Genomic DNA, 72,089 nt, shown 5'->3' with positions numbered 1-72,089 from the left:
CAATCCACAAAGAAGCATAGAACTCTCTGACCCATCATGGAACATACCGACCAGTCCGCCCTAAGAGGTCTACAAGACCTGGCGGGTAGGTGAGGTGGGGATGGATCTGCTCGCCTCCAATAGCTACTATGGCCTCCAAGGGGCACACTCACTAAGCTCTAAATGCCACATCATTGTTGAGGTAAGCATTATAGAAGTCCTCCTGCAACACTGTGTAGAAACCCTCTAAAGCTCTCATCCCGCTGAGGTGGAAACCACTACACAAAGTCCACATGGCGAAGCTGCTGAACCTACCGAGTTGTGGCATCCCTCAAGTCCAAGTGTACCACCGGAGGCAGACCTCGTGGTCTAGGAGGTGCATGAAAGCCATGCCTCTGTGTCTTTGGCCACAGTGACACCTGAGTACGAGCACGACTGAAACATCGAAGTTGTGGCTGTTGCTGCTCCAAAGACTGCTCTGACTACTGCTCTATCTATGGTGTAGGCTCCTCTGCCACTACCTACTCTATCTCCTCAGTGCCAAGCTCTCTGCCCTCAAGGTGAAACTGGGCCTCACCAATGTGGACACCACTACCTCATCACCTCTCTCAGCATGCTCAGCTGCTGTCGCTGCTACTGCTATGGCCCTTTCTGCCTCTATGTCACCATGCTTGCACTTCTTCTTTGCAAGCACTTTCTTGGGCCCCTTCACCTTTTCTTGCTCTATCAGACGAGGCGGACGCCTATCTTCATCGTGGGGACCACCCTTGACATTCTTGCAATGAGCCATACAGCCACTATAGGAGATCAACTACCACTGATCAAGCAATCAAACAAATACTCCCCTTGACTCAGAGAACCAATGACAAGATCAACTGTCCATTATCTGAGAGATCAACTAATAAACAACTGCCATGGGAGAATGGGCATGGTGGTAGGTTGAGGTGGTGCGGTTAGACGTGACGGCGATGTTTAGGGTTAGGGAGTATGAGTGCGGAAACGTCGATGTACGGAGAATGGGAGCGCGGGCGGTTCGGATTGGGAAAGAAAGGGGGTTGTGGTCCCACTTGACAGTAAGAGAGTGTGCAGAGAGGCAGTTGCCAATTTTGGAAAGGAAGAACGCGGGCCCCATGTGTTAGTCGGAATTTGAAATCCATTGTGCTTTGACTACCATGATCGGACGCAACGCTACAAATATATGGACGCAGACGCAGCAGAGTCCGATCAAACATAGAGAGCTCCAGAAACACCTTAGTTGTGACTGGACGCGTCCGAGGCCCTATGACTGAATGCAGCTTTGAATCCGGTCCTTTCCTGTGTTCCTCCTCGTGATGACCGGACGTGGCTTCACCTTCACATTGGACGCTGATGAAGCATTGTTCAGCGTCAGTTGCCTTCACCAAATGACTAGACGCTCTGTGGATGGGTCCAGTCTTAGCGTTCGGTCCTCCAAAGATAGTTGATTTCCCATATTTTCAACCGCGCTTTCTCCCAACCAAGTTCCAATTCAAATAAGAACCAAATAACTACCAATTAGAACTGATATGGGAGATCTCTCTCAAACCCTCAAAATTTTTAAAATATTTTGCCTTCAGCTATAATCTTTCTAGGAAAATAAGCAACAAAATGGGGTGAGGAGCATCATAACAATAGGGATTTCAACCATTAGGTGCTTCAAATGCTCTCCCTATTTATGGACGAACACAGCAGATGCTCAAAACTTAACCAAAAAGAAACGACAAAGCAACACGCATGCATATGCAATGCAATTATAAGAAAGTAAATCTAGTTGCTTGTCAAGTTTGATACAAGGTTAAGCTTTTTCACACACTTTTCGGTGGTTATCTTAACCATGTTAGATAAGCCCTAAGTGCATTACTAAAAATTAAATATGTTTTGTATTACAATGCAATGCAGGGGTCAACATAGGCTCATCTTTTAGAGAAGTTACTTAGGTCAAGCACATTGAGCTCATTCCTCAACCTACAAAGCGTAGCCTCATCCAACGATTTTGTGAAGATATCCGCCAATTGATCTTCGGTCCTTACACCTTCTAGTTATATATCATTTTTAGCAACATGATCTCTAAGAAAGTGATGACGGATATCTATGTGCTTGGTGCGAGAGTGTTAAACCGGGTTATAAGCAAGTTTTACCATGCTCTCATTGTCACATACAAGGGGTACCTTTTCTAGAACTACACCATAGTCTAGAAGAGTTTGCTTCATGTAAAGGATTTGTGCACAACAAGCACCCACGGCAATGTACTCCATCTTGGCGGTGGACAAGGCCACACTATGTACTCCAGATGTGCTTTTCCTATCAATCTTGCAACCCGCATAATCCAAATCGGAATACCCAATGAGTTCAAATCTAGCTCCTTTAGGATACCAAAGGAGAATGCTTGGTGTGTGCTTAAGGTACCTAAGGATTCTCTTAACGGAAGCTAAGTAAGCTTCCTTAGGACTAGCTTGAAATCTAGCACACATACACACTAAACATGATGTTAGGCCTAGATGTGGTCAAATATAACAAGCTATCAATCATAGAATGGTAGAGAGTTTGATCAACCGATTTACCTCCCTCATTAAGGTCAAGATGTCTATTATATGGTATTGGTGTATTGATTGGCTTACATTCATCCATTTTGAACCTCTTAAGAAGATCCTTGGTATACTTTTCTTAAGAGATGATAATCCCTTCTCTCATTTGCTTGACTTAAAAAACAAGAAAGAATGTAAGGTCTCCAATTATGGACATCTCGAACTCCTTTGATATTAATTCACCAAACTCTTTGCAATAGTCTTCATTTGTTGAGCCAAATATGATAGCATCAACATATGCTTGACAAATTAAGATCTCTCCATTAAGATTCTTGGTGAATAGTGTGGTGTCGACATTCCCAATGGTGAAGCCCTTCTCAATGAGGAAATCCCAAAGGCGCTCATACCAAGCTCTTGGGGCTTGCTTTAGACCATATACCACCTTGGACAACCTATAAACATGATTAGGATATATAGGGTCTTCAAACCTAAGAGGTTGATCAACATAGACTAGTTCATTTATGAAGCCATTTGAAAATGCACTTTTAACATACATTTGGTATAATTTTATTTCATGATATGATGCATATGCAAGAAGGATACGGATGGCTTCAAGTCTTGCAACCGGTGCAAAGGTCTTTCCAAAATACAAACCTTCAACTTGAGAGAACCCCTTTGCAACTAGCCTTGCCTTGTTCCTGACAACAATGCCTTGATCATCTTGCTTGTTGCGGAACACCTACTTTGTTCTAATGACTCTTGCATCTTGTGGTCATTCTTCAAGTTTCCAAACTTCATTGAGGGTGAAGTTGTCCAATTCTTCATGTATGGCATTTATCTAATCCGGATCTTGAAGAGCTTTATCTACACTTTTGGGTTCAATGCAAGAAACAAAAGAGTGATGTTCAATAAAAGAAACAAATTTTTTAGAATGAGTCATTACACCCTTTGAAGGACTCCCTATGATGAGATCTTGTGGATGTGCTTGAAGTAGAGAAGAACTTCTTTTATCAACCACTTGAGGAGGAGGTTGTGGAGCATCAACATATTGAGCTTGTGCCACCATTTGATCATGGGAGACATGAGTATCTTCATTTTCTACTCTCCCATCTTTATCATCATCTTGTGGCACATTTGATGAAGAGGGTGGATCAATCACTTGCACTTCATCTTCATCATCTTTAGACTTGATGTCTCCAACCGAAATTTTCTTCATGGCCACCCTCAATGGTTCATCATCTACATCATCAAGATTCTCATATGCTCCTTGGGAGCCGTTAGATTCATCAAACTACACATCATATGTTTCTTCAACCAAGGCGGTGGCATAATTAAATACTCGATATGATTTGGATTTTGATGTGTAGCCAACAAGAAACCCAATATCACAATGTCTTTGGCACTTCCCTAGGTGTTGTCGCTTCTTGTAGATGTAGTATTTGCAACCAAACACCTGGAAGAATGAGACATCCGGCTTCTTCCCATTGAGCAACTCATAGGGGGTCTTGCCAAGAAACTTTTGAAGAAATAGGCGGTTGAACGCATAGCATACAGTGTTGATAGCTTCTGCCCATAAATCTTGCGGTGTATTATACTCATCAAGCATAGTTCTTGCAAGGGTGATAGGTGTCTGGTTCTTTCTCTCTACTACACCATTTTGTTGAGGATTATAGGTTGCAGAGACCTCATGCTTGATCCCAACTTCATCACAATACTCTCCAATGTTTGTGTTCACAAATTCTTTCCCAATGTCGCTTCTTATCTTCTTGAGTTTCACTTCAAATTCATTTTGTGTTCTCTTGTCAAACTTCTTGAAACATGCAGTCACTTCGATATTATCATGAAGGAAGAACACCCAAGTGTATCTTGAATAATAATCAACTATCACAAGACAATAGAGGTTGCCTCCCAAACTCTTATAAGTTGTTGGTCCAAATAAATCCATGTGGAGAAGCTCTGGCACTCATGATGTTGACATGTAAGCTTTAGTTAGATGAGTGTTTGCAACTTGCTTGCCGGCTTGACATGCACTACAAAATTTGTCCTTATCAAACTTGACATCCTTCAAGCCTCTCACCAACTTCTTTATTATCTTCTTGAGTGAGCTCATCCCAACATGTGCAAGCCTCCTATGCCAAAGCCACTCAAGTGATGTTTTGATGAATAAGCATGTCTTCAAGTTAGCATCTTCGGAGGTGAAATCAACTAGATATAGATTGTTGTATCTAAAGCCTTCGAATATCACTTGTTCATCATCCTTCTTTGATACAACCACTTCCTTCTCGGTGAATAAGTATTGAAAGCCTAGATCACACAATTGTCCCACGAATAGCAAGTTGAAGCTCAATGAAGCAACATAGAGTACATTTGAAATTGAGTGATCATTTGATATTGCAACTTTGCCCAACCCTTGTACTTTCCCTTTGAATTATCACCAAATGTTATCCTTTCTTAACCATTCACTTCTTCATCTAGTGAAGTGAATATACGAGGATCACCAGTCATATGTTGAGTGCAATCACTATCAATAACCCAATGACTCCCACCGGTCTTGTATAGTTCACCTACACACACAAGAGATCAAGCTTGATTTTTAGGCACCCACATTTGACGGGGGCCAACAACTTTATTAATCAAACACTTAGCAACCCAAATTTGCTTTAGCCTATTCTTGTTGGGTGGACCTAAGAACATAGCTTCGGCTTTGCCTTTAGCATTCTTTCTAATGATGAAGTGAGCATTGTAACCAAAGGGTCTAGCATGCATGAGCAAGGGTTGTGGTGGTGGAGTTTGACACTCATGAGCAAAGTGACCTTCTTGTCCACACTCAAAGCATCTCTTTGGCTTAGGCTTTGATTTGTATTGTTGATGTTGATGTTGAGCTTTAGCTTTCTTCTCTTGATTTGAATGGTATCCAATGCCACTTCTATCCATCTTCATCATGGTGTTCATTAGTAGCTCACTTTAAAGATAGTGGCCTCTTGTGAACTTGCTCAAACCGATCTTGAGATGCTCCTTCTCCAACTTGAGTTTCTTGTTCTCTTCTTGAAGTGACTCATTTGTTGGTCGCTTATCAAGGGCCTTGTCCATCTTGAGTCTCTTGTTCTCTTCTCTAAGCATCACATTCTCAAGAGTCAAATCATGATCATTGTCAAGGTTCTCTATCGCAATTGTGTTGGTGGTTGATTGTAACAACCCAAAAATCCACACACCAAAAATCACAACTACAAAATTTTTCTTAAAAACTCCCATGTGATGATGAGTGTCATGTATAGAAACCCAACCTAAGAGATGCATTAGGTCTAACCCAACCAAGACAACACATAAGCATGACATGCCATTTGTTGATTATGTTATTTAATTTCTAACAAATAAAGTGTTACATACATTGTTAATTCAAGTTGTGATTTGGACTTCCATTAGCTTTATGTTATGCTTAACAAATCCATTAAAGTAATAAACCATAAAGTTATTATTAAACAAAATTCCCTAAACTCCAATGAATAAGTTACCTCAGTTTTGAATTCAAATACTAAACCAAGTTTGAAATCAAACAACGGAGAAGAAATGAAAAAAAAGAAAGAAGAAAAGAAGAAGAAGGCCTCGCAGGCTCAGCCTGCGCCAACCAGCCCAACTGGCCCAGCCCTTCACATCTCCTCTCTATTGGCCCACGCGTGCGTAGTAGCAGGCCGGCCCCAACTCATGCGCAATAGCCCAGCTCGTGGCCCAGCGCATCGCCCGCGCGCCCTGCTGCCTTCGCCAGCTGCCGCTTTCACTTGACCTCATGTGTCAGCCGCACGTCGCCCACGCCCGCACGTCTCCCTACCTCCGCTTGCAGCCGCTGCCTACTGGACCCCGCATGTCAGCCCTACTGTTCTTCTTCCCCATGCCATGCTCAACCACCGCATGACCAAACGCCGACAGCACTGGTAGGGGGTGGGCCAGGGGGTCACGCCCGGGGCATGCCCCTGTCTCCTTTGCGCCGCACCCATGCAACCACGCACGCGCCGTTGGATGCAAGCGTGCGCCTCCAATCACCTCTCGGCCTCCATCCGCCGATCACCGAGCTCCATGGCCGAGCTCGGCTATAAAAGCCCCAGCCCCGGAGCCCTAGCGCTCGTCCCATCGCCCGCCACCACCTAGTGGCCATCCACAACGCATCCGAACCAAGAGAGAAGGGGGAGAAGGGGAAGAAAGGGGAAGGGGAGAAAACATCAAAGCCACCGCGGAGGAGGAGGTCATCGGAGACGAAGACGATGCCGGCGTTGTCGTCACTGATGTGGGCAACGCTGCACTACACGACTTCTGGAGCTACACAGCTGCAACGCTTCACTGTACCGCTATCCCCTCTTCCACAACACCCATGGTGAGCCCCCTTCCGGTCTCTATTTACCCGCCGCCGCCGAACCTCATCTCGTCGGCCATTGTGCTCCACCCCGGGAGCACGAAGGCCAAGGCCATCTCCGGTCTGTGGGAACACTTGCACCCACGCACACATCCATGACCACACCGTGATCACCCCATTGGATCCCCGTGGTTCACCCATGTGCCTCGTCGTCATCTTCATGATCGCCATGGCCGCCGGGAAGCCCCTACCGGCCACATGAGAATCCGAGCCCCGCCTTTGAGCCTGAACGTCCTCGCTGTGGCCCCACGAACTCGTAGAAACTTACACGCCCCCTCCACGACACTTCTCTAGGGTCATAGCCGCCTCATCGACGCCACCGTCGTGCTCGGGAGGCTACCGCTGTGGCCAAAGCCACCGGAGGCCCTAGAGGACCCCTCGACATGCCCAACATGCCTGTTGGAGCGTTGTGTCGCCCACGCGCACCACAGAATCGGCCTATGCCGTAGCACCACGCCATTCCCACATGCCGGTGGAGCTTGAGCCACCGTTTGCCATGGCCAGCGCCTCGGTGAGCCCCGGCCACCACCTAGACCCCACCATCATAGTCACTGTAGCCTAGGGAAGCCTTTCCCCTCCCTAATTGGACACCAACACCACCACGGAGGCTCACCAGCGAGCTCGCCGCCGGCAGGAGCACCACCGCGGGAGAAACAGGGGGGACACCCCCCTCACTGGCCACCCATGCATGAACCCAGTGCACGTAAACCACAGACAGAGAAGAGAGGGGTGGACGTGGCTCACCGAAAGAAGACGCGGTCCACCGTAGATCGGCACATCTATCCACCGTGGACCGTGAGCCATGGACCATGGCCTAGTGGAGGCCCATGGCCGTGACATGGCTATGTCACAGCATGCCACGTGTCCGGCCCGGCCCAGCCTAGACCGGCCCAACCCGAAGCCCGTTTGAGACCTGGCTGTATTGACCGTTGACTAGTCAACGTTGACCGTTGACCTAGCCCCACATGTCAGTGACACGGACACTCTGGACCCACACGTCAGATGCTGACATCATGATGATGTCATGTGGGACCCACATGTCAGAAGCCAGCACAGTCGAGGTGACGTCATGCTGACGTCACGCTGACATCAGCTGCTGACGTCAGCAGCCCAGGCCCCCACATGTTAGTGACCCTAACTATTGACCGTTGACTCACCATTGACCGACGTTGACTTAGACCGGACCCACCTGTCAGTGACCTAATAGCCTTTGGCCCCACCTGTCGGTGTGGATGACGTTGATGACGTCATGCTGACGTCAGCTGGACCCCATCTGTAAGCTCAGAACCGTGATGCTGACATCATGCTGATGTCAGCAAGCCACGTGGACCAACCACAGCATGACACGTGTCAGCCCAGGATTAATTCAGCCTTTTTTCACTTTTAGAAATGATTTAAACTTCGGAAATTCATAACTAAATCATATGACCTCAAAAAAATATGAAACCAGGACCAAAATTCATCTAAAATCAAGCTCTACACAATGAACCCATGTTTGAGTGCATTTGGCTCTTTTGAATTTTCATTGCTTCTTTGTGCTACTCTATAGACGTCGCTAACGCGACTATAATGCGATCGTTTGCAGACTCGGAGGAGAACCGGACGAACGAGGATCATGAGTACCGTGAGGAGTACGGAGATGACTACACCGAAGGTGCCACATCCCACCCAACCTCATAGTACCTATTACGCATGGCTAATATAGAACTGTTATTGCTTTACTTTACTACTACAGTCATATTTTGATAGGAATTGCATGGTAGTATGCTTACTTGAAGGCCTTTACCTTGACACAACCTTACCCCTGCATACCCTACTATTAGGCTAGACACACACTTACAGCTATATATTTCATTACTTATACTTCTACAACGCTTATACTACATGCGTGGTGGAAACTAGTGTTATCTGGACTATGGGGAGAGTGCTGCGTGTGTGACTTGGGTGTGTGGAGGGTGAGGGTTGTGTCGACCAAGTTAGAGTATACAATGAGCCTAGGGCATGTCTTGCCATGGGGTGCTACCTGGGCACCCCTAGAAATGGATACCTGTGGTGGGTAAATGGTATACGAGGTGGTCCTAGGTGTGAACCTATGACGGGAGGAGCCCGGGATGGAGGTGCTGTGGTGGCACGATAAATGGAAACCCTGTTGGAGACATTCTGGCTTGGTCACCCCTAAGGACTTACTAGTACTCAGATTCACCGGGAAGCCTTATGTACCACTCGCCCTATATGGTGCGGGATGGTCAGACTACTTGGTAGGATATTGCCACTACTGCTAGGTTGATTGCGGACAGTGTAAGGAGGTACGGGGCGCGGAGGATTTCCCCCACACCCTTCCAAGACTTCATGGAGACCTTGTGGACCCGGCTCATGACTCACAGTTTTAGCCACCCCAGACTAGACTTGGGGTGTAGGCTGAATGGTAGAGTGGCATTATCCTAGGCTAGCAAGCGGCCGGAATCAGCCCAGTTGACGACGGTCAGCGAGGAAGGTGGATCTTGTGGTTATGTAAAACCTCTATAGAGTGTATGGTTGATCGATCGATACATGTGCCGACTTGTCGGCTATGGACCTTTCCTGGGTTTCGCTTAAACTAGATAGCGAGATGCGTCCTTCTCTTCTTCCCCCATGAGAGAGTGTTCGGTCGTAGCCAGGGGCTATGGGCCTTGAGACAGTGTCGAGAGGGAGTTGGCCTATCGACTGAGCGATGGTATGGTATGGTATGGTTTGGTATGGTATGGTATGGTGATGGTGTGGAGATGGTGGTATGTCGATTCCCGGGATCGAAACCTGGCTCTAGAATGGGAATGGGTGGAATATGTGTGGGAATGGTGTTAAAACTTGACTATACTATTATATACTTGATATGCTAAAATAACATAGGAAACCCCAGCCTTATAGGTTCCTTTTGACTATATCCAACTTGCATCTAATTTCTACAAAGCAATGCTCATAGGGTTGGGAGTGGCTAGTACAAATCGTACTGATAAATTTTGGCATACAGGTTCTGCTGAGGAGTATAGCTCCGAGGAGTTTGACGGTTGAGGGGTTCATGCCTATGCTCGAGTTTGGCGATCTTATCTTCAAGCTGTTCTAAATGAATACTACTTTTGATTCCGCCAATGCGGCGATGTAATAAATTATATAATTCCGTACTATTTGTACTCTAATAATATCATTGTATGGATGTGATATTCGACTGGAATTTGGGTAATATGATCTACCACGGTCTTATTACACTTCAACTCTGTGGTTTTCCCTTCGCGGAAATTGGGGTTGTTTCAGTTGGTATCAGAGCCATACTTGACCTTAGGATGAAACCCTTAGAAATGGACGAAAGAATAGGATGTGAACAGCCCTTCTTTCGGTTATATACCGACCCTGCATTTACTTTTCTGCAAGGCTTATCTATTATGGACCTGCTAACACCTGTTCCTTAAAACATGCAGATGGCAATGAACGTCGACTAGCCACCTCTAGGACCGCTACCTCTGGACCACGCCAAGCTTACCTTCGACCTACGTGAGCTCGAGGGTTTTGCATAGACCCTCTACCAAGTTCTCGTCACGTTAGGTGTCCCCGACGAGCTTGTCAAGGTCACCTGCACTGGGAAGCCAGCTCTGGAAGGAGGAATCAAAGGACCGATTGTCACCTCAGTCGAGTTCCCAGCTAGCACTACCTTACCTTCTGTCCCAGCTTCCACCGAGTTGACTATAGAGGACACCGTCGAGGAGGGACTGCGAGCTATCTCGCACAAGGCACTTCGCAGAGTGATGAGGGACCACTACGAACACCTAAAAACGATAGAGTTCCGTCTTCTTCCCTAGGCCCTCGACCTCAGCCTTACCCCTAGTGAGCAGAGTTTCGCAGCCGGTAGAGTTATCCTTGCCAAGGAGGATAGATGCCTATGCATCTCAGCTATCCACCTGCTGGAGCAGGATAGGTACGTGACCCAGCTGGAGGAGAGGAGACATCAGGACTAGGCCCTCCAGTGGGAGTACCAGGAGTGAGACTCACAGAGAGCATAGGAGCGAGCTAGTCTACTTGAGACAGTTGCCAAGCTATAGGACGAGCTCAACCACCGTGAAGAAATCCATAGAGCCAAGGTCGACGACTTACAGGACAAAGCCGCCGACCTAGGCAATAGGAACTGCTACCTCGATAGTAAGGTCTTGGAGTTGCAGAGAGAGTTGGACGACAAGAAGGCTGAGTTCAACGGTAGAGGAGACAGAGAGAGATCCAAGGGGATTGACATGTTGAAGATCCAGTCTCGAAACAAGACCATGACTCAAGATCTAGAAGAGTTCAAAAACAAGGCCGTTCGTAACTAGGGTCACCTGATCGAGGCACTCAGGCAGAACGAGTACCTACAGGACAAATGTGAGAGGACTCGACAGGCCTAGCAGAAGTCAGATAGGAAGCGCCTCAGGGAGATGAAGGGTATGTGGGATCAGCTACCCAAGGAGATTCGTAGCAAGACGAAGCCTAGGATAGAGGAGTTTGAGTTAACCCCGACTTGCCTCAACCTAGACGCCTACCCTACCCTACCTAGAGCCAAGCCTACTAAGGAGCTCACCGAGGCCTTGAAGTACGTATCCTGACTTCACAAGTCTGATGAGGAGATCAAGATCGAGAACAATCGTATCCTAGCTGCGGTGTACGAGTTAGAGTAGATGACCTCGTGTGGTCATGAGTCATGTCAGTAGCCTTCGTAAGTTGTACCCCATGATGTACCCCTTATGAGATGTATTATGAGACTTTATGCATAGTACAATTCTCGCACGTCTTCAAGTGTAGCTACTAGAGATGATGCTATGTAATAAAACCCATGTAATGAATGTTTTGGATCTTATTGCATCTTATGGATCTTATTGCTTCTTTGTAATGAGTGTTGGATAGTATAAATGTTTTTCTTTAAATCGTTGAAATCATATCAAACTATAAGCACTCATGGCACAAGCACTAAAGATTCTCTATGATCCGTGTTGCAGATGCCGAACCGCCGATCCGATCGCCTAATGAACCATGGACGTGCGCCCACCCCTGACCCAGTTGAACCAAATGGGGGACGTGGTGGCAACAACCATGGCTGTGGCCGTGGACGTGGATGTGGAGGGATACCCTTCCACCTAAAGAATACTCCACCGCCTGAGGAGAACATTCCTCCACTACCACCACCAAACCTGGCAGAAGTGATGGCACAGCAGACCCAGCTTCTTGTAGCTCTTGTTGAAGGAGCAAACCATCGCCAAGGAGGTTAGCAGAATGACTTCCAAAGGAAGCTGGAGGGATTCCTGAAGCTAAGGCCACCTACCTATGATGGCACCAACCCTGACCCACTTGTAGCCGATGACTGGCTCAAGGAGATGGAGAAGAAGCTTGATCTCACTACTTTCACCGACGATGAGTGTGTTGGAGCTGCCACACACCAGCTCACAGGTGCAGCACACGCCTAGTGGGACAGTTTCAGTGATTCCCATGAGGACCCTGCCAACATCTCGTGGGATGAGTTCACCAAAGCATTCACTGAGTATCACATTCCCAAGGGTGTCATGGAGGCCAAAGCTGAGGAGTTCTGCAACATCAAGATGGGAAAGGATAGGGTGACTGAGTACACTACTCGTTTCACCAATCTTCTTCGCTATGCACCTCCCTATGTTGTGAACTCTGAGAAGGAGAAGCTGTACTATTATCGCAAGGGACTTAACCCGCACATCAAGCTGAAGTTTGGTGGTATTGAGAGTAACACGTTGTGTGCTCTGGTGGATCGCTGCATCCAGATTGAGAAGGACCATGCTGAAGCTGGAGAAGAGTACAGGGAGAGGAAGCGTAAGCCTGAGGAGTCTCTCCACGGTCGTGATCGCAAGAGGTTTCATAGAGATGCACCATCTAGGGAACGCTCTCACCACAATAGGGATGACAACCCTGGATCGAGTAGGGGTAGTGGAGGCTACACCACCAAATACTCCTACCCTGCTCAGGATCATTACACCCGGGACCGTTATGCTCAGGACCGTTTCAACCGTCCCTGCTCAGCGAATGAACGCCCAGCACACAACCGCTCTGCACTAGGCACTGGAAACTGGAAGGCACCCGCGCTAACCCCTATGGGCGGTATGCCTTTCACCTGCTTTGCTTGTGGCCAACCAGGTCACAAGGCCGCTGAATGCCCTCAGAACTCCGCTGCTCAGAAGTCTTAGCTCAAGGGATCTACGACTCATGGACGTCTCAACCATCTAGACACCGAGGAAGCACAAGCTGCCCTTGACGTGGTGTACGGTATGTTTTTAGTTAATGGCAACACTGCATCAGTTCTATTCGACTCTAGAGCAACTTGTTCATACATATCATCCAAGTTTGCACGAGAGCATGACCTGCCTGTAACCCCACGTGAAAAGCCTATCATCACCAGTTCACCGTTAGGAGACCTAAAATGCACCCACATCTGTAAGGGAGTGAGTCTTACCATTGAGGGTCTTGTCTTTAAAGCCGACCTAACCCTTTTACCTTCCACTAGCCTAGATGTCATCCTAGGTATGGATTGGTTAACCATTCACCAAGGTATCATATCATGTTCACCTAGATACGTCCAAGTGACCCACCCATCAGGCCAAGTCATTAGATGTGAGCCCCTGTCTGGAAAGTCCACCTCTATCCTATGTGCCCTTAAAGCAAGTTCAAAATCACAAAAAGAGGAGAAGATAGTTCATGATGTGCCAGTAGTCAGAGACTATCCCAATGTATTCCCTAAAGAATTATCGGGTATACCACCAGACCGTGATGTAGAGTTCATCATTGATCTATTGCCGAGAACGGGACCCATTGCCAAGAGACCCTATTGCATGTTAGTTGATGAACTGGCTGAGCTCAAGAAATAGCTTGATGAGCTCATCTTGAAGGGATATATCAGACCCAGTGCTTCACCCTGGGGATCCCATGTTCTGTTTGTCAAGAAGAAGGATGGTTCAATGAGAATGTGCATTGATTACCGGAACTTGAACGCAGTCACCATCAAGAACAAGTACCCCCTACCAAGAATTGATGATCTGCTTGATCAGCTTCGAGGTGCCAAGTATTTCTCCAAGATTGATCTTAGATCTGGCTATCATCAGATGAAGATTCGAGAAAGTGATATTCCAAAGACAGCTTTTGTGACTAGGTATGGGCAATTTGAGTTCTCTATGGTGTCCTTTGGACTCATGAATGCTCCCGCATACTTCATGAACATGATGAATAAGGTTTTTATGGATGAGCTGGATAAGTTCGTGGTGGTATTCATTGATGACATCCTTGTTTATTCATCCACCGCTGAAGAACATGAACATCATCTGAGAATGGTGCTCGAGAAACTAGCCCAATATCAGCTCTACGCAAAGTTCAGCAAATGTGAGTTTTGGTTATAGGAAGTTGCCTTTCTAGGCCATGTACTATCAGCTGAAGGTGTTGCAGTTGACCCAGCTAAGGTTGAGGCCGTGAAAGAATGGGATCAACCCCATAATGTGACAGAAGTCAGAAGTTTCTTGGGATTGGCTGGATATTATCGCCGATTCATTGAGAACTTTTCCAAGATAGCCCGTCCAATGACTAACCTTCTAAAGAAGACCAAGGAGTTTGAATGGATGCCCGAGTGCGAACAAAGCTAAAAGGAATTGAAAAAGAAGCTTACCACAACTCCTGTGTTAGCATTGCCTGATATCAGCAAAGATTTCATGGTCTACTATGATGCATCCCATCAAGGACTTGGTTGTGTATTAATGCAAGATGGAAGAGTGATAGCTTATGCTTCTCGATAGTTGAAAGAACATGAGAACCATTACCCTACTCATGATCTAGAGTTAGCAGCAGTTGTGCATGCCTTGAAAATCTAGAGGCACTACTTGATAGGCAACAAGTGTGATATCTACATCGATCACAAGAGCTTGAAGTACTTTTTCACTCAAGAAGATCTAAATATGAGGCAACGCCGATGGCTAGAGGTGATCAAGGACTATGACCTAGAAATTCACTATCATCTGGGAAAAGCTAATGTAGTCATAGATGCTCTTAGTCGCAAGAGCTACTGTCACACTTTGATCACTGAATTCGTACCACCTAAGCTCAAGGAAGAGATTGATGATTTCCAACTTGAGATACTATCGCACGGCTTGTTGAATGAGCTCTGCATATAGTATGATCTCACAGAACGCATCCATCAAATATCTCCGTGGTCTGATGAAACTAGGCTATAAGACCAACCACCATGAAGATGAACAAGGAACCATCTGGTTCAAGAACAGAATCTGTGTTCCATCTAACCCAGTGCTACGAGAGGAAATTCTGTCAGAAGCTCATGATTCTAAGTACTGTATCCACCCTGGAGGTTCAAAAATGTATCAAGATTTGAAGAAACGCTTTTGGTGGAAAGGCATGAAGATAGACATTGTAGGACATGTGGCATGATGTGACACCTATAATAGAGTCAAGGCTGAACATCAATGGCCTACAGGTTTGCTAAAGCCTCTTGACGTTCCCGAGTGGAAGTGGGAGAGCATATCCATGGATTTCATAGTTGGATTGCCCCATTCACAGAAAGGCAATGATTCCATCTGGGTGATTGTTGATCGCTTGACCAAGATTTCTTACTTTGTACCAGTAAAGACCAAGACCAATGCCAAAAAATTAGCAGATCTATATATTGAGCATATTCTCAGACTGCATGGAGCTCCCTCTAGTATTGTATCTGATCGTGGTCCTCAATTTGTGTCCCGATTCTGGGAAGCTCTGCACAAGTCCATTGGAACCAAACTTGATTGCAGTACCGCTTACCACCCACAGACAGATGGACAGACAGAACGATTAAATCAGATCTTAGAGGACATGCTTCGTGCTAGTATACTGAACTATGGCTCTGATTGGGAGAAATGCCTACCTTATGCAGAGTTCTCTTACAACAACAGCTACCAAGCTAGTATCAAGATGTCGCCATTTGAAGCTCTGTATGGTAGACCTTGTAAGACATCTTTGATGTGGTCCCAACCAGGAGAAAGATCGTTCTTTGACTCCGCTAAGATTCAAGATGCAGAAGAAGGAGTTGCGCAAGTGAAGAAGAATTTGAGAATTGCTCAAAGTCGATACAAGAGCTATGTTGACAAAAGGAGAAGAGAACTTGAGTTCAATGTGGGAGATTTTGTCTATCTCAAGGTATCCCCGCTACGTGGAACTATCAGATTCCATGTGAAAGGGAAGCTTGCCCCTAGATTTGTTGGCCCATACAAGATTTGCAAGAGGATTGGAAAGCTCGCCTATGAACTTGAGCTACCCGAGGAATTGATGGGTGTACATCCCGTATTCCATGTCTCACAGCTATGCAAGTGTTTGAGAGTACCCGATGAAGTAGTTCCAACTGATACACTTGACATTCAAGATACACTTGAGTATAAAGAACATCCTATCAGAATTCTAGGTAGAGATACCAAAGAGACCCGTAGCAAGACTATTCCTATGTGCAAGATCCAATGGATCAATCACACTGAGAGAGAAGCAACATGGGAGAAAGAGTCTGACCTCCGGCTATGATATCCTTACCTCTTCAAAGAGTATGTTACACTTTAATCTCAGGGATGAGATTCTGTTAAGGGGGTAGGACTGTAACAACCCAAAAATCCACACACCAAAAATCACAACTACAAAATTTTTCTTAAAAACTCCCATGTGATGATGAGTGTCATGTATAGAAACCCAACCTAAGAGATGCATTAGGTCTGACCCAACCAAGACAACACATAAGCATGGCATGCCATTTGTTGATTATGTTATTTAATTTCTAACAAATAAAGTGTTACATACATTGTTAATTCAAGTTGTGATTTGGACTTCCATTTGCTTTATGTTATGCTTAACAAATCCATTAAAGTAATAAACCATAAAGTTATTATTAAACAAAATTCCCTAAACTCCAATGAATAAGTTACCTCAGTTTTGAATTCAAATACTAAACCAAATTTGAAATCAAACAAAGGAGAAGAAATGAAAAAAAAGAAAGAAGAAAAGAAGAAGAAGGCCTCGCAGGCTCGGCCTGCGCCAACCAGCCCAACCGGCCCAGCCCTTCACATCTCCTCTCTGCTGGCCCACACGCGCATAGTAGCAGGCCGCCCCAACTCACGTGCAACAGCCTAGCTCGTGGCCCAGCATGTCGCCTGCGCGCCCTGCTGCCTTCGCCAGCTGCCGCTGCCACTTGACCCCATGTGTCAGCCGCACGTCGCCCATGCCCATGTGTCTCCCCGCCTCTGCTTGCAGCCGCTGCCCGCTGGACCCCGCATGTCAGCCCTACTGTTCTTCTTCCCCACGCCGTGCTCAACCACCGTGCGACCAAACGCTGATAGCACTGGCAGGGGGCGGGCCAGGGGGTCACGCCCGGGGCATGCCCCTATATCCTTTGCGCCGCACCCACGCAACCACGCGCGCGCCGTTGGATGCAAGCGTGCACCTCCGATCACCTCTTGGCCTCCATCCACCGATCACCGAGCTCCATGGCTGAGCTCGGCTATAAAAGCCCCAGCCTTGGAGCCCTAGCGCTCGTCCAGTCGCTCGCCGCCACCTGGTGGCCATCCACAGCGCATCCGAACCAAGAGAGAAGGGGGAGAAGGGGAAGAAAGGGGAAGGGGAGAAAACGCCGAAGCCGCCGCAGCGGAGGAGGTCGTCGGAGCCAAAGACGATGTCGACGTTGTCGTCACTGACGCGGGCAATGCTGCACTGCATGGCTTCTAGAGCTACACGGCTGCAATGCTTCACTCCACCGCTATCCCCTCTTCCACAACACCCATGGTGAGCCCCCTTCCAGTCTCTCTTTGCCCGCCACCGCCGAACCTCATCTCATCGGCCATGGCGCTCCACCCTGGGAGCGCGAAGGCCAGGACCATCTCCAGTCTGTGGGAACACTTGCACCCACGCACACATCCGTGACCGCACCGTGATCACCCCATTGGAGCCCCGTGGTTCACCCGTGCACCTCGCCGTCGTCTTCATGACCGCCGTGGCCGCCGAGAAGCCCCTACCGGCCACATGAGAATCTGAGCCCCGCCTTTGAGCCTAAACGTCCTTGCCGTGGCCCCATGAACTCGCAGAAACTTACACGCCCCCACCGTGACACTTCTCTGAGGTCATAGTCGCCTCATCGACGCCGCCATCATGCTCGGGAGGCTGCCACCGTGGCCAAAGCCACCGAAGGCCCTGGAGGACCCCTCGACATGCCCAACATGCCCGTTGGAGCGTTGTGTCGCCCACACGCACCACAAAATTGGCCTATGCCGCAGCACCGTGCCATTCCCGCATGCCGGTGGAGCTTGAGCCACCGTTCACCGTGGCCAGCGCCTCGGTGAGCCCCGGCCACCACCTAGACCCCACCATCACAGTCTCCGTAGCCTGGGGAAGCCTTTCCCCTCCCCAATTGGACACCAACACCACCACAGAGGCTCACCAGCGAGCTCGCCGCCGGCAGGAGCACCGCCGTGGGAGAAACAGGGGGACACCCCCCCTCACTGGCCACCCATGCATGAACCCGATGCACATAAACCACAGATAGAGAAGAGAGGGGTGGACGCGGCTCACCGAAAGAAGACGCGGTCCACCGTAGACTGGCGCATCTGTCCACCGTGGACCGTGAGCCGTGGACCATGGCCCAGTGGAGGCCCATGGCCGTGACGTGGCTGCGTCACAGCATGCCATGTGTCCGGCCCGGCCCAACACGAAGCCCGTTTGAGACCCGGCCGTATTGACCATTGACCTGGCCCCACATGTCAGTGACACGGACACTCTGGACCCACACGTTAGATGCTGATGTCATGATGACGTCACGTGGGACCCACATGTTAGAAGCCAGCACAGCTGAGCTGACGTCATGCTGACGTCACGCTGACATCAGCTGCTCACGTCAGCAGCCCAGGCCCCCACATGTTAGTGACCCTGACTGTTGACCGTTGACTTGCCGTTGACCGACATTGACTTGGACCGGACCCACCTGTCAGTGACCCAATAGCCTTTGGCCCTACCTGTCGGTGTGGATGATGTTGATGATGTCATGCTGACGTCAGCTGCACCCCACCCGGCAGCTCGGAACCGTGATGCTGATGTCATGCTGATGTCAGCAAGCCACGTGGACCAACCACAGCATGACACGTGTCAGCCCAGGATTAATTCAGCCTTTTTCCATTTTCAAAAATGATTTAAACTTTGGAAATTCATAACTAAATCATACGACCTCAGAAAAATATGAAACCAGGACCAAAATTCATCTAAAATCAAGCTCTACACAATGAACCCATGTTTGAGTGTATTTGACTCTTTTGAATTTTCATTACTTCTTTATGCTACTCTATAGACGTCGCTAACATGACTATAATGCGATCGTTTGCAGACTCGGAGGAGAACCAGACGGACGAGGATTGTGAGTACCATGAGGAGTACAGAGATGACTACACCAAAGGTGCCACATCCCACCCAACCTCATAGTACCTATTATGCATGGCTAATATAGAACTGCTATTGCTTTACTTTACTGCTACAGTCATATTATGATAGGAATTGCATGGTAGTATGCTTACTTGAAGGCCTTTGCCTTAACGCAACCTTACCCCTGCATACCCTACTATTAGGCTAGACACACGCTTACGGCTATATATTTCATTACTTATACTTCTACAACGCTTATACTACATGCGTGGTGGAAACTGGTGTTATCTGGACTATGGGGAGAGTGTTGCGTGTGTGACTTGGGTGTGTAGAGGGTGAGGGTTGTGTCGACCAAGTTGGAGTATATGATGAGCCTGGGGCAAGTCTTGCCATGGGGTGCTACCTGGGCACCCCTAGAAATGGATACCTGTGGTGGATAAATGGTATACAAGGTGGTCCTGGGTGTGAACCTGTGATGGGAGGAGCCTAGGATGGAGGTGCTATGGTGGCACAGTAAATGGAAACCCTGATGGAGACATTCTGGCTTGGTCACCCCTAAGGACTTACTAGTACTCAGATTCATCGGGAAGCCTTACGTACCACTTGCCCTATATGGTGCGGGACGGCCGGACTACTTGGTAGGATATTGCCACTACTGCTAGGTTGATAGCGGACAGTGTAAGGAGGTACGAGGCACGGAGGATTTCCCCCACACCCTTCCAAGACTTCATGGAGACCTTGTGGACCCAGCTCATGACTCACAGTTTCAGCCACCCCAGACTAGACTTGGGGTGTACCAGGGCTGAATGGTAGAGTGGCATTATCCTAGGCTAGCAAGCGACCGGAATCAACCTAGTTGACGACTGTCAGCGAGGAAGGCGGATCTTGTGTTTATGTAAAACCTCTGCAGAGTGTATGGTTGATCGATCGATACAAGTGCCGACTTATCGGCTATGGACCTTTCCTGGGTTTCGCTTAAACTAGATAGCGAGATGAGTCCTTCTCTTCTTCCCCTGTGAGAGAGTGTTCGGTCGTAGCCAGGGGCTACGGGCCTTAAGATAGTGCTGAGAGGGAGTTGGCCTATCGACTGAGCGATGGTATGGTATGGTATGGTATGGTATGGTATGGTATGGTATGGTATGGTATGGTATGGTATGGTATGGTATGGTATGGTATGGTATGGTATGGTATGGTATGGTATGGTATGGTATGGTATGGTATGGTATGGTGATGGTGTGGAGATGGTGGTATGTCGATTCCCGGGATCAAAACCTGGCTCTGGAATGGGAATGGGTGGAATATGTGTGGGAATGGTGTTAAAACTTGACTATACTGTTATATACTTGATATGCTAAAATAACATAGGAAACCCCAGCCTTATAGGTTCCTTGTGACTATATCCAACTTGCATCCAATTTCCACAAAGCAATGCTCCTAGGGTTGGGAGTGGCCAGTACAAATCATACTGATAAATTTTGGCATACAGGTTCTGCTGAGGAGTATAGCTCCGAGGAGTTTGACAGTTGAGGGGTTCGTGCCTACGCTCAAGTTTGGCGATCTTATCTTCAAGCTGTTCTGAATGAATGCTACTTTTGATTCCGTCAATGCGATGATGTAATAAATTATGTAATTCCGCACTATTTGTACTCTGATAATATCGTTGTATGGATGTGATATTCGACTGGAATTTGGGTAATATGATCTACCACGGTCTTATTACACTTCAACTCTGTGGTTTTCCCTTTGCGGAAATTGGGGTTGTTTCATTGATAGCTTTTCAAGATCCTTCTTGAGCTTCTCATTCTTGCTATTGACTTTGATGTAGTCATCATAGTTATCGGACTCAACCACTTTCTTGCCTTTGCTACTAGAACCTTGCTCAATTCTCTCAACAATTAAGTCATCGCATGATGTGGCTATATCAATCTTAACAACATTGTTAGTAGCATCATGCGGCTCATTGGATAAAAGCTCATGACAAAGAACAATATTTTCATGATTAATCTTGAGATTGGTGTACTCTTCTTTTAGCATGTTGTATCTAGTGGTGAGCTCATTGTGTATCCCCTCAAGTTTATCATATTTTTCTCTAAGCTCCTTTTTAGTGGTTTTGAGCTCCTTGAGCTTGGATGACACAATTTTGTTTTCTTATCTAACCTCATCACTAGATTTTTTGGCTATGTTATATTTTGCTAAGAGTGAATTATTCTCAAGTTGTAGCTTCTCATTTTTAGCTCTTGTCATTCTAATGATTTTAGTGTATGAATTTAGCAATTTGACAAGATCATCATAAGAAGGTGATTCAAATTCATCATCACTATCACTATCATTATCATCACCACTACCATTATCATCACCACTACTTTCATCATCACTTTGTACATTTCGATCACCCTAGGCCATGAGGCATAGGTGTACGTGTAGAGGATGATGGCAGTGGTGGCGGTGGAGATACTAAAGACCTAATCACAAGAGCGGCCATCTTCTCCTTCTCATTATCACTTTCATCATTGGTGAGCCACTTGATGATTCAATGTTTGTGAGACAATCACCAACAATATAAGCCTTGCCATTCTTCTTCTTGTGATATTCTTTCTTCTTGCCATCCTTCTTTCTTATGTGGCTTGTTTTTCTTCTCATCATCATCACTTGAGTCATCTTTATTGCCCTTGTACTTCTTCTTGTATTTGTCTTTCTTGGGCTTAGGGCATCGATGAGCTAGATGTCCAAGGTCTCCACAATTGTAGCAATCCATTTTGGAGATGGGCTTCCCCTTGCTACTAGTGAAGAATTTCTTCTTCTTACCATCAAACTTGATACCACTCTTGTTTAGCTTTTTGAGCATCTTGGTGGTTCTTCTCACCATGAGAGCAAGACTTGCATTATCAACTTCATCATCACTTGAACTATCATGAGCAACTCTTTCTTTGCTTCTCTTCTCTTGGCTAGCCTTGAGTGCTAAATCTTTCTTCTTCGAGGAAGAAGAGCCTTCTTGAGGAGTGATGTGCATGTACATCTCATGTGCATTGATTATTCCCAATATTTGAGTTGGCGTTGTGGTGGAAAGATCACCTTGATGAAGCACCGTCACAATATGCCCAAACTTATCAATGGGGAGGACACTAAAGATCTTTCTCACAATATCGGATGGCTTCATTTGAGTGAGTCCAAGCCCATTGACCTCCTCTATGAGAATATTCAAGCGAGAATACATTTCATTAGCACTTTCATTAGGAAGCATTTCGAATGAATTGAGCTTCTTCATCACAAGATGATAGTGTTCCTCATGCTCACTCTTGGTTCCCTCATGGAGCTCACAAATGTCCGACCATAGAGCATGTGATTCTTTGTGGTTCCACACACGATTAAAGACATCCTTGCAAAGACCTGTAAAAAGGGTGTTTCTAGCCTTTGCATTTCACTTCTCGTAATTTACCTCATCACCAACAAGGTTGGTGGGGTCCTTAGGTACGGGGAAGCCTTGTGTGATGGCTCTAAACACTCCAACATCTATAGCCTCTAAGTACGCCTCCATGCGAATTTTCGAATAAAGAAAATCATCTCCCTCAAACACAGGAGGGGTACATCCCCATAGGACATCTTGCTCTAGGTAGTTAAGCCTAATTTTGGGAGTACAAGGCTCTGATATCAATTGAAAGGATCAAGATACCCAAGAGGGGGTAAATTGGGCTAATCTATAATTTCTTGCAATAATTAAGCCCTACACTTAGCCCATTTCACCCCTTGTGCCTAAAAGTGTTCTCTATTTTTCTACCATACAAAAGTTCTGCACCCTAGGTTCCAATCCTACGCTAGCATGGCAATTCTAATAATGTAAAGACATGAATTGAATTGATCAAATGTAAATGTTCAAAGTAAAGAGAGGGAGAGGAACGCGATGATGTTTTTTTGAGGTATCAGAGAGTCGTCACTCCCCACTAGTCCTCGTAAGAGCACTCACGCAAGGGTGTAGCTCCCCCTTGATCCGCACAAGGATCAAATGCTGTCTACGGGCTAATTCTTCGACACTCCATCATGGTGAATCTCCCACAACTGCTCACACCATGACTTGGGTCATCCACAAGCTCCGCCGAATGATCACCAACCTTCCAATCACCACCGAGCCATCTAGGTGATGGCAATCACCAAGAGTAACAAGCACAAAACTCTCACTTGACTAAGACAAGCCTAATGAGAAAGGTGGATGCACACTTACTACTCCCTATGCACTAATGAGGTCGTTAATATTGAATTCTCAAATCTCAATCACCCCACTAGGCTCTTGCTCTCCCTTGCACTCCAAAGTGTTTCCTCTACTGAACAAATGGGCAAGAGAGCTGAATTGGACTAGTAGGAGATGTATTTATACACCCCCATTCAAAACATAGTCGTTAGGGTCCAACTCAGCACATTATGCAGTGACTGTACTCGCCTATCAATGTGACCGGACATGCTAGTCAGTAGCCAACGGCTATAGATACGTTAGCTATCAGAGAAGATCGTTGCTCTGACCGGACCCTAACCTGCGTCTGGTCAGCACCCACCGGATGCGTCCAGTCGTTAATTTCCTTCTCTGAAACATTTCTATTGTTGACCAAACTTAGCCTCACCAGAGTCCGGTCACAACCTCTTAAAATGTCTGATCCTACATAGTAGTGAAACCCCGCTGCTACAGTTGTAGGCAGCAGCGCGTTCGATCGTGGCCATGTGCCAGAGTCTGGTCGATGCCCGAGGCTCTGCTGCGTGTGCCACCACTAACCAGACCTGACGCCACAGCGTCCAATCACACTTTCTTCAGTGTTCGGTCAGTAGAAACAACACTCCATTCACCTCAAATTCAGAAACTCTGTGAATGAGTTTAACTTCAAATGATCTTTGGACAAACTCTGAGCTATCTAGTGTTAAGTTTGACAAGTGTGCACGACACCTAAGCTATTAGACTCACCTAGGTCAAGCTACTAGAACATACCCCCCTTAATAGTACGGCCAAAGGAAAATAAAGTCCTAAACTACTCTAAGTGTCTCTCCAACACCAATCGACACTTAGAACTAGTTTGTCCTTAACATTATCGTCCATCCTTTGAAAACCGAAATGATTTCCATTGATAGGGGCATGAAAACTACAATTGCCAAATCAATCACCATTACCATGACCTAACTCAAATTGCCTCTGCAAAACACACGTTAGTCACAGTAATCATGTGTCGTCATTAATTACTGAAACCCAACTAGGGGCCTAGATGCTTTTTAGGCATGTTGGTGATGACTTTGGTGAATAGGCTTGACACAGAGTAGAGGATGGTGAAGAGATTGTTTGAACCATCACTTGAAGTTGAGCTTATATCTTCACCACTCACCCATTCTTGAATGGTAGGGAAAGCCTCTTGCTCATCCTTCCTCTTTTTGTCCTTTTTTCTTGGCCTTCTCCTTCTTGATTTTCTCCTTCAGTCCTTCCTCCCTTCTTGACATACAGTGGATCGGGAGATGGTCAAGGCTTATCTATACCGAATCCTCCAAAGAATGCCAACATGCTTAACGATCTTGTTGTCATGTGCATGCACGACGCTTTGGTACTCATCTTCACTTGAGGAGCTTGCATCATCATCATCATTGCTCTCTTCCTGTTCACTTAAGCTTGGTTCTTGCCACCATATCTTTTTCCATGCTCTTGTGCTTGCATGCGGTGGCCAAAGTCTTGATGCTTGGTGTTGCTAAAGAAGTTTTGTTAGCTATGAACATGCATAGCATATGAGCGATGATCTTGCTGAGTACATGGTTGGGGTCATCTCATCAAGTCTTTTCTCATGGAGGATGGAGATGACCAAGTTGTAGTCCACTCTTTGAAGAGAGTAAATGTTCTTCTAGGCATCCTCTCCATCATCAATTGTCTTAACACCTATGTCATTAATTTCATTAACAAGCACATTGGGCATGAGAAAATAATCATGTGCATTACAGGTTATTTTCCTGGAAATTGATGAGCTTATCAATGATAACATGATACTTTTCATTTTCCAATCCTTTTTTCCTCCATCGTTCTCATTGGCAAACTTCCAAAGTTGTTGGGATTTTTGCAAGAAAAAACATGACTAAAGACACTATGATAAAGAGAAGACAATAAGGTAGATTTAGTAATAGAATCCCATTGTCTCTCTATCTTAGTATCATTCTTCATACCCTAATTGGTGACACACCAAACATCAACCTCCTTAGCTTGAAGGTGTGCTTCCAACATCACCATCCATTAAGGGAAAACCATGAAAATGTGGAGTCCTATCGGTATTCATCCCCACTCCCAATAATAAAATTCACTAGGCAGTGAAGCCTACGGGACCAATGACCCCTGGTTTCACAAATTTGACAATGAAATTGGTTTAGCCTTGTGAAAGGTGTGAACCCTGGCTCTAATACCACTTGTAGGGGCATGTGAGCCAAAGGGGGTGAATTAGGTCAATTAGAACATAAACATAGGCACAAACTTCATCTACACTAGAAAAACCATAAACTACTATAGTATGATGTTCACCTTAATTTTTTCTATTGTGCTATACCTTAACAAACCTGCAAAGAGTTTTGCAATGAAAAGTTAAACATATAAGCTAGCCTTTGCTAATCTAGGTAAAGGTCACATAAGACAAGCACAATGTAGAAGCTTAAATGGGTAAGGTAAAAATCAAGTCATGAGTGGGCAAAATCTAAAGAAGAAGATTTATTCCATAGTATAAGCTCCCAAAACACAACCCCTAGTCCATGTTAGAGCTCCACAAAGGATATACTCCTAATCATGAAGCCTTACCCTGTCCACGGTGTTGACAAGCGACGACAAATGCCATCGCCAACCAAGACAAGTGTCGTAAGCCACTAATAAGGCTCAAGACTTTTTGCCTGACTTTCTCAATCACTAAGGTGCCATCCACTACATAGCTTATCCACCAAGGAAGGGGTATCCTCGTCTCTCGCACACCAAGTTGTCATGTTGCCCGAACACACCAAGCTTGGAGGGTTGATGTCTAGAAGGCCATCAAGGCTCTCAATGGAAGGTCACTAAGCCCTGTAGTACTTTGGCTTACCAAGTTACAAGGGCACAATGTATAATCTCTCAAAGCTCTAAAACACTAAGGCCTAACCCTCACAGAGATGAAAAGTGAGGTCTATCCTGGCCTTGGATGTGATCTTTATACACTTGAGAGGTTGGATGGAGTGTGGATACCATTGCTCTAGCTTCAAGTAGGCTCAAAGCACTCTAATACCATTAGGAAAGTGAGTAGAAACCCTTTGAATTTTTTTTTAAAAAAAAACTTGTTTGCCCTTTGGTGTACCATATCATCCAGTGAGGTATATTACCTTGTCGATGTTGAACCTTTACTCACCAACATTAGTCCCTCATTACTGGACTTGTCCGACATTGTTCACGATATCATTTGGTGGAGTATACATTGTTTTTTTACCACCGACGAGTAATTTGATGTATCACGCACAGTATAATCAGCTGGAATGACATATATCTAGGATGAATTCCTAAAACAGTGGTGGATGAGGAACTTGCATACCTGATATAATAGAATGAAGTAATCTTTAAACTGTCTCCAACCGTCGGAACCTAAATGCGAGATGCATTCGACGGTTTGGGTTGTGCACAGAAGAAAGAGTCCGGCACCTAAAACTTCTCTCTCCAATAGAGGATGCAAAAAAGAAACCCACTCATCAAACCCCACCGAGCGCCGCCCGCGCCTCCCTACATGCGACCTCCCCTGCCGACGGATCTCCAACCGGCGTTCCCTTCCCCTACCGCTTGCTTCTCCATGGCCAGCCACGGACGTGACCTCCCCTGCCCTGACGCGGGCTCCGGCAGCGCGAGCTCCTCTCTCCTCGCTCCGATTCTCCATGGCCGGCCATGGATGCGACCTCCCCTGCCCCAACGCGGGCTCCGACGGCGGTCCCGGCGCGGGATCCGGCAGCGGCTCCGCCGCGGGCACGTGGCCTTGCTTCGGCGGCGTGAGCTCCTCTCTCCTCGCCCCGATTCTCCATGGCTGGCCGTGGATGCGACCTCCCCTACCCCGACACGGGATCTAGCGGCGGCCGCAGGCCCAACCCCGATGCGGACGTGGCCCTGCCGGCGGAAGTGGGCGAGAGCTCTGACCCGATGCGGGCTGCGATTGGGTCGAGGAGAGAGACGACCGAAAGAGGACACATATCTGGGTTCCCTCTCTCCTTCTACCCAAAATAGGGACTCCCTTTGCCTACTCTGTTGGAGGACGTTTTTTCACTGTGCAGGACGCAAAATGGGTTTGGGTAGCGGTTTGCATAGCTTGTTGGAGACACTCTTATATGTTTAGAACTAAGTGGTGTTTTGTTCGGTGTTTTTGGACCCGGAACCATTCAAGGTGATATCAGATCACGTTACTCTTGTTTGGTTTGGCTAGCCCGGGGTCGATGACGGAGGGACCTGATATGGGTTAGTTCAACACCGATACTGCTCCTCGATCTTCCTGCTGTTATCAGATCACGCTAAGTGGAGCCACGGATGCGGCTGTCAACGAACAAAGTCACATTTCTCTTAAGCTGTAACAGATAGTGCCGCTTCCTGATTACATTGCCATTACAGCTCCCAGGCTCAAACCAAACAGTACCTTAAATCCTATCAAACTATTAACAATTTTTCAGATTATTAATATTAATATTAATGCTAGCAGCCATAATAACATCAAAACTAACAAGGCAATGCCAACCTTAATACAACAACACTAAACAGATATATTATGTGAACTAATCCCTTTAATGCTACTAGTAGACATGCACGCGACACACATGTGCTATGAAAACTTTTTGATACATAGTGAATATGATTCGACTCTATTCATAAACATATATCCATATATATTGTTTGAAATATATATCAATATAAAACAATTATTCAAAATAGAGCATAAGAATTAAAACTTTAATAAATGATGCTCATCTTAATACAATTAAATAACTTGGAGCCTCAACGATATCCTTCATCTTGGCAGATAATTTGCTTTCCCTCGCCCTTGTAGTTGATCACGTTCATCGGCTTTTCCCAGGGCACTCATAGTGAAGACCTTACGATGGCGGTGGGACGGGAGGAGACGACGTCCGGGCTCTACGCACATGGCGACACTGGTGTCTGGCACTGATTATTTTCAGCTTACAAGATCGATAATGTTCTTCTTAAAACATTAACAGACTGCAGTAAATGAATAATCAAAACAGGAAGGACAGAGAGAAGGTGGACAAGGTAATATGAAGCAAGAGCAGCGGGCTCACCGAGGCTTACGCCGTTGCGCTTGAGAAACTCGGCTGCGCTCACCACCACCTTCAAAACACACAAACAGAAACCTATCAATCTACTATGAAAAGTCTAGTGAGCAAAAATACGCTTGAATATCTTTTTACTGATTTTTCATCACTTAAGAAACAAACATCCTCGGGCCACAAGGCTCACTTATCTAGAATTCTGCAAATGGATTGAATGAAGGCTCAGTGTCAACAATGCAATATGCTGCAATTTGGTTGCAGATGCTTCCGGAGTTAATATTATTTGTTGAAATAGGTAGTTAGGTAGCTGTCAAAATAAGATTGTTGACATAATTTAGTTACTATATACAATTACATGTACAGGTAAGAAAGATGCAAAACTACACAAGTCCAGCTGAATACAGTAGCAACAAAAAAAATTAAGATTAGGCACAGGCTAAAAAGACGGTCTCTAAAACTGGAAGTACATTTTTTAGATCCAGAGAAGTCCGGCTGAAGAAGTCCCATTTTACCAATTTTTTTCTACAAAAATCTACTGCAGATAAAAAAACAAAAAATAATGCATAACAGAGTACGCTACAGCAATATTTCAAGCACGCACATGAAAACAAGAAAAAGAAGATATGTGTTTCCATAGTGAAGAATAAAATGGGATTTAAGTTTCACACAAAAAAGAAATGATACAGAGTTGCTATTACAGCAGAAACATCAGATTCCAAGGGGGTTTCACATATGTGTGACATGCCATTTTCATGAACTGCTACTGCCTGACATGCCTCTCATTGCTGTGATGGCTTCCAACTCAGGAGTGTCAAAGCCCAGCAGGTCCCTGAGGCTCACCAGGCTCTTGAGTGGCAGCGCCGGCATGCCAAGAGGCACACTTGCTCGGTGGCTGTCAAGGAGCTAGTAAAAGCTGATCGTTGAACTAACTATATGGTAATCACAGCAAAGTAGATATGCAAGTTACTGCACAATATTTTATGAAAACATGAGCTTCCCAAAAGTCGGCTGCAGAAACTTGTAACCTCTCATTGGATGAATGCAACACTGACATGTAGTGGCATAAGGATATAGCATAATGAGAGAACAAATCACCGGTCTAAACAGAGTACAGAAACCAATACTTACAGTTGGTCAGTGTCCACGATGCTATAGTCTTCAACAAAACCACATATGCGAACCAAATTCAGAAGCCATCTATCCAACAGCATGCCTTTGAGGAACCCCTCTCCTACACAAAAAAATAAGAGGAAGAAACTGAAATTTACTGCAAATGACAAAGCAAAAACCTGGAATAGGAGATGAATAGAGACAGAAGACACCCGTTAAGATATAACCATACATTGCAGTAAAAGAAAACAAAAGGTTGAACCAATTCAAACACTGATGAGTTTTATTTTAGTTAATAATCAGAACATTTCACAGTGGGAAGTGGGAACAGAGCGAACCTTGATGCATCTCTAGATCAAAACATAGATCTTCAATCGCAGAGAATGATTGCAAGAGCTGACAATTTTCAACTACTATATTGATATAAGATTTGAGGGGGGGAGTTCTGTAAGGATGAATAATCTAGTGGTTGGTAATCAAAAGGGAAAGTATCTGGAGGACTGAAAATAACAAACAGAAGGTAAAGTTAGGGTCATTGGACCTGGCATCCCAAACATTCGTTGACCCCATGGGGGATTGGGGGTACATCATCTCTAGCATGCATCACTTTGCCCTGCAAACTCATGAAGATGGAGAAGAAACATCAATCAAATACGAAAAAGGCAGGACGGAACCGGTAGTAGTAGTAGAGGTTGAGGATGACGATGAATCACCTTTTGCTGAACTTCCTCAAATATTTTGCACCATCTCGACGGCCGCCGTGGCCAGCATCGCCCAGGACTCCGGCTCGCTCACCATGGCACACGTTCCCGCTCGCCCACAGCACGCACCCGGCGACGGCCCCGAGGCTGATGAGTTTGGCCGTGCGGATCTGGTCGGAATCCGCGTCGATGAGCACTGCGTGGTCCGACGCGGAGATGGCGAGCGTAAGGCGCACTTTGAAGTCTTCCTCGCGTCATGGCCGCCTCCGCCCCGAGCCCCTGGGCTCCTCCGCCGCGGGGGCGACCGACACAGCCACGGTGGGAGTAACCGCCTGATGCGAAGGCTCGGAGGCCCCCACCGCAACGGATTGGCCGGAGGCAGGCCCTAGCGTTCCTGATGGCCAATGGCCTGGCCATGGTGGCCGGCAGCCGTGCCTGGTGGGCAACGACCGGGCTTGGTGGCCTGCGGCCGGCCCTGGTGGCATGTGATCGTGCCTGGTGGCCGACGACCGGCCGTGGTGGCCAGCATCCTGTCCTGGCGTACGTCGTGGCCTCGCGTGGGAGGAGGAGTCGCGCGTGGGGGAGGGAGGGAAGCGGTTGGAGTCGCGTCGCAGATCTGGAGGGGATGGGAAACGGCAGAAGCCGAACCGCTGAGCGGGTACGGCGGGTGGGTAGGGTGCGAGGGCGCGGGTACGCGGGTGAAGAAAGTTTTGCGGTGAAAAAACTTGGATAGGAGGTGCTTGTTTCGTGAGGGAAAACGTGTGTCGCCCACAGTTAACTAATAATCATATGCGTTAAATGTGGAGATCTTAGATGGGTAGGACGAAAGTGGAGATCTTAGATGGGTAGGACGTTTTTAGGTATGTTTTCCAATTCCTTAGCTCCTTTATAGTATAGATAGATAGATAAGTCATAAAATGTCCATTCAAATAAAACGGTTCCGGTTCTCCAGCTTTTTTGACTAAGCTACAAGAAAATATTTTATAAAATTGGCCGGCACTCAAACTTCATAACAATAAATTACTTAACATAACCACTTGCAGTAGTTTTAATAAGGGTTCATGAATACAGATGGCTGAAAGCATTCAAATATTATGCGCTCATCCACACACACTCGACACGCGCATGTTTCCTTGTAAACAACAAACAATAGGCTGATGCCAGTCCTTTTTATTATGCGATAACATATGACTTTAGATTACGCCCCAGCCGCACGTTCATAGGTAGATAGACATTCTAAGTACTTCTCCACAATATCTAAACCACACAGTTCTTTCACCAGTGTCATTGGTGCAGGGACATCCATCTGAAATTCCAGCGGTGAGCGTCCAGATACAGTACTGATTGCAAACTCCACTCTTGCTGCCCGGATAGCTTCTCTCAGTGCACAATGAACGGATGAGGCGAGAACCAAGGCAGGTTCACCAGAAGCTGGAAGAAACAGTACAAATTGATTGGTATCTACCAAGCCTATTTCAATCTACACTGCAATGACGAAGTAACAAATGTGACTACCTTTTGAAGAAAGCACACGGTTCTTATGGTATCCAGTGTTCAGCACCTCAGCATTGAACTGCTTTGGGATTATGTCGACAGTTGGGATCTTGTAGTCCCATGTGCTGTTGCTAATCATCAGGCCATCACTGTTCGTAATATACTCTTCATATACGAAAAAACCAATTCCCTGTATAAAGGAACCTTCAATCTGCAAAAAAATTCCATGGATAAGATATGGTGCCACCAAATTTATGCACAAGAGCCCAATAAGGCAGTTGCTATATTGCAAAACCTGTACCAGTATTTAGCTGTACTTATATGTTCAAGAGATCGGTATGGAGCACAACAGAGCAGAGTAAACTCTTGAGTCTTGACAAGCGAAATGGCCAAATAGCTCAACGTTAGTTCTATCAGTTAGTTGCATCTCATTGTTAGCATATCCATCACATTACTAGTCAGGAAGATACAGTGTTTGCAAATGTCGCCAAGACTGAATGATGCAAAATATAAAAACATACAACATTCAGTCATTTTGTATCAGGTGATCAGTTTTTGTTCTCTTTTCGCATCGCCCTCTTAACTGAGATTATGGGGATTGTGTTGTAAGGGTCTATAATTTCTCTCTTTAAAGATACGTAGTTCGAGGACAAAAAGAAACATGCAACATCTCAAAACTATACCTGCAATAAATTGAATGTTTCCAGATATAAAATTAAATTCCCAGCAGTTAACCCATTTTCATTTGAAAATGCCACCCAGCAAGTTAACCCTCTAATATATATCAAACAATTAACAGAAAATGTGCTTCATATTTCTGATGTACTTAAATTATATTAACCTCATCCATTCCAAAACTATGGTCTATACTCTATAAATCAAATGAACTACATTCAAAATTAAAATTGGTTAAGACAGGAAGCATAAAAGGATCGACAGCAAACCTGTCCTAAGTCTACTGCAGGGTTCAAGCTCCTCCCACAGTCATACACAAGATCGCCCCTTATTAAAGTAATGGCTCCTGTAAGAAGATCAATCTCCACCTGCACTTTTTAGAAGATTTTGAATAGAAAGAGTATCACCTATAAGACATCTAAACATGATTTAACTGCACTGTTGTATATTAGTCTTGAGAATTTTGGCGCACCTCACTTATACCAGCTCCATAGTTAAGGTACTTATTAGAAACTTGGCCAGGTACCCAGTACGCACTTGCAGATAAATGAACATTATCTTTAGAGGCCTGCTTGGAAACATTACAGGACGTTTTCTGATTGCTGTTAGTATTGTACAAAGCATGAGCACAAACTAGAGGAGGATAAACTTGCCTGAGAAATCAAAGTATCCCATGAGACATTTTCTGATTGCTGCTGCAGCCTATCCAAGACTGGCTTTAATCTGTCAAACAGCATATTGCATGCCTGAAGGGTGGCTGCACAACTAGATTCAGAAGAAGTGCTGCTAGAAGTAAGTCCACCTTGTATTAAGTTCAAGGTGTCAGCCTGTAGAACATGCACTCTCTCAAGAAGACTTTCACCTCCATCAGGCCATAATTTTCCCAGAGCAAAGGCAGTCATCTGCTGTACTTTTGTCCACAGACCTTGCCCGATTTCAATTCCACCAACCTCCACCACTATGGAGCCATCATTGAGCACAGAAACCCTTCCTGGGGCCGCCCTTGGCTCTACATTAAAAATGAGGGGCACACAAGAGATGCCCCGTTTCCGCCACTTGTTGTTACTGTTAAATTCCTTTATGGATTCAGCTCGATCCAGGTAGCTTGAAGTTGAGACCAACCTATCAAAAATAGAATGCAATGTGTACGTAGAAGCTTCGCCCGCACTGTCTGGGTAGAACAACTGAAGAGTACAATAGGTGTGAAAATTCTTTTCCCTCACGCTGTTAGCATCCACGGACAGGACAGACGCAACATGCTCAATTACAGCATCTGCAATTAGAGAGCCTTGTGCATCTCCAGGAGCACGCATTACAGATTTAGATGAATTATTTGTTTTGCAGAGCTTGATGTCAAATGACAGAGCACCCCAATTGTACTTCTTGATACTAGATATAATATAGCCTGGTATATAGGGGCTTGCATCTGGAGATATCCCAGCGTTAATTAATAAATCTAGATGCAAGGCCGTAATTTTCCCATCAGAATTGAATCCGACAGAATAATGAGCTTTCACTGGGTGCCTACCACCAATCATAACCATATCAGTGTTGCGATTAAGGTACATTCGTACAGGACGTCGTAACTTGTACGCACAAAGTGCAGCTGCCGTTGCAACCTGCACAAGCATGTATCATATGTAAGAAACAGATGGTAATGTATACTAGGTCTTTATGTTTTCATGATATTGTTAGCAGATTGTCATATGCAATCACCACAGATGGAAATATCAAATATGTCAACTTAAGTCTAAAATAGTTGCTAGAGATCTTCTAAAGGACACTGAGACTTAATTTGATTTTGGGCTAGGGTTTTTCTATTGTGAAGCCCAAATAAAAGCGTCTGAGTTAGATGCATTTGCATGGTGTAAAAGTGCATGTTTAAATGAATATATTGTCCATTAGGCCTAAATGGCTTTCCTCGGAAAACATGATTCCTACATAACCAAACCTCATACTACAAACTATCAATACAACATTTATTTTCCACAAACAACGCAGTTAACAAAGTAGAAAAAATATTGCATGTAACAATTTTTAAAGTTTAAAACTGTCTATATAGAAAACAGAATAATAACTTTTTCATCTGTACTATAAATGTAAACTTTGGATGTCCTTTCCAGTTTGCAAGTCAGGAAAAAGCTCTTAACTGAAGCACTGGTCCTGGTCTAAACATGCAATGACCTCATCACAAGTTAAAAAAGATATAAAAGTACAATAAATTATACTCCAGGGTAAAGATTTTTTAAAAAATAATTAATTTTCATAAAATGGAAGATTTTAGTTATTAGGATCTAGTTTTGTTTATTCTCACTTGGAATGATCTGAATGCCTTTCCACCGAAGCCTCCTCCAACCCTTCTTGTAATGACACGCACATTGCTGAATGGAATACCTAGGCACCTTGCTATGACACTTTGTGCAAGTTCAGGGTACTGTGACGAACTGTAGACTACCAAAGTTTTATCCTCATCTGGAACTGCTAGTGCTGTCTGTGTTTCCATGTAGAAGTGGTACTCAGAGGCAAGTTTTACCTGCAGTCATCAAAACTACATGAGATATCCTCACTTAGCTTCCATGAAAAGGGAAGTAGGATAGGTACTAGTGAAAAGTACATTGATGGGTCTTACTATGCAATTTCAAACTTCTATATTTTAAACTTACACTGTAATTGACGCTTTATTATCTATGTGAAACATCCCAAATTTTTTAACATGTATATATTTCTAGTCAAAGTTGGATATACCAAAAAAAATGAGTCACTAAATGTGTCATTAGTCATGTGATTTCTGGACCCAGTTTCACTAACAGAACTGGGCTCGCACTTATTTTTATTTTTCTCTTCCTAATAAAACTAGCGGCAAAACTTTTGCCACCCTTTCGAAAAAAATGTGACAGTAAAAATAGTCACCAACATTACACTATTGATAAATTCTAGTGATTTAACTTTACATAAAGTTAAAGTAATGGCTAAAGTCACATATCAAGACTCAAAAGATCAAAATCATCAAGCAGGAAATAACTTTGGTAGTTTGGTTGGTGGGGTGTACTGCTGCACAAGCATTGCAACTCCAGTGTGCAGATCAATTTCATGGGATTGCAAGCAGTACATATACCACGACAGTTGGTTATTAATCTAACACAAGTACTGTTCTACACCTCGATCACCTCAAAACAAAACAGAGAATTACTATTAGTAATTGTTACTTCAATCTTAACTTCGAAGTAGCTACTGTTAGCAATTACTTTGAAGTAACCATTACAAAAGTGACTCAGTAATCCGAACTTTCAGAAGTAGTGGTTTCGATAGTATTCAACTCAGGCGGATTATCTCAACGTTTGGCTTCTCAAATGATAAGGTTTCTTTGACTATTGATGTATTAATGCAACAGTATGTACAGTGTAGTTCAAAGCTGACTCTACACAGGATGAAAAATTAAATTTTGGAGCACATAGAACTGCATGCTTTAATTTCCCTACATTATTTTATGATGCAAGTGAAATGAAATTATTAACGATTCTGGAAAGTTGTTGAACTATAATACTTCTGTTGATGGGATCTTGTGATCAGCTTCTGCCATGCCCTTGGAAACATCACCAACTTCTTTAGGATACAATTCTGGGGGGACATCAAAGTAGCTACTCTTTTCCACTGCTTGCTCCGCAGTTATGATCGGTGGGCTCAAAACTTCTGTGTCATATTCAATAATAACCTGCTTGGCTGCCATGTCAGCATACCTTTGTGTTTCTGCAATCTGAGGTAGAGGTAATGATTTAGCAATACTGGTTATGGTCATTAATATTCATAATTGTCTTTTATCAAAGAGATTTTCAAGAGAGCAACAATTCCTGTGAGTGGTTATAATACAAACATGAAAGGGTAAGTACCACAATGCCAAGAGCTTGACCAGCATACTCAGCAATCGGATCACCAAATAGTGGTTCGTCACCAAACAAGAAGGATGATCCAATATTTTGTCCTCCACTTGGAATATCCTTTGCAGAAACAAAAGAGATGATCTTCTCTGATGCTAAAGAAGACTTGAATTTTATACTTTTGACATAAGCAAGGGGTTGTGTGCTGTAAATAAATTCTCCATAGAGGCAATTCTTTGGAGCAGGAATATCATCCACATATACTGCCTCCCCTGTATTACACAATAGAAACATCAAATCTTGCTCTGCAAAAAGATTCTGGACAATATGTTGACAACACTACAAAAAATTCTAATGTAACCACATACCAGAAGCTTGAAGTTCAACACCATACTTCTTAATCGGTTCACCAACTGGTTTATAATCGTCACTGGAAAATGTTTCTCGATGCGTTGATAATGGCAGATTGCGGACATCATCTGTATCTGCTGAATCAGCAGAACTACTGGCCAGAGACTTTCCAGGCTCTGGGATGCCTTTAGAAAGCGGAGATAGGAAACTGAAGAGATATCCAACAGCTGCACTGACTCTATATTCAGGATGTGATGTTCCCTCCATTGGTACAACCGTTTCTCTAAGTAATTGAATTGCACCAAGTACAACCGATGCAGTGAGTGATTTACCAGTAAGGAATTCCTCCACCTTCTTTGCTCTAATAGCATGTTCTGTTCCATATGCACCAAAAGCCAACTGCAGATTACTCAAAACAAGACTATCTGATTGTTCATCCACAGAAGCATGCCCCAAGAAAGCACAATTTACATATGAAACAGCATTGCCAAGAGGACGAGGCGCTGCTCTGTAAGTTTCAAATAACAAACTTGTGTTTGTCCCAGAATCTGGAATCCAATGTGGAATAAATATGCTCAGGAGTAAAGTAGTAGAATCTATAGGAGGCTGCTCTAGGAACTCTTCCAAAGTAATTTGTCTCCGTTCTGCAACTACCTGAAGACAAACAGTTACACCAGCACCGAGGAGTATGGTTGCAATATCTGATGGAAATGGGAATCTTTGTGCCAAAACTATGTTTCCTCCAATACTAGCTGTGTTACGAACGAAAGGTGTAGCAACTTTGCTCATATGGTTCGCAAGTTTTCTGAAAACCACACTCCCATTTGGAGAGGACATAGATTCACATTCTTCCTCAAGTATCTCAATGGTTCTAGAGATTGATGTAGCTGCTCCAATTTCAAAGCCAGACTCCCTCCTTACAATATTTGAAAGTTCTGGAATGCCTCCTATGTCAATATACTTACTATAGAGGTCTTGATCCTTGTATCCTGGTACACCACTGCTAGTATTCCCAACAACCACTTTGACTGAGTCACTAAATAGACAAGAATTTATTAACTCATAATATTCTTTGATACTTCTCGGATGATACCAACCCTCCCTGGAGGCTGCAATACAAGGATTATTCAGACGATCAAGCGAAGATTTTAGCTCAGTTTTTAGAAAGTCTGGGAAGGTGCAGACTCCGCCACCAAGGGTGTAACTTGGCAATTCACTAACATCTGGGTTCCTATCACCTTTCTTCCAGAATATATTAAGGCCCAAATCCTCCAAGTCAACATCTGATGCAAAACTTTTGCAGGCATCAACAATTGGACGGTAACCAGTGCATCTGCACAAGTTGCCAGAGAAAGCCTTTTTTGCTTCTGACACTTTAAGTTTTGAGAACCCCTTTGGTGGTTCAGGCCTCTTGGATTTGTCAGCATTGATAAGGGAAGTGAAAATAGACATGCACATTCCAGGAGTGCAGAAGCCACACTGAGAGGCATGAAACCCAGACATCCTTTCCTGAACAGCATGAAAGCCATCTTGGCTATTCCCCAGACCCTCAGTAGTGATAACCGAACAGAAATTTATAGTGTAAAGAAGTGTCAGGCATGAACTTGCAGTAAATTCAGTCACTTCATCCGTCTTTGGGTTATACTTTGCTATAAGGACAACACAAGCCCCGCAACCGCCTGCAATATGAACTAGTGAGAACAAGTCATACTAAATATACCACACAGATGTGTAAGAATAGATTGAACTGAAGGATCTGAATCTAACTAAAATAACCAAATATGTTGCGTTTTGATTTGTCTGGTAAAGATTTTTAATTCCATACCAGAATTTAAACCTCCAAAAAAACAAATATAGTCAACAAGGTGATTGAGATGTAATGAATTAATTCAGTTTACAATCTTACAATTTTAAGGATTACTGTCATGCGGATACAAATATCTGCATGCTTCTTTTTGAGAAGAGATACTTTTGACATTGTATTTTAGTGGCCTTTCCATGAACTTTTAAGAGCCTTGCCAAACAACTACCTAATACCTGCAATGTCTCACAATCAGGCAGATAGCCCGAAAAAAAAAATCCTATCTATATCAAGAAATGTAAACCTAACCTGAATCTGAAGTCGCACTACATAGGACAAATAGAACATTGTTTCGTTACCCTGGTGTCACTGATGGATATAAAGGGCGCCACCAAGACCGAATGCACGGAAGGAGCTCGATCCTGGCGGCATCTCTGCCGAACCGAGCTCATCTCGTGGCAGCAGCCCGCGCATTCCGCGGCCACCCCAACTCGCGCGCCTTGGACAGGGAAGTCCCTTGCCGCCGCGCATCGGCGAAGCACGGCACGGGAATGGCGGCTTCTTCATGCGTCGACGGCTAGAGGATGTGGAGACTGGCGGACGGCTGTCGCACGACGGCGGCGCGCGAAGTAAGGCCCGTTTAGTTGCCAAAAAATTTTGCATACACATCGAATCTTGCGGCACATGCATGGAGTACTAAATGTAGACGAAAAAAAAACTAATTACACAGTTGGTCGAGAAATCGCGAGACGAAACTTTTGAACCTAATTAATCCATAATTAGACACTAATTACCAAATACAAACGAAATGCTACAGTGAGCCAAAATCCAAAATTTTTTTTGATCTAAACGCACGAAAAAGTGCTTGGAAGCTGTTCGACGAAAAGGGTCAAAGCCGTCGTGTTGGCTTGACTGCCGTCAAGCGAAATCTTCAATCTTTACAAGTCTTATTATACTATTTCCAGTTATAAATAAGTGAAGGTAAAGTCGGAGGTCAAGTAACTGTATATATATAACTGTAACATGCTAAACTTAAATCAACTAAGACCTTATTTAGATGCACACGTGTTTACCTCCATCCATATGTATATGGAGTGAATTAGAGTGAAAGATTAACTAATTTTCATATCAATCTACTCGAACACACATACGTCGATTTAAATATAGTGTATTCAAACAAGTGCTAAGAATATGTGCTACATAGGTATGCATGTCTTTAGCTTATGGAGCTATGTGGACTATGTTGCTAGGCTGATAGCAGCTCCCACACTCTACACAGAGATGAAAACTGAGGGAAATCTCATCCCATGCTATTTTTATATTTTAGAGAGAATATTGAAAGAATGAAGAAGTGACCTTGGTATTTGGATGGATATTAAAATGTGACAAAAATAGTTTAGTGTTTTTAGACTTTTTTTTTTTTTGCATTTCCCACTTTTTTGTTGGGATATGCAATTTTTCACCGTATATTGTTAGATTTCTTGAATTTGTTTTTAGAGGGAGTTGCATCCTTAAATACTCTCTCCATTCCAAATTATAAGAACTTTTGACCTTTTTATTATGTATCTAGTATAATATATTTAAATGCATAACAAAAGCTATATATCTAGAAAATCCAAAATATCTTAGACCATTCCCAATCATAACACTAGATGGTTTCTCTGTTCATTAGTTAAAGTGTCAACTAAATAATGTGGCACTACAATTAAAGACAGGAGATGAGAAAATGGTTTCTTCGATAAAAAACCATGTCTACACGAGAACCAAGTTATGAAGAGATATAATAGAGAGATAGATAAATAAGACATGTGATTGGACATAAAATTATTCTATAGAACTATATATTGGTAACATAGTTTTGTATATAGAAATATTACATGTGGTTTTTAGCATTGGCTGCCCTTATAATAGAACGGGGAGAGTAGTAAATTGTGTCCGCATGAGTGTGCGTTTGCATTTGCTTTTATACTTGTTTCTGAGTTATATGTGAGGGTGAACAATGAACTATGGTTGATTGAGTCGAGAATTGAAGTTATCATTCTTGGTTCTATGGGTTAGTGTTATGTAATGTTTTTATTCCGGATCATTGTCAAGGTGTTCATGTTCATATTAGTTCGTTTCCTATATATCAATGAATCATATGTCGCTCATGTTTACGAACTTCCTTTTAGATTTTTCAGATATAAATATAAAAGTGAAAATCCGATAGGTTTTTTTTATTGTTTTCACCTCTGCCTCACACACGCCTTTTAGAATTTTGCTTCAGAGGTGCACAAGTGACTAACTGAAACTCAGACTCTCTCTCTCTCTCTCAACCCCCTCCCCACCCCCCCACCCCCCACCCCCACCCCCACACCCCATCCCCCACCACTGTCTCCCGTACTATACAAAACTTTCGGTGAGACCTACAAGGCAACTAAAGTAAACTTTCCGTACGTGGAACAACTGACTAATTGAAAACGATTGCCTTTGTCTTGAGCACGTCACTACTATAGATAGTAATATAAATAGACAACTAAAGCTTATTGTAATCCATCAGTACAACCTACGCCATCTATTCTAAATTATAAGACGTTTTGACTTCTTTAGATTCATAGCTCTTACTATGCATTTAGATATATAGTAAAAGCAATATAGAACTACTGTTTTGCGACTGGTCATAGAATAACTTATTCTGTGGCCATTTTGAATTACGATAATTATCATACTAATTTACGATATTACAGTAACTCCTTACTAAGTGATTTACTATAATATTATCGTAAATATCACCGTGAGTTGTAGTAACACGAGTATCGTAAATGCATATTCATGTTATCGTAAATTGGTACAAATATTATCGTAAATCAAGGTGGCTATAGGATAAGTTATTCTATAGCCAGCTACAGAATAGCCTTACCTTATATATATATATATATATATATATATATATATATATATATATATATATAAACCAAAATCTCTTATAATTTGGAACGGAGGAAACAGTAGACAATACGAGTAGAATACATAATTTTCTTTATTTTTAGAAACAAGAGAAATACATATATGGATTGAATCATTGAAGTGACTATGACACTGACTGAGATGTGGTCACAATACTTACAGTCCTTTTTTGAACTAACATATGAATTTGACATAATAGTTTATTAAACTAATGAAGACAAGGTAAGGTGCGTGTTAGTGCGTGTGCTCATAAGTCAATGTGAGTGGTACTTCCTCCCTTCAAATTATAAGTCGTTCTAGTTTTTTTTTATACACATAGTTTTTGCTATGACTTAGATATATATATTATATTTAGATACGTAATATTAACAATATATCTAGAAAAACCACATGACTACTTATAATTTACAATAGAGAGAGTACATAGATATTAGGCTCTATTTGGATCTATTAGTTCAGAGAAAAATACTACTATATAAACTATTTTTAGCGGTGGATAGAATGGGTTCATAGAGACAACTATTCCACCCATCTCTAGGCAACTATCAACTGTCTCTAGAAATCCCGGCCAAAACCTAACCGCCCCTAGAGATCAATTTCTAGAGGCAGGATGAAATCCAACCGCCTCTATAAATTGTTTGTGGAATTTGCAAATCGGATAAACAATAGCAAGATTTATTTACCGTAGGAGAAGCCAACAAGGCAACTGCCGACAGCCATGTGTCATGCAAAATACACACATTTGCGGCCGTGGGGATCAAACTCACAACCTCGGCTCTTGTGTTTTTCTTCCTTACCACTCCACTTTTACTTCAGACTAAGTGATTGATATAATTCGTTTGTATTTACTATAGCATATATTATAGTAAATATTGGACACACTAAAAAATTTAAATGAAAAAAGTTTGAACTTAAAAGTTTTATCTCTTCTGAGTACTATAACTCTAGTTTATGTTGTTTCTCCGCCCAAGATCATTTGAAAAATTAAACAAAATAAATTTGAAAATCTAAAAACTTAAAACATAAATTTGGGGCCCTACCAATTTAAGATGAAAAGTAGTCAACTAAAAAATTCTAGGTTCTCTTAGAGTACAACAACTTTAGTTTAGGTCATTCCTCAATCCGATGTTATTTGAAAAAAAATCAAAAGATGAATTTCAAATGCTGAAAACTTAAAAAAGAATTTTTTTAGGACCTCAACGGTTCAAAGTATAATGAAGGTAGTTAACTATAAAGTTGGAGATCTCTTTGAGTACTTCAATTTTGGTTTGTATCATTTTTTCCATCCGTTATCATTAGAAAACATTTGAAAAAAAATTGAATTTTAAATTAAGAAAAATGAAATAAGAATGTCCTGCTCTAAATGCTTTCAAATGAAAATATTGTCAACTTCAAAGTTTTAGATCTCTTTGAGTACTACAACTTTTGTTTAGGTCATTTCTCCATCCAAGGTCATTTGAATAAATAAATCCAATTTCAAATTATTAAAAATTAATACAAAATTTTCAGGCCTTAAATGGTTTCAAATGAAAATTAGTCAATTGTAAAGTTGTAGATATCTTCGGGTACTACAACTTTAATATAAAAGTTTGCATTCATTCGACTATATTTGAAAAGGTTAAGAACTTTACTATGCTGTAAAGGCAGTCCAAATTGCCAACCGCTTCTACAAATTCATTTCTAGATGTGGTTAGTTGTCTTTATTAGAAAGGAATTTTCTAGGGGCGTTTGCTTTTTTTAGACACCTCTAAAATAGAGGGCATTACGAACGGATCTCCAGCCTAGCGGTTGGAGCTCCTCGGTAGCACCCCGGGCCAGGTTAGAATCCCCACGGGGGATGAATTTCTAGGCTAGGTTAAAAAAAAAAGTAGAGGCTCTCCTGCCGATGGTTAAAAAAATAAAATAGAGGACATTTTTAGAGGCGGCTAAAAATGTTGATTTTGAGACCATTCTTACTATAGTTGTCTCTGGACTAAAAGGGTTAATTTATTATGTTTATTTGCAAAAAAGGTACAAAACCAATGGCGTGGGACTCATGCACCATCCCTATGAAAAAAAAGGAAAAAGGAATTGGCGACTATTGCACGTCTTTGGAGTTTGGACCACGGCAGGTCTATATATATCGTACGTCGCTACACTGCCATAATCACACATGTACTGTTCTAGTACACTGCTACTGCCCAATCGCTATCTCCGAAGATAGTTTAATTTGATACTCAACCACGAGATATTCTCCATCCATGTCCATCCATTATCCATTTATGATCACCCACAGCACGATCGTACGTCGGTAGGTGTTTGAACTCGGACAAAATATTTTCTCAATGATAACAACATAAGGCATGCTGTAAAGCGGGTAAAATATTTTTCCCACAGCATGATGTAAATTGGGCTTAACTCCAACCTAGAATTATACTCTTTTTGAAAACGCAGTGGCAGAACCAGCGATTTTGATTAAGGAGGGCCGAACAAATATGAACGCATTTTTTAGTGTGATAAAATATATATAATTATATGTTTCAATAATTTTTTAAATATTTTTACACTATTTATACCAAAATCATAATATTTAAATAAAAATGGGTGAAGATTGATATTTTTATGCTATAAATTCAAATATTTATATAGGTATTAAACAAAATCTACTGTGCTTGGGGGTGCAGGGCGGGGGGGGGGGGGGGGGGGGCATGGCCCCTGCTCTGCCCCCTGGTTCCGCCACTGCCTCCACTGCAACACATCTTATATATATCACTCAAGCTAGGCACGACCTAGCATTAGCAAGCATTATTCAACAGCTAGCTTGCTATCCATATGGCCGATCAACATCATGGGACTTGCTTGTTGCTTACACGCATGATGCATTGTTCAACAGCTAGCTAGCTATCCATATGGCCGATCAACATCATGGGCGCTGAGGGTTGAAGAGCTAGCGGCAGCGGGGACTTGCTTGTTGCTTACACGCATGATGCATGATTGCGTGCGTGGCGCCGGTGCCTAGTGTGTATGTCTAGCCAGCGGTTGTTGTTCAGCCCAAGTCATCGTCGTCCCGGCATAGGGTTATTGATCATCCATGCATATCGTGTGTTAGTTGTTTTTATACCAACACAGATCAGATTTTTGCCGAATAGTTTTCTTTTTAATTCTTAGATCTGAAATAATTACAGATTTATGTATACAAAATTGTTATGAACTAATAAAGCTACAATATTAACATAAAACACATGCACTAACCGTTGCTTGAATTGTCTTCCGGTTGCGTCCATAACCCTGGCCCTAAAATGAATCACTACCGGACTCAGTGGCTTTGTCGAGTGCCAGGGACACTCGGCAAAGCCCAATTTGCACTCGGCAAAGGCTTTGTTGGGATTTGCCGAGTGCTGCACTCGGCAAAGGACATCCAGCAAAAAATGGGTCGCAAAGGTGTCTTTGCCGAGTATTTTTTGTCGGGCACTCGGCAAAGTTGGAACCGAAAAAAAACCCGAAAAAAATGGGAATTTTTTTTAATCGGTGGAGGCCCCCACCGGCCAGTGCCCGCCCATCTCCGGCATTTTTTTTTGCGTAAAATTCACGGCAACGCGGCCCGATGGGATTCGAACCCGCGACCTCACCCTGCGCGCGAACCTCCTCTACCACTACACCACACTGTCACTTGTGTCTCAATTCCGTTTTAGTTCCCAAGATATTATACTAAACCGAGTGTAAATTGCTTGTTTGAGGCCCTAAATGAATTCAAATAAAAAAGTTGTAAACTACAAAGTTTCATAATTTTTCGAGATCTACACTTTTAGTTTAGAAAGTTTTTCCATCCGAGGTCGTTTATAAAATTTGAATTTCAAAATTTTAAAATTCAAACGCAGTTTTGCATGACAAGATGATTTCAAATCAAAAAGTTGCCAACTACAATGTTTCATAACTTTTTGAGATCTACCGAGTTTATTTTGGTTGTTTTTCCATCCGAGGTCGTTTGAAAAGTTCAAATTTTAAAATTTTGAAATTCAAACATAGTTTTGCATGACAAAATGATTTCAAATAAAAAAGTTGACAACTACAATGTTTCATAACTTTTCGAGATCTACAGAGTTTATTTTGGTTGTTTTTCCATCCGAGATCGTTTGAAAAGTTTGAATTTTAAATTTTTGAAATTCAAACACCGTTTTGCATGAAAAGATGATTTCAAATCAAAAAGTTGCGAATTACAAAGTTTCATAACTTTTCGAGATATACAAAGTTTATTTTGGTTGTTTAGTCATCTGTTCATCCGACATGGTCGTTCTAACATTGTTCACAAATTTTATATATCTCTCTTGTAGTTTCATAAACTACAAGAGAGATATATTAGATTTTTGAACAAATTTACTTTCACTTTGTCATATGAAGAAAAGACTAAAACAAACATTTTACATCTTGATGAGTTATACAACTTTGTAGTTGAAAACTTTTTCATTTGAATTAATTTACTGCTTCAAAATGTGCTTTGAAATTTTCTTTGCCGAGTGTAAAAAAAACACTCGGCAAAGAGCTTCTTTGCCGAGTATCAAAAAAAACACTCGGCAAAGAAGCTTCTTTGCCAAGTGTAAAAAAAAACACTCGGCAAAGAGCTTCTTTGCCAAGTGTAAAAAAACACTCGGCAAAAACGTCTTTGCCGAGTGCCCGAAAAACAACACTCAGCAAACCACTTGGCACTCGGCAAAGAGCCGGTCTCTGGTAGTGAATATAGCTCCCGCTGCCGCAACAGCAAGTCAACAGCACATGCATCTTAGCATCTACAGTATGAGTCATCCAACCGTACCCGGAAAGAAAGTTAAGGGAGCTGCATCATCGTGTCATGCAATCAGATCGGGCGCCATGGCTGGGACCACGTACAATATTGCATTAGTCTATGTCAATAATGGACGCTGGACTACTTACTATCTAGACCATGCCACGACTGCTACCGCTCTAGTGCACTTTCTATCGTTGTCCTGCCATTTTTAGAGCCCGTTAGATATATAGAGCTCCTCCTACTCCAGCTAAATGATTTCGGATGGCTCCACCTTTGCTGAAGCAGCTTTATTTGGGTAAAGGTTCGCTCTTGTTATAGAGACATTTGGCAAAATAGCTCCTCATTTTTGACTCGTAAACCCACTTGTCATTGAGCTCATTTTCATTTTGTTTCTCCATCCTTTTATTCCTCCCTCCTCTCTGTCTCACCTACGGTCGCATCTCCCTCGCGCTCTTGCCATGGCCCCATCTCTGCGCTTGACCACACGGTTCCTCCTCCCCATGGAGGGCGTCGTGACCTGTGCTCGTCCTCTCTGTAGAGGCCATCACGACTGGCACTATCGTCCCTGACGCAGACTTACGCGCCTGGCAGCAAAGCTCACACCCCTTCTAGAGACCCCCTTTCAGAGATGTGGTCCACCTATGCTCCTTCTACGACGCCGACGACTGCGCTGCGCAACGATTCTGTGAAGACCTGAGCTCCTCCTTGTGGACGTCGTTGCCACCATCATCAACCCTGTTGCCTCTCTAGGACCACAAGAGCAGGAGTCGGGAGAAGCTGGTATTTTCAGCTCTCCCTCTAACCTTCCATTCTAGAGAGCGGGAAACAGAGGACTTTGTGTGTAGAGCGGCTTCTCCTCAACCCGGTTGGTTGGCTTCATCGAAAAACTGCTTCGAGAGCTGGCCGAGGAGCAGTACCAAACGCATCCTTGGATTAGTTGGGCCCTAGTGCTTCAATTTCATGTTCATCCACCTAGTGGCGGATCTAAGGATTTAATGGAAGAGGGAGCTACAGTCATCTTCCACCTTTAGAGCCATTTCTTTCTCTCTTTTATGTCTATAAAAGCTTAGAAGAGGCTAACGAGGGGCTCCATTGTCATGGAGACGGTAGGAGGGGCTTGAGCAGTCGTCCCACCGCTAGATCCGCCCCCTCATCCTCCTTACAGGCCTTTGTGTTTAGATCTGTTAATATATATTGTTATTTAAGGTTTTTGAAGGAAAAGAACCGTTGCTGACTGCAGGTAGATAACTTTTCCATCATACGTACAATCAAATTTACTTGTTTATTAATTAAATTGACGGTGCGTGGTTACATGATTTTTTAGCCTACCCATGAGACGTCCTATCCGATTGCAATCTACAATTTTGTATGCATGATGGCTTCAAGCAGAAGCAGATGAGAAACGGTGGGAAGATCCGCACTTGTCAGCGTTAGCTGTACTGATCATTATTAGTTATAATCATAGTAGAATATATTACTATGGTAGCCAGCTAGCACGCGCGCACCGTACGTACATACCTTCGCCGCAGCCGAGCTTGGGGCCCTTGAAGGGCGTCTGGGTGCGGATGAACTCCAGCAGCCTCGTGGACGGGTCGACTCCGGCCACCTCGTACCGCTGCCCGTTCAACGCGAACACCACCCGATCAACGACCACCTCCTTCTCCACTGGCGTCGTCATCGCCACCGCTGCCGCCGCCATGGATGGACTACCAGTCGATGAACAGCGTTGCGGTATTGATCAGATCGACAGCACTGTGCAGCAAGCTAAGCTAAGGTTGTGGGGAGGGTCAGTGTGGAGAGCGAGAGGATGCACGCTATATATCGGAGGAGAATATATGGGCGGCCGCTCTGAAAATAAATGCGAGGTGTGTTGGGTTGCGTTGCGCCGTCGGTTGCCAGCTCGGATCGGAAATGGCACCACCGCGCACCGCGCGTGTAGTTGTCGTCGTCGCCGCCCGATGGTGTACGTGACGCGGCGAGCATCAGCGCGCGATCGTGATGGGTTTTGTTTATGTGGAAACGAGTGGAGGAGCGAGCAGCTAGCGCGATGTCGACTTCGATTTGTAGGTGCAATGCAAGCGCGCGTGCAATCGTGCGATGCGTGCAAATTAAGCCCTATGCATGTGACACCACCTATCACTCTCTCTTCTTTCTTTGAGACTTTGACAAAAATGGGCCGGAAAATGAAGGACATTGAATCGTACTGCCTCGAGATTTTCTTCCTTATTCCTTCTCCGATTCAACGTCGGTTACATTACAATACAGCTTCGCCGTACGTTGTTATTATTGCAGCGTAGTACGTGCCACGTCTGAGACGAGACGAAATATGGTGCTTATCATCCATCAACTGAAAGCGCTAGAGTTGTTCTGATTAAAACTTGTCTAGCTAGTATTCCGGCTTACATTCTTTCTTTTCGTGAGTTCCTTAAATGGGCTATTCAGTTGTTGAATTCTCATATACGGCTAATTGCGTATCAAATGACGACTCAGAGGGTAATAGTAGGTACCACCTTGTCAACTGGTAAATAGTTGCTATGTGTAAAGAGTATGGTGGTCTAGGCATCCCTAATCTTAGGGATTTAAACATTTGCATGTTGGCTTCTTGGCTTAAGAGATATACAGTAGATAGAGATAAGCTTGATTACAACACTTGTAATCCTAATATTCTTCAGACTAGGACTGAGGGAGCTTCAAGTTTTTTCAAAGGTTTCATGTGGGCTGCCCAAGTGGCAAGAATGGGCTACTTTTGGAGGATAGGTAGTGGTACGTACTAAGGTTAGGTTTTGGGAGTACAATTGGTTGGGATCCTCCAGTTTAGCTATTCAGTACTGGAAGCTATACAGGATTGTTAATGAGAAAAATATGACTATGGCAGAGATTTGGGATGGAGAGAATCTCAAATGCACCTTTACGCCAACACTAGATAGTAATTTGGAGGAACAGTGGTGGGAGGTTGTTCAGTTAGCCTCAACCATTAATTTCTCTGAAGAAGACTCTTCAGTGTGGCTGTTCACTTCGAATGGGATTTACTATTTTCTATCCCTTTATATGGTTGTTAGAGGTATAAAGCCTATTTTTGTCTCAGCTATTTGGAGTCTAAAGATTCCACACAGAGTGCAGTGCTTCCTTTGGTTGTTATTCAAAAAATAAAGTGCTTACTAGAGACAATCTTAGTAAAAGAAGAAAAGTTGAGGATACCTCTTGCCTCTTTTTTGTTGTGAATTGGAGACAGTAAATCACCTCTTCTTTAAATGTGTTGTAGCCAAACAAATGTGGTTAGAATTAGCTGCTGCTTTCAACATTTAGTTAGATCCAAGAGCCCAAGACAAGATCGGTGATGCTGCTTTGGCTACCAAATTGGTGAAAGTCTGACCTGGAGGGAGCCTGATCGAGGAGGAACTGTGTACATTCAATGCTGGCTTCATCAACCCAATAGTTTTGCTTAATCTGCAGGTGTTGTAGTTGTTGGTGCCTGTTTCTGATGAGAGGTTCAGTATCGTTTCGGATGTTGTAGTTGTTCCTAGGTGTGTGGTTGTTCTCTTTAGTTGGGTGAGTGGTCAGCTGGTGACTTGGTTTTTTCTACTGGTGTTATATCACCCGAATGCTTTAATGGATTTATACCTTTCGATGTTAATGGAAAGGCAGGGGCTATGGCCCTAAAACTCTAAAAACAAATTCTTATTTTGTAGTTTGGTCTTTGGTGTGCATGCTTATACAAGCTTATTATAAATAAAATCTGGTGGTTTTTTTTATATATTATATACTATATGAGTCCATCAATTGGTTATCGTTTTTAGTCCTTTGACCGAGTAATACAACTTTGCAAGAAAGTTTATTTCAAACATACCTCTTATATAGTTTGTAACAAAGTTTATACCATCCTAATCGATTTAGCATTTAGAAATTGGAAATTCGAAAGCAAAGAAAAATTATTACAAAACAAGCAAACAAAATTGCCAATCGCAGACACACCAGGATGGACCGAATTGGATGATTGGGATCCAAGCTTGGCAACCAGCGACGACGTCGACGCGGCGCGGGCACGTGGACGTAGGTATGCGTCTCAGGACTCCAGAGGGTGGACCAGGTGATGAGGGGACTGGCCGTAGGGCAGTGGGGGCAACGGGCGATTCCACAAGGCCATGATTGCGCTTGGGAGGTGTCGCAGGGTCGAAATTGCAGCAAGCATTGTTGTTCGTCGTGGTGTCAGAGTGCGTCTCTCCGGTGGCTCGGGTGGACTCAAGAACACAAGAATCACAGAGGAGACGCAACGATTTATCCTGGTTTGGGCTATCGGGGCTCTACATCCAGCAGCTGATGATCTTTCTACTCAAGAGCACCCAAAATCTAGAGGGGGTTACAAAAGGGAGAAAGAGAGAGATTATGGAGGGGATCGCTCAGTGCTGATCCTAGGGAAGCCTCGTCGCCGGTGGAGCCTTCCCCCTTGTAGGAGAGGAGAAAGATGACAGGTGCAGTGGAGGAGCTCTCGGTTCCCTTCTCTGGGTTGCTCTGCTCCTGGTGTAGAGTGTGAGCTGAACGGTGAGGACTTGAATGATTTGATCGGAATCGTCCTCCCCCTCTTAAGATCTGACATCCCCTTATATATCGTGGTTGGTTAGGTACATGGTGGGTTGGGGGAGTTGAGCCTATGGTCTATATGCGCTGAAGTCTAGGAGGGTCTTGTAGCGGCGCCATGTGGACCATGGCGATGTCATGGAGCCGAAGAAGCTCTGGGCGTCGTCTGGCTGCTCTGTCCTGACACAGTGAGTGTCAGGCTATGTCGGCTTGGACCAGCCTCCACCAGGTGTACCTTATGGATGCTTCTTGGTGGGTGAAGGCGGCCGGCTTGACGGGCTGACACATGGGCTCGAGAGCCCCCGAGCCCTTGAAGCCAGCGGAGGAGTTTGTCTTCTTGTGTCATGCCCCATGCGTGACCCTATCAGAGGAGCAGTTGGCAGAGCCACGCCTACGGGGGAGCACTAGAGAGCCCCTTGAGCCTTGGTGGCTCAGGGCATCCCTTTCGTGCCCGGGCCTTGTCTGGCGCCGAAAGCTAGGAGGGAGCCAAGGATCAGGTCCAGGCTTCTGTCGATTGGGAGCATATGGCTTGGGTGAGCCCCCGAGTCTCGTGTAGAGGCAACTGTCGTGCTCGGGCTTGGCTTGATTCCTTTGCCGGAGGGTATGTGTGAGCGTACCTGATGGGTATAGCCCCCAAGCCACAGAGCAATCCTGGAGGGGTCGGTCGGGGGGTCTCTCGGTCGGGAACCCATGATCCCAAGGCTTAAGATACCCCTATGTTAGGATCTTGTCAGGAGCCCCCAAGCCCCTCGTGGCCTCACTTAGCCAAATTCGTGATGGTGACGAGGGGCTGAATTCGATCTTTTGTTGATCGAGCTAGCCATGGCAGGGATGACTTCCACTGACGAGAGTACGGTACCCTTCATGGGGCTTCTCCTAATTGTGATGTGGGTGCTCGGCTATCGGGGTTGAGTGATGATGTTGACCCCTTTTCAACCAGCGTTGCATAAGTCTAAGGCCTGAGCGAGGGCCCGGTGAACTTGTCTGGAGTTGTCGGTCTTGGGCCTAAGGGCACCCTCCTTTCCGATCTAGGCCTGTCATGGGTCAGGGGGTGGAGAGCATCTAGGCTCTGGCTCGGGGCCACCTGATCACTCGGCGCACCACGCCCTTCTGGGGACTTCGGTAGCAGGCCCCAATCCTCTCGAGCCAACCTTAGCAATCATAGGTCGGGGTGCGGGGAGCGTGCCGAGCTCAGACGGGGCCCTCGTTGGGCCCACCGCTCAGTGGCTCCCGACCCAACCCTAGGGAGTTGGTTAGTTTTGGGGGGCGTGCCGCCTAGGCGCCCGTCGATGGAGGATCGGGTTCAGCATCTAGGGAGTCCGTGTAGCACCCAAGGCCATCATGGGGACTCCTTGCAAGTGGGCGAGGCGGTTTCTAGACTAGCATCTCCCTCTAACGTCCCATGCAGGTGGTTGATGGCGCCTAGGCTACTGCGCCCACAACTAGTATACAAGATGGACCTTTGAAGCATGATACCAATCGAAGTGCACCAATATACCATCCTTAGCACCATTAGTACCTAGACATACACAAAACTAGAATACCTCATGAGATCAACATTAGAAGCAAGGGTCTAGTTTCCATAAAATAAAACATAAATCTAGTTTCTTAACCTATGCATGCTAGTTTTTCATTTCATCATTCAAACCTACAACTAGTATACACCACACAAGCATAGCACCATCAATTCAAAGGATCCATAGAGATATAGATGCTCATGTCTACAATCAGAGACTTCAAGCAGCAAGCCAGCAAAGGACCCAGCAGATAGAGATTCTACAAGGGTATCACTATGGCACAAATTATAACACCCTTCACATGATTCCGAATCTAGGGTATCAAGGCACATGGGATTTCAATCCACAGATGGGTCAGCAGGTGTAGAGAAATCCAAATCCGTAAGCTGACGAGTTGTTGCTAAAGGTGATCGAGATGATAAAGAATCAGTTCGATCTGAAGCCAAAAGGGCTGACCTTCTCGTACAAACACCCATATTCAGAATGGTATGATTTGGTCACTCTTCCACAAATTATAGACTCCCAGAGTTTGGCAAGTTCACTGACCAAGATAGTACAAGCATGATAGAACATGTCAGTCAGTATCTTACACAATTGGGTGTGGCATCAGTTGAGGAGGCCCATCGAGTCCGTTTCTTCTCCTTGTCCCTGTCAGGGCCAGCCTTCACTTGGTTTTCATCATTGCCGGTCAACTCCATTACCAACTGGGCTGACCTCGAGAAGAAATTTCATACATATTTTTATACTGGGACTAGAGAAAAGAAGATAACCGATCTGACAACTATAAGGCAGAAGACTAATGAATCAGGCACTGAGTTTCTTCAGAGATTCCAAGAGACTAGGAACTTATGCTTCTCATTAAACTTGGCTGACGATCAGCTAGCTGCTCTAGCCATTCAAGGAATGCTGCCAATGTAGAAGGAAAAACTACTGGGACAAGAATTTGTTAACTTGGGTCAATTGGCTCAATGAGTGGCAGCGCTCAATAGCTAATTCCAAAGTATGCATAGAGATACCTGATTCCAGAAGAGTACCACAGTGGCCGAAGCATATAATCCATACTCGGTCAATGACGGCTATGAAGATGAAGAGGAAGAGATTGCTACGGCTAAATGGAATTGGGGCAAAAAGACAGTATTGGTGCCAAATCCTTGGGAAAGAGGAGTCGAGGAGAGCTATGACTTTGATGTCACAAAATTAGACAAGCTCTTTGATTTCTTGCTTGAGAAGGGACATATCAAGTTGCCCGATAATCATGTTATGTTGCCTAATAATCAATTGAAGAATAAAAAGTTCTACAAGTTTCATAATGCTACTTCTCATTCCACAAATGAATGCAGAATTTTCCAACAGCACATACTGAGGGCTATTCAGCAAGGAAGGCTCAAATTTGATACGCCTCGGAAAATGAAAGTTGATGATAATCCTTTCCTAGGAGATCAAAACATGGTTGATGCTAGGCTGCTCAAAGAAAAGACTAAGGTCCTAACATCAACCAAATCAAGAGAAGCTAGGATAGTCGATCCCAAGATGCAAATATCGGCCGACGAATACAGGGAAATTAAGAGACGTCGTGATAAGCAAAAGAGCTGACATGAGTAGGGAGAAACGTTAAAAGATGGGGCGATGAAACCACGAGTTACATCTTGAATCCTATTGAATAAGTGGCAGCGGCAGAAGAAAAAGGATTATCAGCGTTGGTTAAAGGATCAAGAATACCGGCGTCAACTGGAAAAAGAGAGGTATGAAAGGAAACACGCCGAATCACATTGGAATTGTCCTTTCTTCAAACATTGCTGGAATGAAGGTTTGAAGTTGCCTACCAGACATGACTGTCCAGAATGCAGCGATCAATATTCGGAGTTTAGGCAATCTCGAACCAACCGCCGGTCTATCCATGCTCAAGATGCATATCACCATAATAACATGGATCCGTGTTTAAAAAATAAAAGTGTTCATGATTGGCTTATAAAATAAGTTGTTGACCAAGACTGGGCTGATTATGAAGAAGGCAACGAGAGAAAATATGTTTGGCAAGAAGGCCAATGGTGTCTAGGAGGTTTAACAAGAAGACAAAATAGAAGGGTGCAACGCCTAAAGAATAACGAGTTGGAATAGGTTCAGGCATCCAGTAAACCTCAAGTATGGCCTACTAAGCAAACAGCCGATAGAAAGCAACCATTGGCCCAAATGGCTTTTCTATTGCCATCAGAATTTAGAGCTCCGATAGATCAAAAAGTTTATTCAGATTTCGATGAATCAGAGTATGAGGAGATAGTTGCCAAGTTGACAGTTGTACAATAAGCAATATTTGATAAGCTAGTCAAGCATCGGCACTTAAAAGCTTTATATATGAAAGGTTTTGTTGATAGGAAGCCAAGGAACGAGATGTTGGTGGACGGAGGTGCTTCTATCAATCTTATGCCTTACACTACTTTTCGTAAACTTGGCAAAGGACCAAGAGATCTGATGGAGACTGACATGATGCTTAAGGATTTTGGAGGTAATGCATCTAAGACCCTGGGGGCAATAAATGTCGAACTAACAATCGAGAGTAAGACTCTACTCACCACATTCTTCGTCATCGATGGAAAAGAGTCATACATTTTGCTCCTTGGTCGTGATTGGATTCATGCGAACTGTTGTGTATTATCAACCATGCATTAGTGTTTGATTCAATGGCATGGAGATGATGTCAAGCTGGTTCGCGCTGATGAATCTGTGAGCATCGCAACAGTTGATCCAGTCTTTTAGGAACTAGGAGATTTTGTATGCTTTTCTAGCAAATTATGGGAAGGAGGCTTCATTAAAATCAGCAATGAAAGCCAACAGCTGATGCAAGCAATTGGCTCTGAGAGTTTGTTTTAGTAAAAAGTCACGGCTTCACATCGGCCATTGGATTAAGAAAAAAAATAAGCATTAGTCCTGGAGATGGGTTTAGGCCGACATATGTGAATGCTAAGTCGAATCAAAAGTGCAGTTCAGAGTTGATAGATTTCTTAAAGGAGTTCTGTTTTGCTTAATGGGATGCTTGACCTGGGTTGATCAATTGTTTAACCTTTGGTATGAAAAGTTCTGTGGCAAAATATTTAAAGGGACATTATCCTAGCATTTAATCAACATTTGATAGCTGATTCGTTAGTCATCAGCTTTATAGCCGGTACCGGAGAAGGTATCACCTCTAGTTCAAAAAATGAAAATCTAAGATGAAAGATCTTCGAAGACATAAAAGCCGATACGATATGTATCGCCTCGAGAGTAGAGAATAAAAACAAAAACATTCATGACACATACAAGGGCATTGCACTGAGACACATTCATGGAAGAACATGAGTCTTTGTTCATTGGTTTACCCTAAGTACAAGTTAATCGAAGACCTTGTTCACCACATCTTGAGCAGATGTGATGTCCACAATGGTCTCCACCGCGATGACAAACTCCTTAAGCAAATCCTCATGCTCCTTGGGGCCATCGCCCATTGGGAAACCAGTCTCCATGGCGTGGAGCTCGTACCCAGTCTAGACTTGCGCCGCGGTCAGCACCACCGCCGCGCCATGACGAAAGCCGTGGAGGGCGATCTCCTGAACATGGGCCAGAACGTCGTTGAGGTGAGCATTAATGAGGGAGCCCCCAGCATTGATGACATCCATGGTCGCGTTCGCCGCTAGTTGGAGCAACTGCATTGTCAAGGCTGACGATCACAGAAATAGGGGAGTTGTCAACATAAAAGATAATGGAGATCGAAGTAAAGTGTTCCTAGAATTCATCTTACCCGCCACCATGGCATCAGACTTGGCCAGCCGCACTCGAATGGTGCTAGCCTCCTCCTCGACCGCATGAAGAGCAGCCTAAGAGACTCTAAGGCAGATTTTGAGCTGGCCATTCTCCCGAGTCGCCTCGGAATAGCGGTTCTGAGCCACCCTCCACTCTCTGAGAAAACACCGGGCGTCATCACCATTGTATGAGTCAGAAGAATCCGACAATGAGGCCAGCGCTTAAGATGCAGTGTCGGAGGGCTCACTAGCCCTAGGAAGAAGACGGAGACTGTCATTCAAAATGAATCTATAGACAAATCAGAATAGTTCATCATTACAAGCAGAAGACGTCGATCTCACCTCATATGTCAGAGGCACTGATTCACCGGCATGTTCTCTTCCAGGACCTCCTCCACTGCACTCTTGCCGTGGTTCTCCTTGCCAGCCATGAAGTTGATCAGATCTACAGGAAAGTAGGAAGGTTGATATAGTGTTCTATTCTGTGAGGGCAGAGAAATGCAAAGGAACAGGAACGGTTGTAAGTGCGGATGCATTCGAGGCTGGAACCCTCGGCTAGTATTTGAAGACACAAAGCGAAGAGGCAGACACCTCGGGACATGCAAAAGGCAACCACAATTAATAGAAGATGAAGCGCCAGATCACCAATACCAAAGAGAATACGGTGCTAGGTGATTAAGGACAGAAAAATCAAGAGGTTCACTTAATGAAAGCCTTGTTTTAAGACATAATTGGATTTAGATTAGAAGTTTGGGATGGACTGTTTCAAATCGGCTCTTTAGCCGAAACAAGAAGTATAATTAGGCGATGGAGAGTATGATCGATTCTACACAAGGCATGCGTTAACATATAGATTACAAGGCTAAAACATCCTGGATTGCGTTCAGTACTTCTAGCCAAATAGCATCAGCTTCTGCAATTCATTGCATGTCTTCTTCGACTGATCTAGGGGTGTCCTCAAGGCTACTGCAGATGACCCTACCTTCTCTAACTTTGGCCAGCAGTTCTTGCTTCTTTTGATTGATGGCATCAGGTATGTGAGCCAGGGTGGACTTGCGATGATCAATGGCAACCTTCACATTTTCTAGCTCCCTCTCAAGTTCTGCACGCTTGATTTCTAGTTGAGGCAATTCTGGATCAGTCCTAAGGGAGGAGTTCTTCAGATCATCAATCAATTGTGTCAGCTCTTTAGCCTCTTGCTAGTTGAAGTTCCTCTTGGCCAGTAAAGTTTGATGATCGGACAGATTCCTCTTAGCCTTTTTCACCTTCAAGGTCTAAACCTCAAACATGGATAAAGATGATAAGACTCTAGAGAGAACTGGGGATGGATTGCTCTTGATGGCCGAGAGAACTCTCTGCGTTGAATTGGTGTCTTGTACCAAATCAGCTATATTGTTCTCGAACATTGGCAATACGTCTCTTAGCCGATTTCTGGTTTCCTCCACAAAGCTTCCATAGAAGAGGTGGCTGACGAACTGACTTCATCTTCATCCAAATATTCCCCAAGATTGAATGAATAGCTCAAAGCTGGGAGATCGAGCGCCTGTATATAAATCTTGATCAGAAGGTTTTGATCAATTCATGGCAAAATGGATGGCGAAGTGGATACAATACCTTTTCTATGATAGCCTCCATCTGAAGAGAAGGGATGGCTGATGATGCACCAGTGATGACTGGTTGAATTAGTTCTAAACTTTCAACATTGGTATCTGCAAGTATTAGAGAAAATTTTTGGTTCACAATCATTGCAGAAGGATAAAAGGGATGTATGATTTTCTTACCATCAGTTGTATGCCAAACTGGGGAATCGACAGTCTGAGTGTCAACAACAACTGGATCACCTTCAACACCGATAGGATCACTGAGTGGACTATCAGGCTCCTGCCCTTGCATAGATGTTTCCTCAGGGAGTATCTAGCATGATAAGAAGTCACACAGAGGATGGAAAAACTGAATAAATCAAAAGTTAGAAAGAATACTCCGATAAGCAGCAAGAAGGGAACTCACATTTTCTGCTGTTGTGGAAACATTGGTCATTTCAACCGAAATCGGCTCCTTTTGAGGATCAGCCGATAGGGGCTCAGTTGGTGTTGAGTCGAACACCTGGGATAGCAGTTCCGTAGATTGGGATGCGATACTTGATATCTATAAAGGAATGGGATCAAAAAGGTGAACATTGGTTCGAGAAGAAAATGAATTATTTACCTGAGCAGCTAATGGCCTCATTCTATGGAGTCTCTTCCCAGTAGTAGTTTTTTGGGTTATCCCTTAAGCTATCTTGCACTTTGAAGATTGATACATCACGATAGTAGAGGCAGCATGAGTTTTCATCAATTTTTTCAGTGAAGGTGCAGCCGATCCCATTCTTGAAATCGGTTTCGGTGGCTGGTAATCTATGGGATGCCCCTTCCTATCCAAGCTCAGAGGATCAAATTCAATATCCTAAAAAGATCGATTAGAACAATTGGCAGAGGAATCCGTTGCGTGGTTTTTGAAAAGAAATAGCAAATGACCTCTCCGTCAGAAGCAAATTCTCCATCCGGAGCTATGCACAAAGGATGGACCAATCCACATAAAAGATGGGAGTGCCATTCTTGCCACCATGAGTCAAAAAGATTGGAAGAGAGGCTGACTCTAATCTAGTTATGCAAACAGAGGGAAGGAAGATCTGATCCTAGTTGAAAAACTCTAGAGGCTTCTAGTACTTTACTTATATCTTCTCGTGGCTTCAGTATATTCTTGAAAAATAGCTAAGGAGGCAATTGACCGAAACCAAACTGACGAGCTACAAAGGATGGGTTGTAAAACTCATAAGTTGGGAGGTTGCCTAGAATGAAAGAACCTATTGCCATTTTGCCACGGCCATGACAAAACTCGACCGGAAGAACGCAGGCCTTGACGAAAGAATTGAAGATTGCGGCTGCCACATCGTCCGAACAGCCTGACTCAAATCAAAACTTGAATGAGAAGGTCAGCTCATCATTCTCATCATCATATGGTAGCCAAGTCAGGATGTCTACATCAAACCCTCTATAGAACTTTTTGAAGAGATGGCCAATGTCAAAATCAATTATTATGGCCGATGCAGCCTCACCATAGCCCATGCACTACCGAGTTCTTCCTTCTTTACCTGTATATTCCTCATCAAAATTGGAAGAAGGGAAGCTCAGGCTTCTGAGATCAGACCTCACAAACTTATGCATATACAGGTTAAGCCATAGTTGTATTAACCACCAAGGGCCACTGACAGTATGCACTGGTTCATTCTTCAGTAATTGGGCAGCCACCTGATACATCAGATGATAAGCGGCTCCTAGCAGATACTTTCCAAGAGGGATATCTTTGCCTAATGCTAGGTGCTTCGCCATGAGTTTGTGATTGTAGGTTGGACCACAAGATGACCTGCAAAAAATAAATCTTTCCAGCCACGTGTTTAGAAAGGCCACGTATTCCCTTTCGCTGACAGCAGATCCATCTCCAACGTGGTTCAGAATGTAGCTGGCCAATCCTATACAATCTACTATTTTGGCTAATTTCTTGGAGCCAGCGCTCAAGTAATCGTAGGGTTGCATTGATCCAGTAATTCTAAGGCCGGTCAAGATGTAAACATCGGCCAGAGTGATGGTCATTAGACCATGACCAAATACAAAGGCATTCAGGGCATTGGACCAGAAATAAGATGCAGAAATCAGGAGTGAATCATTCCTCTCCATCCCGGACAACGAGAGGGTCAAACATTGATTTAGATCATAAAGCTCCTAATCTCCACCCTTTTTCTCAGACACCCTACGGAACCAATTTCTCCATCCCTTAGGCATTTTTGGCCAATTTCTGAAGAGAGTTTTGGTATTCCAAGAGGACAAATCACTGTAGATTGTTTAAAGGGAATTTGGCTGGTTTCTTGATGGATGAAATCAAATGGATTAGGATCACTCATAGGCCCAAAAAAATAGATATCGGAGGCAACAACTAATGGAATCAAGATTTCGTTCCACATTTCCTAAGAAATCGGACAGAATTAGTTTAAGGAGAAAAGAAATACAAGGTAGCGGCCAATGATTGGAGGGTGGAAACTTAAAGACATACCTCAGGAACATGGTCAATGGTCGCCATTGCAGCCGAGATAGGTTTGAATCTGGCAAGGATCTCTTGGATGATGGGTTGTTAGAATAGGTGATTAGCTAGGGTTTGGGGCCTTGGCAATGACGGTGTCGGCTATTGAAGTTGGCTCGAGAAAGAGGAGAAAGTAAACAGGCCGAGTGAGTTGGAAGATATACTATTGGGGTGTTATATAAAACTCAGGCCGGGAAATCAGGAGTCATGCGTACATCTCGGGATAAAATAGTTGCGGCGTGGTAAACCAATGAACCAAAATTTTGGAATAAAATTATTTTATCCCAAAATTAGGGGGCATGTGTTTACACCAAAATTTGGGAGAAGAGCACGGGAACTCGTAGGCTTCCAAGATTGTGCCAATCAAGGAGTTAAGCGCATAAGGATTGACATCAGCCGGTTTGAATGTGACACTAGGATCGGTTCTCTTTGAATGACATCAGCAGATAATGATGATGAGATATGATTGGCGTCAGGAAGATACATGTCAGACTCTACAAAAGGGGAAAGATTAGGGTCCAAGTTATCTTAAAATAGGAATGTTTTCTTTATACCAAAGATTGTACCAAGTCATACTCGAGTAGGATTCGTTTTTAGGCCCCGGGTATAAATATCAAGACCTATGTCGAGCAACTTCCCGGATTTGAAGACGATAAGAAGCCCGACCATGTGTACAAGTTGAAGAAGGCTTTGTATGGCTTGAAGCAAGCACCTAGAGCATGGTATGAGAGATTGAGGGATTTCCTACTCTTTAAAGGGTTCACAATGGACAAGGTTGACACCACTCTTTTCATCAAGAAGATTGGAAAAGATCTATTTGTGTTGCAAATATATGTTGATGATATCATATTTGGATCAACCAATCAAGACTTTTGTGAAGAATTTGGAAAAATGATGGCCAATGAGTTTGAGATGTCCATGATTGGAGAATTGAGTTACTTCCTTGATCTTCAAATCAAGCAATTGAAAAAGGTACATTTGTGAGTCAAGGCAAGTATATCAAGGACATGATCAAGAAGTTTGGCATGAGTGATAGCAAAGTCATTAGCACACCAATGGGAACAAATGGTATCTTGGATAGTGATGCAAGTGGCAATATGGTGGATCAAAAATTGTATCGGTCTATGATTGGAAGCCTACTCTATGTGACCGCATCAAGGCTGGATGTCATGTTTAGTGTATGCATGTGTGCAAGATTTCAAGCCTCACCAAGAAAAAGTCATTTGAAGGCTACAAAGAGGATATTGAGGTACTTGAAGCATACACAAGAGCAAAGTTTGGGCTAGTTGGTTACTCCGACTCGGATTATGCGGGATGCAAGGTTGAAAGGAAGAGCACCTCGGGCACATGTCAATTGTTGGGAAGATCACTTGTTTCATGGTTATCAAAGAAGCAAAATAGTGTTGCATTATCAACCGCTGAAGCCGAATACATATCCGCCGGTAGTTGTTGTGCATAAGTACTTTGGATGAAGGCCACTTTGAGAGACTTTGGAATCAAGTTCAAGAAAGTGCCATTGCTATGTGACAATGAGAGTGCAATCAAGTTGACCAACAATCCGGTTCAACATGCAAGAACAAAACACATTGATGTCCGCCACCATTTTATAAGAGATCACCAACAAAAAGGGGACATTTGCATTGAGAGTGTAGGCACCGAAGATCAACTTGCCGATATATTCACCAAGCCATTGGATGAGAAAAGGTTTTGCAAGCTAAGGAATGAGTTGAACATATTGGATTTCTCAAATATGTGTTGATGCACCCCCCCCACTTGTATGACATGCCTCTCCTTCGAGCAATCTAAGGTAAAAGTTGATTGGCATGACATACATCCTTGCTAAGGACATGTTTAGTGCATCTAGTCATCTTTCCATTTTATTAGGCTCATTCATGAAAATCAAATAAATTTGATGTTTATATGGTATCACTATTGCTTCTATGCTTGACTTGATCTAGTGGTAGCATATGACATGTTTATGGGCTTGTAAACCTAGTGTTTAATCTAAAAAATGAACTCTAAGTGTTTAACTCAACATGGTACAAGATAACCCTTATTTGGAGGTGTGAAGAAGCTTGTCCTTGGATCAAACCGAGTTAAATATCTTTGGCAAATGATCTAGATTGGACTAAATTTGGGAATATGATCCTCACCCCATTGATTAACATTGATAATCTCTACCTATCTATATTTTAAACCTTTGTGGTCATTGATGACAAAGGGGGTGAAATAGTGCACAAAGATAGTGAAAAGACAACACAAAGGGGAGAGAAATAAAGTTACAAGTGATAGGGGAAGAACTTGACATAAAGGGAAAAATATGACAAAGGAAAGGGATCAAAATATGACAAAGGAAAGGGATCAATTAAAATTTTGAGCACACAAGTAGGGGGAGCAAGCTCATGAACTTGTATGGTGCATTTGAATATGCATTTCATATGTTTGCTTGCATGGCATAAGTTCTAAATTTAAAATATCCATGCTTGTGTGATGTATGCTAGTTGTAAGATTGAATGATGAAATGAAATCACTAGATAACTTTCATTTCCAAGTGTTGTTTCCAAGTGGTATCAAGCTAACCATGGTGCTAAGGATGGTATAATGGTGCACTCCTATTGGTATCACGCTTCAAAGATCCATCTTTTATACCTTAGCATCATTTGGTAGACATTGTCTCCTATATTTCCTATCTAAGCATATGTGCATGCTACAATCCAAACTCTTAGCCCATATGTAGGGGGAGCAATTGCTACCATATGGAGTTCATGAAACTTGTCCACATTCTTTTACACATGGTAAATATGCTTGGGCAAGCAACATGGATTCAATTGAATTTCAATTCATATCTTTGTGAAAGGGTTGTCATCAATTACCAAAAAGGGGGAGATTGAAAGCTCTAGTTTGGTTTTGGTGAATTGATGAAACCCTAAGTGCTAACCTAGTTTATCAAATGATCATGAGATAGGTAGCACATTCCAAGTGGTGAAGTAAATGAAGACCATGACATGATGATGGTGATGCCATGGTGATGATCAAGTGCTTGGACTTGGAAAGAAGAAAGAGAAAAACAAAAAGCTCAAGGCAAAGGTATAAATTGTAGGAGCTATTTTGTTTTGGTGATCAAGACACTTAAAGAGTGCGATCACATTTAGGTTTGATAGCCGTGCTATTAAGAGGGGTGAAACTCATATTGAAATGCGGTTGTCAAAGTGCCACTAGATGCTCTAACTCATTGCATATGCATTTAGGATCTAATGGAATGCTAACACCCTTGAAAATGTTTGTGAAAATATGCTAACACATGTGCACAAGGTGATACACTTGGTGGTTGGCACATTTGAGCAAGGGTGAAGAAGTTAGAGGTGAAAAGGAGTTAGTCTTCATGGTCACTGTTTGACCGAACGCTGGTCTCAGAGGGACCGGCATGTCCGGTCAAGTGTGGCAGCGTAGATGCCAGCGTCGGTCATTGACCGGACGTTGGGTCTTGGACTGACTGGACGCTGAGGTTCAGCGTCTGATCCTATTGTCGGGCAGCATAGAGGAAAGTCACTGTGTGACCGGACGCTGGTAGGGTCCGGTCAAGCATGACCGGACGCGTCCGGTTGAAGAAATTCGTTTCTGGAACCTTATTAGAAATGACCGGATGCTGGAGGCCTGAGCGTCCAATCAGTTTGTGTGCTGCGTCCGGTCAACAGATGATCGTTGAAATCTGATGAATGGTATTTGAAGCAGGGGACACGTGGCGTGTATCATGTGACCAGATGCTGAGGGCCAGTGTTCGGTCGATCGGACCGGAGCGTCCGGTCACCCTGCGCTGTGCCCAGTGAAGGGATACAATGGCTCTATTTTGTGGGGGCTTCTATTTAAGCCCCATGGCTGGTTGAAGCTCATACCTTTGGCCATTTTCATTGACATAGCAACCTTGTGAGCTTAGCCAAAGCCCTCCCACTCATCTCCATCATTGATTCATCATCTTTGTGAGATTGGGAGAGAATCCAAGTGCATTGCTTGAGTGTTTGCATCTAGAGGCACTTGGTGTTCGTGTTTCGCTACAGGATTCACTTGTTACTCTTGGTGGTTGTCACCACCTAGATGGCTTGGAGCAGTGAGGATCATCGAGCAGAGGGTGGTGATTGTCTTCGGCTCTAATCGTGGTGATTGTGAGGGGTTCTTGACCTTTCCCCGGCAGAGAGCCAAAAGGTACTCTAGTGGATTGCTTGTGGCTTGTGTGATCCTCATCTTGTGTTGGTTGTACGGCACCCTATTGAGGGTTTGGCGTGTAAAGCCAATTAGCGCGTGAACCTTCAAGTGAGTGTATCGCCACAACGAGGACTAGCTTGCGGCAAGTAAGTGAACCTCGGTAAAAAATCATTGTGTTCATCATTGATTCCGAGGTGATTGGTCTTCATTGTTATTCATCCTTGTGATTGATTGGTTCCCTCATCTACATGGCGGTATAACTTTCTTGATCACTCTCTTTACATTACCGCAAACTAGTTGTCAAGCTCTTTAGTATAGCTAGTTGTGAGAGCTTGCTTGGTTGGTTGGTGTGACTCTTTAGTTAGCCTTTGAGAGCACACTAACATAGGGCAGTGACATAGCTATCATGTGAATAAATACTATCTAAACTAGAATTGTGGTAGGTGGCTTGCATTTTGAGTAGGCTAGCGCAATACTTGCTTCGTCTCATAATTGTCTAACCATTTTGTTAAGTGTTGTTGTAGAAATTTTTATTAGGCTATTCACCCCCCTCTAGCCATTAGGACCTTTCAACGGCCTATGGGATTCTGCCTCTCACCTCACTGTTGGCACCATGGAGTGGGGATCGTTAGTTGGTAGACCCGTTCCTGAGAAGGCATGACCTTAATTGTGCGCTATGCCTGAATCGGCTGTTTAGCCGATATCGAGCGTTTTCACAAACAGTTCACATTACGAGATCATTGAAGTAGAGATAAGTTGAAAGATATGTTAGCCCCATGATCTTATTATTGTATTACGGCCTGCATGATTCTGCCTCATGCCCCACTAATATTAGTAATGAGCTAGGGTCGTTGAGTCTATTGTTGTTACTATGGCCTACATGATTCTGCCTTATGCCCCACTGGTCATGGCGATGGATGATATCTAACATGTTCATTAGATTTATCTTTATTAAATGGTTAAGTGGTGTTGAATTGTCTCTTTATATAAAAAGGAGTTCGGTTACTTGTAATCATTGGCTCAGTATAAACCGATCATCATTGATATCTTATTGCCATTGATTAATATTTGCTTAAATAATATTTATCCTAAATAACAATTGATTCTTCTTATATGACCCCATGAGCTTTAATCGATTTATTCTTTTGAATATGCTGGAATCGACTATTTAGTCGATCTCCTCTCATATCGGCTCTCCGAGCCGCACATTCAGGACTGTCTGGCAACACCAGCATGTTTTGCCCTTAATTACTGATGAGCTTTCTCTCCTTGTCAATTGCAGGGTCAAATTGATTGGCACATCTCAGGAGGATTGCGCAGGATCGACCACCCTTGCGCTGAAGCTAGGCGGATATGCTCCATCGAGCAGACCCTTCTAGCTTGCTGCGTGTGTCCTCAGCACAGAGACGAAAATTCTGTGTCGATAGCCAGTAAAAACCTTGGTGAAAGGCTTTTGTGACCAGTGACCTTAGGGCCATGTGATGTCCGCAGATTCTGGCATGGACCTCGAGGAGGAGCTGTTTCCCTTGGTTGGTTGGGATGCACTTCATGAGCACCCTCGATGGACTTCGTTCGTAGAGTTCATCACCGATCATGACAAAGGTCTTGGCACGTCGAGCGATCCATCAAGCTTCAGTCCTTTTGGGTGGGAGAACCTCCTCGAGGAGGTAGAAGAGTAGCAGCGCTCGCTAGTCGGTTTGATCGAGTGCCAACACGGCGACGTTGGTAGGTGACGTCATCATGGAGGCACTAGGGTCGGAGCCCCTGAGCGCTGGCTTGCCATCGAGGTCAGAGCCCCAGGCGTTGGCTTGGCATTGGGGTGTGTCTAGATCGGACGTTCTAGGACATGGGCAGATGGCTCATGGAGATCGTTGATGAAGATCCTGCTCGAAGACAGATCCCGCTTAGCGGCCAATTTTGCGAGAAAATCAGTGGCATCATTGTCCTTTCGGGGGATGTGATGCATCTCGATCCCCTAGAATTTGTCCTCGAGCTTGCACACCTCCTTGTAGTATGCTGCCATGAGGCGGTTTTTGCAGGAGGACTCCTTCATGACTTGGTCAACGACCAACTCTGAGTCGCTGTGGACGTAGAGTCGTGTAGTGCCGAGCTCGATGGCGATGCGCAGCCCGTTGATGAGGGTCTCGTATTCCGTGGCATTGTTTGAGGCCAAGAAATGGAGGTAGATGGCGTAGCGGAGCCTACTCCTGTCTAGGGAGATCAGAACCACTCCAGCCCCTAAGTCGGCCGCCATTACAGACCCATCAAAGTACATTGTCTAGTACTCGTGGGTGACGTCCGGGGTCGGTAGCTGGACCTCCATCCACTCAGCGACAAAATCCATGAGAGTGTAACACTTAATAGCGGTACGGGGGATATACCTGATGTCGTGGCCCATGATTTTGAGTACCCACATGGAGATCCATCCCACGGCATCGCGGTTGTGGACGATGTCTCCGAGCGGGTATAAAGTGACGACTACGACTTCGTGGTCGGTGAAGTAGTGTAGGAGCTTCTGGGTCGCCATCAGCACGGTGTATAGGAGTTTTTGCACCTGGGGGTACCAGACCTTGGGGTCGGTGAGTACCTCCCTAATGAAGTATATGGGTTGCTAGACCTTAAGGTTGTGTCCTGGCTCTACCCTTTCGATGACCAGGGCGGCGCTAACCACATGGTTGCTCGCTATGACGTGGAGGAGGAGGGGTTCTCCCCGTTCGAGAGCGACAAGGATTGGAGCCGACGTTAGTGATGTTTTGAGGCTCTCTAGAGCATGCTGAGCTTCCTCAGTCTAGACGAAGGTGTTTGTCCTTTTGAGGAGCTTGTAGAGAGGCATCCCCCATTCGCTGAGCCAGGAGATGAATCAGCTTAGGGCAGCCAGACAACCGATGAGCCTTTGTATGCCCTTGACGTTGCATATAGGGCCCATGTTGTAGATGGCTATGATCTTTTCGAGGTTGGCCTCGATGCCGCGCTCGGACACAATGTATCCAAGCAGCTTCCCCTTCGAAACCCCAAAAACACATTTTTTGGGATTCAACTTGATGTTGAACCTTTGGAGGTTCACGAATGTTGTGGCCAAGTTTGTGATCAGGTCGCAAGCTTGGGCCATTTTGACCACTATGTCATCAACATAGACGCCAATGGTTGGTTTTGGCCGGTTGACTTGATCAGGTTGGTCGAGCGGGTTGATCTGATTGGTGAAGCATTGCTGCATGCACTGCTGATAAGTGGAGCTAGTGTTCTTCGGGCCGAAAGGCATGGTTACGTAGCAGTATGAACCATACGGGGTGATGAACGAGGTTGCGAGCTGATCGGACTCTTTCATTGTGATTTGGTGATAGCCTGAGTAGGCATCTAGAAAGGAGAGGATCTCGCATCCCAAGGTGGAGTCGACTGTCTGGTCTATGCGTGGCAAAGAAAAGTGATCCTTCGGACACGCTTTATTGAGGCCAGTATAATCACCGCACATTCTCTATTTCTCAGTCTTCTTTTTAACAAGAACAGGATTGACAAGCTAGTCGTAGTGGAATACCTCTCTGATGAATCTAGCTGCCAAGAGTTTGGTGATCTCTTCACCTATGGCCCCGTGTCTCTCGTCATCGAGGCGACGCAGGCGCTGCTTGGCAAGCTTTGAGCTCAGGATGAGGCATAGCACGTGCTTGGTGACGTCCCACGGTATGCGTGGCATGTCAGATGGCTTCCATGCGAAGACATCGTGATTGGCGTGTAGGAAGTTGATGAGCTCACATTCCTATTTGGCTGGGAGCTGGGTCTTGATCCGCGCTGTCTTGGTTGGGTCAGTGGGGTCGATCCCCACCACCTTGGTTTCCTCGAGTGGGTGGAAGGCCGTCGAGAAGGTTGGTTTGTTATAGTCTAGGACTGCTAGGGTCGATGACTCCCCAAGCCACGGGAGCTCGAACGAGTTGATGATGGCGGTGGCGAGCTTGAAATGCTTGTGGTTGCACATGAAGGCGTGCGAGAAGGTGCTGCCCATGGTGATGACGCCGTTCGGTCCCGACATCTTCAGCTTGAGGTAGGTGTAGTTGGGGATAGCCATGAATTTGGCGTAGCATGGCCGCCCCAAGATGGCGTGGTAGGACCCTGTCGACGAAATATGGTCGGCAGTCTACCTAGGGGTATGCCCAAGGTAGTAGATTATCGGCAGACAGATGCGCAAGTCCCAAACAAGACGGTGACGCAAGACAGACACGAGGTTTTATCCAGGTTCGGCCGCCAAGAAGGCGTAATACCTACGTCCTGCGTCTGATTTGTATTGCTGTATGTCAATGAGAGATGTTTTTTAGAGGGGTCCCCTGCCCGCTTTATATATTCCGGGGGGCAGGGTTACAGATCTGGAAACTAATCCTAGTCAGTTACAATTGCCATATGTGGCCGGACAAGGATTCCTATTCTAATCGACCAGGATCCTGCTTGGTCGCCAAATCCGTCTTGATTCCTTGTGCGGGACTCCGATCAGGTGGACCGAGCCGCACGTCATTTTTCGGGTGGACTGAACCCATCGATCCGGGCCAGCCCAAGCTTAGCCGTAAGGGTATAGGGGTTAATACCCCCACAGCTAGTCCCCGAGCATCATGCATTATGCTGCGACACGCCATTTTCACCTTCTCCGACAAGCGAGGCTTGGAACCTTGACGCCTCCGACCACCGTCATCACCGGAGAAGTAGGTTGTCCGAAGAATGTATGGTGCTCTTATAAAAAGAAAAGATTTCTGTCCTGAGAAGTGTGCCCACTTGTATTTCTGAAAAGAAATGTAAGTGGTCTTGAAGCATAGCATTCTTGAACATCAGAAGCGTAGGGGTCGAAAAACAAACACATTCACCGCAAGGTGAAGTGTGCCCACTTAGTCCCCGAGCCTGGTAGGAGGTGACGTAGGCACGTGGTGCCAGGGTCTAAAAAGAATTCATAGTTTAGTTGAGAACCCAATCGTCGTACAGGCGATACGAGATGCACCGGCAGGTGCATCGTACCGATGTAGTCCCCGAGCTTGCTGGAAGGCGAGGTATGAGCCTTGTAGCAAGGTCTAAAGAAATGTCTCTTAACTGTATGTGAGTACAAATCACATGTAGCCAAGGAAAAACACTATTCAAGCAGTGTTCGGGGCAGTCCCCGAGCATATTAATAATCCTTATAACCATTCAAAGCACAAACACATTCACCGCAAGGTGAAGTGTGCCCACTTAGTCCCCGAGCCTGGTAGTAGGTGACTCAAGCACGTGGTGCCAGGGTCTAAAAAAGAAATTCTGCTGAAGTTAAGAATCCAATTGCCGTACAGGCCAAACAAAATACACCGGCAGGTGCATCGTACCGATGTAGTCCCCGAGCTTGCTGGAAGGCGAAATATGAGTCTTGTAGCAAGGTCCAAATAAATGTCTTTCAACTGTATGTGAGTATAAATCACATGTAGCCGAAGAGAGCAAAACTCCAAAAAGTGGTCGGGAGGGTCTCCGAACACAGCGGTGGTCATAGCAGTTCCTGAATATAGTAATGGTCGGAGCAGTCCCCGGGCACAACCGTGGTTGGAGCAGCCTTCGAGCAAAAAAGGTGGTCTGGACAGTACCTGAGCACCGTAGTGGTCTGGGCAGTCCCCGAGCACCGTAATGGTCTGGGCAGTCCCCGGGCACAACCGTGGTCGGAGCAGCCTTCGAGCAAAAAAGGTGATCTGGTCAGTACCCGAGCACCGTAGTGGTCTGGGCAGTCCCCGAGCACCGTAATGGTCTGGGCAGTCCCCGAGCACAGTAGTGGTCAAGGCAAATCCACGATCACGTGCGCTGCTTGTACTATTATTTGGTGTATTTATTTTTCTCTACTCTCTGCCAAGTCTAGTCTGTCCAGTCTGACACGTCTGGTCAAAAAAACAAATAGGTATAGTACGTCATTCTGTCTTCTTATTGTTTTCTGACAAACAGTCGGTTGACACCTGTATTGAGGTGTGTCAGTGTGGGCCCTCTTACACCATCAACGAAGAGGCGCGTACACTGTTATCGAAAGAGCGCGTTTATTGGCGCAGATTTCGGGGTTGTGTGAACAACCGTCCGCGGCGCGTGCGCACGACTCCCAATATTCTCGGGCGGACGAAACGACGGTGCCCTTTTGCTTTATATAATGTAGGTCTGGTAAGTTACCCTCACCATTCCCCATTGTCATCCGCCGCCGCAACCTTCTTCTTCCTCCTGCCAAACCCTATTTCCCAAAGATCATCACCAATCCCCTCGGTCTCCCGCATCCACCCACTTAGTAAGGACGAACAAATGGCGAAGAGAGACGCCCAGAAGAAAAGCGGGGTCATGGCGAAGGAATGGTGGAAGTCGCGGAGCAACGAGCAAACCATCGAGGACCTCGTCGCCATGGGAGTGCTCCACAACAAGGCACTTGCGGGATGGCGTGTACCCGAAGGAGAAAGCTTCCCCGATCCACAACCAGGTGAAATTGTGATCTTTGAAGATTTTTTCAAACGGGGTTTTGGGATTCCAGTGCACCCTTTCCTTCAGGGGCTCTGTTTGTACTACGAGATTGGGATTTGCAATCTGCATCCCAACTCGATTCTTCTCGTCTCTACCTTCATCCATCTCTGCGAGGCGTATGGTGGCTTCCAGCCCCATTTCGACCTCTTTCGCCACCTGTTTTGCCTTCGGAAAAAGGGAAGCGGTGGCTCGAAGATCGCCGGAGGCGTCTACCTGAACCTTCGGGACGGCATGAAGGCTCAATACCTGCACTGCCCCTGGAACACCTCTTTGGACGAGTGGTACAAGAAGTGGTTCTACATCCGTGAAGAGCCAAACTCCATCACTCTGTGCGATGTGGGACTGATTCCAGAGAAGAAAAGCAGCTGGTCGGAGAAACCCGACAACTTGGAGCAGATCGCCGAACTACTCGGGTTGATTCCGTGGGGAAGGCTTGACGGCCCGAGCGTTGTCGGCAACTTCATCAGCCGTAGAATTCAGCCGTGCCAGAAAAGGATTCACCCCGGCTTCGAGTACCAAGGAGGCGCTGATCCGACGAGGACCAGAAAGGAGCCGCTGGACAAGCTGGAGATCAAGGCCAGGATTGGAGAGCTATTCAACCTGGCCGATCCCAACTATGTTGCATTGAACGCCATTGAACACGCCTTCAAGCTGGCTCGCCCTCCCCCAAAGGTAAATGACGCCTCCTTTTAACTGTAAAGTCATGTTGCACCAAGAAAATAACTGTTTTTTCCTTCATTTTGCGTCTCAATATAATGGCCGTGACCGGGCAGGAGTGTTTGTGTCGCCTCCCCCCGGTGTAGAGTGGCCGCAAGTTACTGGACCAACCGCCCAGACCAGCGCCAGGACCGATGGCGTTCACTGGGCGGTACTCGAGACCGTTGAAGACGCCTCGACCAGAGCCGCCGGCAAGCGTCCGGCTACCAGCAAACGACGCCAAGCCATCATCTCCCAGTCGGACGACGAAGCAGAGGATGCGGACATCTTCCGGCTCATCCCCCGAAAGAGGAGAAGGCAGGTGGGGCCGTCGGAGCAGGGTGGCTCCTCTGTGCCAGCAGTGGTCACAGCACCGACCACG

At 44.6% G+C, this 72,089-nt stretch overlaps 1 protein-coding gene and 1 long non-coding RNA gene across 5 annotated transcripts; both read right to left on the bottom strand.

Annotated features, from left to right (window-relative positions):
- Positions 1-28,226: 28,226 nt before the first annotated feature.
- On the bottom strand, positions 28,227-31,178 carry LOC136551290 (uncharacterized). 3 transcript variants are annotated; one of them, XR_010782520.1, is made up of 5 exons: positions 30,459-31,178; positions 30,084-30,358; positions 29,764-29,866; positions 28,645-28,693; positions 28,227-28,564 (listed from the first exon to the last, which is right to left on the bottom strand). It is a non-coding gene; the product is annotated as an uncharacterized lncRNA (long non-coding RNA). The 3 variants fall into 3 exon arrangements; XR_010782521.1 differs by having other exon boundaries at positions 29,764-30,190; positions 30,287-30,358; positions 30,459-31,177; XR_010782519.1 differs by having other exon boundaries at positions 29,764-30,358; positions 30,459-31,172.
- Positions 31,179-31,452: 274 nt separating this feature from the next.
- LOC136549586 (putative aldehyde oxidase-like protein) lies at positions 31,453-48,165 on the bottom strand. Of its 2 annotated transcripts, none has more exons than XM_066540922.1 (10): positions 47,869-48,165; positions 36,859-38,520; positions 36,503-36,762; positions 36,160-36,369; positions 34,930-35,148; positions 33,269-34,234; positions 33,088-33,183; positions 32,885-32,983; positions 31,962-32,151; positions 31,453-31,877 (listed from the first exon to the last, which is right to left on the bottom strand). In XM_066540922.1, the coding sequence occupies exons 1-10, from the start codon at positions 48,047-48,049 to the stop codon at positions 31,645-31,647; spliced, it is 4,116 nt and encodes a 1,371-aa protein (XP_066397019.1). In that variant the 5' UTR covers positions 48,050-48,165; the 3' UTR covers positions 31,453-31,644. The 2 variants fall into 2 exon arrangements, with proteins under 2 accessions (XP_066397019.1, XP_066397020.1); XM_066540923.1 differs by lacking the exon at positions 47,869-48,165 and adding an exon at positions 39,002-39,270.
- Between the last annotated feature and the right edge of the window lie 23,924 nt (positions 48,166-72,089).

Source organism: Miscanthus floridulus, chromosome 4 (assembly GCF_019320115.1).
Source record: "Miscanthus floridulus cultivar M001 chromosome 4, ASM1932011v1, whole genome shotgun sequence".
NCBI classification, from domain to species: Eukaryota; Viridiplantae; Streptophyta; class Magnoliopsida; order Poales; family Poaceae; genus Miscanthus; species Miscanthus floridulus.
This window is presented reverse-complemented; position numbering and strand designations above follow the sequence as displayed.

Bases quoted from the DNA above. Each gene is read 5' to 3' on its own strand.
- LOC136549586 (XM_066540922.1), bottom strand. From the start codon at position 48,049: ATGGCGGCGGCAGCGGTGGCGATGACGACGCCAGTGGAGAAGGAGGTG. The intron at 36,763-36,858 runs GTATGTGGTTAC...TGTGTAATACAG, and splicing joins TGTTGAACTTCAAGCTTCTG to GGGAGGCAGTATATGTGGAT. The intron at 32,152-32,884 runs GTTTGCTGTCGA...ATTTTTTTGCAG, and splicing joins CTGCAGTAGACTTAGGACAG to ATTGAAGGTTCCTTTATACA.